Genomic DNA, 72,089 nt, shown 5'->3' on the forward strand with positions numbered 1-72,089 from the left:
AATGTTCATGTTTAATTATTGTACTAAAATCCTCCGTTTTTAGTTTGTCGTAAAAACATGATTGAACTAAAAGGCGCTCTAAGCACAGGCTTTTGTGACAATGCGCCCTTAGCCAAGGTCTCTTCACCACCCCCCTGGTGGGGACTAACCCAAAGAGAAGGCAAAACCTGAGCAACTTCATGCAAATTGGTTTTGTGAATCTGCAGCTTTAAAAAGACAACCAACAGCGCAGACCAGAAGCCTGAGTAAAAAGGAGAGTTTGCTGTCCGTTTGGTCATTGAAAACATTCTGCTCTTTAACTCTCTACAGTTTTGTTTGTTCGCACTGAGGGGAGCAGAATTGAGAAAAGAAGCAGTGGCAAGTCCAATCTTCTCTCATTATCATCAGCAGCCTGGAAGGATGGAGACTTACACAGAATTCCCCTACTTTACTAAGGATTCTTGGGGCAGCATCTTTGACCCCACTGAAATCTAGAGAGGGTATTTTCCCCCAAATAAGACATGTATATATACAGACAGCTGGTCCTCCTCCGAACTCCATCAAAGATGGACCCCCCTCACTTAGTGGAGAGAGGTCCCAAAGAGAGAAGAATCAAGGAGCTCAGACCAGAACCGCTAGTTCATGAAATGGGTTGTCTTTTGCCTCTGGAATAAAATAAGTAATTCCATGGATCCATGACATGCAGAGTCTGCATCTGATGAGTTTTCAAGTAGTTGTCCTTTCAGTCGTAGTTCTGGAGGGCGCAGCTCAGCTCCAGGTCCAGATGCCGCTGCTAGTTACATGGGGCACAGCCCACCATCCCTTGTGGGAGTTGAACCAGCAACCTTGTGGTTGAGAGCCTGCGCTCCAACCGACTGAGCCATCCGGGAGCTCAGCAGCAGCTCAGCTCAAGGTGCCGTGTTCAATCTTAGTTGCAGGGAGTGGAGCCCACCATCCCTTGTGGGACTCAAGGATTTGAACTGGCAACCTTGTGGTTGAGAACCCACTGGCCTATGAGGGGTTCGAACCAGCCACCTTCGGAGTTAGGAGCATGGAGCTCTAACTGCCTGAGCCACCGGGCCGTCCCTGCATCTGATGATTTTGGAAGGAAGGAATCTTATGAGAAAAACCTTTTAGTCCTTTATCTAGCCAGGGTTCAAGTAGTGCCTACAGCATGCTCAGCCTTGGGACCCGTTCCTATGAAAATAATCAAATGCTTAGTTTTGTTTAGCAGAAATATTGAAGAAGAATTTCTTAGAGGAAAGTTTTTAGTGCTAATGATGGCTTACACACCTCCAGGAGCACCCACAAGAGAGCAGACAGCAAGTCCTTTTGCAAGTCCTGATGGTCGCCGCCAGCAGAAATGAGTTAGGAAATATGATGGAGGAAAGAAGTCAGTGAATGAGAAAGCAGCACAGCAGTGATAAACCTTGAGTCAGGGAAAGTGAAAAGATACGAGGTATGACAATTAAGTTCATGAACTTGTTGCAATGATGTTGCTAACCTTTTGTGATATCAGAGGGATTATTCATTATGAATTTGTACCAACTGGACAAACAGTGAACCACGTATACTATTTGGAAGTGCTGAAAAGGCTGTGTGAAAAAGTTAGACAATATGAACTTTTCACCAACAATTCATGGCTCTTGCATCACGACAATGCACCAGCTCATACGTCACTGTCTGTGAGGGAGTTTTTAGCCAGTAAACAAATAACTGTATTGGAACACCCTCCCTACTCACCTGACCTGGCCCCCAATGACTTCTTTCTTTACCAGAAGATAAAGGAAATATTGAAAGGAAGACATTTTGATGACATTCAGGACATCAAGAGTAATACAACGACAGCTCTAACGACCCTTTCAGAAAAAAGAGTTCCAAAATTGCTTTGAAGGGTGGACTAGGCGCTGGTGTTGGTGCATAACTTCCCAAGGGGAGTATTCCGAAGGAGACCACAGTGACATTCAGCAATGAGGTATGTAGCACTTTTTCTAGGATGAGTTCATGAACTTGATTGTATGAACTTCGTATATACAGATGGTGCCCCCAAAATGTACACACTGTTTAAGAAAGGAAAAAACTGTGTTAATTGAAATACTCAATATATACTGATAATAAAAGATGACTACAAGTCACGTTTGACTTCTGCAATGACAAGAGGTGCTCAAAGTGGTTACCATCAGTGTCCAGACACTTCTGATTACAGCGAACTACTGCTTGAGCATAGATAACATCTCTTAAAATGTGTATACATTTTTTTGGCCCACCCCAGAAATATACCCGGGGGACCAAAAAAATGACTTGTATTCATCTTTTGTTATTAGTATATATTGAGTATTACAATTAACATAGATTTTTCCTTTCTTAAAATGTATATACATTTTTTTGACATAAAATGTATTGACATTTTTTTATACATATCCTCTGTATATGGTGGCTGCCCGCAGTATGGAACATTTGGAGGGAATAAGGTTGAAAGAAGTTTTCTGAGAGGCTTAATCCATGGTACACTGGAAAGACCCTTGGTGGGGTGAAGTGGGGGGGCTCATTTGAAAAACAACAACAAGCCTGTAGCAAAGTTGTTCATTATTCTTTGGGTTTATATTCTTGAATTCCATTCCATGCAGAGAGTGAAACTGAGGAGCTCTGGCAATTTACATCAATTTACAAACAATGGCCTCTGAGGATTCTTTCAAATCTAATATCAAAAATTGTATGCAAGCAGATAAAGGGAAGAATGGAGACCTTTACCTGAATATTTAAAGCCCTTAAATTCTGCTCTGAAAAGAGGTGGGTACATTGAACAGTCTGGATTAGACCAGTAGCCCATTTCTACACCGTGATTTCATCAGTCTCCCATCTCACTGTTTACTACTTTCATAAATAGATATCACTTTTTTCTCTCTCTTTCCTGTGGCTTGGCTGAGAGTAGGAGATGATGGAAGTTTGTGAATTGAGCCTTTAAGGCTTTCAATTCCTCTTAGAAAACCTAGATTTCTTCCCTCAGAATTTCTTCCTCCGCCCCAATGTCTACTGATGCTCAGTAGGCACCATGGCTTGTCTCCCCACTCCCCTCCCTATTTGTCTCAAGCATTATTATTATTATTGTTAGTGTTATTTTTTTTTTTTTCAAATCACTTTTTAGACTGTTAAACATGCAGGAGAGAGACAAATCTTACCATGTTTTATATTTTGGGCTCTTATCCCATGGCTTAGAGATAAGTTCATACCCCTTACTGCAATTAATTGTTGAGTCATTTATTCCTCTCACCCCTCCTTCCCAAACTTCATAATATTCATATTGCAAAGGAGCTTCCATAGAACTGGAGCACACCTGGATGATTTTACAAATCTTCCCAGTCATGTTTTCCCAGCATTTACTAAAATGAAATGTGAGAAATGCTGGAAATATTTAAAGCCATAGAGCATTTAAGACCTTCTACAATCTGGTCCCAATATACCCTTTTAGTCTTATTTCCCCTACTACTCATTCACTTTGTAAATATCTATTAAGAAATTCTAAGTGCCAGGCATTGAGTCACATGTTAAGGTTACAGTGGAACAAGAACAACTAAACCACTGCTTTCATGAAGCTACAGTCTAGTAAGAGAAATAAACATTAAACATTAAATACATAAATAATTGCAGTTGTGAAAAGTGTTACAAGAACCGTGACATAATAAAAACTACAGAGGGTGCCAAAAAAAGTATACACATTTTAAGAAAGGAAAAAACTGTATTAAATTGTAATAATATATACTGATAACAAAAGATGAATACAAGTCACGTTGGACTTCTGCAATTATAAGAGGTGCTCAAATTTGTTACCATAAGCATAACTTTAATACAGTTTTTTCCTTTCTTAAAATGTGTATACCCTTTTTTGGCATCCTTTGTATATGGTCCTTGTCCCAGTTCCCTGAACAGTTTCAAAAATCTTTGGTATTTCCTTTAACACTTCCAACATTTCCCAAAACACTTCAGTGACAGGAGTGTTTTTGTTATGCTAATGAGGTGATTCATGGTGAGTCCCTAGACAGTGTTAAGATGGGGGCGGTCACCAGAAACACCAACCAGCTGATTAGAGGATTGGGAGTTCAGCTGCTCAACCTCAAGGAAAGGAGGAGCTTTGGAAATTGAATTCAATTGGCTGGCCAATCTTTTAATCAACCATGCCTAAGTAATGAAGCCCCAGTAAAAACTCTGGACACTGAGACGACAGGCTCAGTGGAGCTTCCTGGTGGGCGAGCGCATTGACACGTGCTGGGTGGAGGGGGTGCTGGTGACACCCCCAGGTCCCATAAGGAGAGGGCATGGAAGCTCTGAGTCTCCCTGCTCCACTTGTCCTTGCCCTGTGCCTCTCTTCCTTTGACAGGTCCTGATTTGTACCCTTTATAATAAAATTGTAATCGTAAGTATAGCACTTTTCTGAGTTCTGTGTGTCACTCTAGGAAATTATCAAACTTCAAGGGAGGTGGTGAGAACTCCTGAATTTGTAGCTAAGTCACAACACAAGTGTGGATTGTCCTGGGGACCCCCAAGGTGCAGCTGCCTTGTAAAGTAAGACTGTGCCCTTTAATTTGTGGGATATGACACCAACTCCAGGTAGCTAGTGCCTTGCAGGACAGCCAGTTGGTGTCAGAGAATTAGCCTCAGAACAAGAGGCTAAGGCTGATGGGAGGGTTAGGAAAGGCTTGAGATGTGGCATTTTAACTGAGACCCATGGATGAGGGAGAGAGCTCAGGGAATCCTACTTCTTCAGTGTTCATTCATGCAGGTCTTATTGCTGGGATTCCTCTTCCCTTCAGTCTATGTGACTCCTACTCATCTCTCTAGACCCAGCTCAGGCTCACCTTCCATATACTTTTCCTGGCTCACCTTGACCCCATAAGTTCCCACACTCACACCAGCTATCACAGCCCTCCTTGTTTGCTTTGCCCATTTGGTACCCATGAGTTATTCCTTTGTTGATGTGTCTGTTTTGTTCAAAGGGTAAACAACTTAGATTCAAAGGCCATGCCTTCCACACAGTAATAATGGTAATAGTTAGTCATATACATAGCTAAGATATGTTGAGTACATAATTTGTATCAGGCCCTATTCTAAACCCTCTCCATAGAGTGCCCTATTTAATCCACACAATACATTTTTATGAGATAGACATTATTATTCCCATGTCAGATGTAAGGAAACTGAGGCTGGGAAAGGCTAAATAAGGTGACCAGGTTTTCACAGCTAATGGGAAGAGAGCTGAGCTACTAGGGCCAATTCATGTTTCTAAGAGATAAGAGGAATCTGTAGTTATAAACAGAGTTATTTTTCTCACCCTTGCAGCATCTTTCTTAATGATGAAGGCATTTCATGCATCAAGGCATCCAGGCAATTGATGACAATCTAAAACTTGTCTTTCCACTGGTCCCGTAGCAGAGGTAACAGAAGAAGAAGCTGCTAAAGGTCAGCCATTCTTCTCAAGTGGTGAAGCCACCTGTGACAACACCAGAACCCTCTGGACCCTTGTGTAGGTATCAGTTAGTATGTACTGTGTCCAGGGTTAGGGTGGGGAACCCACATGGGGCTGCTAAAGTATTCCTCCATTCAGCACTCTTCATTCAACAGATCTGCAGTAAGGGCCTTCTGTGTACTAGAGGTGGAAAAACATACAGGCTGAACAAAACACAGCCTGGCCCTTACAAAGCTAACAACCCAGTGGGACAGCATGACAAGTGAATATGAAATCACAAATGCAGTAACAATTGCTTTAAGATGGTAATTATGGGGTGCTAATGCCGGAGCCCCTTAGCCCATACAGTGCCTTTGTGTGAATTAGGAAAAACTTCTCTGAGTGGGCCCAGGGCTTGACAGACAGGATTTGTGAAGTGGAGAGGCACCTTACCTTTGGGAGGTAACTGCACCTACCCCTCCAGCCACCAGGCCACAGAGTGCCGGGCTGACTTTCAGCTCCACCCAGGCCCTCGGCTGCTGCCTAGGAGCAGAGCACTGGTTCTGCAGCAGCCTGGAGGCACCCACAGCCCAGACTAGCCGAAGGGAGGCCTAGAGGGCATGACAGAGTGAGGGGGCTGGGAGAAGGGCCCTGGAATCAGAGCTAGAATTGGGCTCACGTCCTGCTATTTGTGTGAGCAAATAGCAAGCAAATTCACTACTGAGCACATTTTTTTCATCTAAAAATGAAAAAGAAAAAAAAATCATGATGACGATATTGCCCCCTATTAGCATTATTTTGAGGATTACTCTGGCATAAGACACACATAATAAACCTTAGTTCTCATTGTTTTTAATCAGCTGAGACTTGGAGGATTGATGACACCTGAAGAATACCCAGGAAAAGAATGGGGCAACAGTGAAAAGGGTTTCTACGGAACAAAGCCAGATCCTCCCCATGCCCATGTGTCAGCTGGGAGCAGTCCCTGCCCATGGCTTGCTGACACTTCTGGGAGCCGTCTTCCTCGCCTGGACATGACACTCTTCCAGGAAGGGACGGAGCCCTAGTGCCTGCCATCCTGTCTTCCAGAGACTGCAGGAAATTCCTCCCACCCCCAACATGAGATGGTCAGTGAATTCTAAGGTCAGCCATACCTTCAGATTGAACTCAGCTGAGGTCAAGTGCATGGAGAAGACACAATGGCAGGAGCCAAGTAGCAGCTGGGAGAGAGCTCGCTCCCCACACCGTTCCTCCTGGCTGTGGTCAGTCGAACTCCCTCCAGGTGCCAGGGCATTCTTCTGAATTAAAAAAACAAAACAAAACAGAGAGAGAGACTCCAATAGTATATCTGCTGTGTGTGTGTGTGTGTATGTGTGTGTGTGTGTCTGTGTGTGTGTGTCAGTGTGTTTAAAGAACAAGCGTCTCAGAAGTGAGCTAGGAGTCACTTATTTAGACACATTCTTGTACAGCTGGACCTGAAATAGTGCACTAGTAACCGGAGTCTTTGGTGTGTTGGGATGACTTGTGACCGCTGAGCAGGCCTTGTAGCCCAAGCCCAAGGATTGATTAACCTCTAAGATGAGGGACTTCCTGCCCCTTGCAATTTCTTCTTTCACCATACTGCTGTGGGAACAGAATCATAAACAACTTTTCCTTAATAACTTCTCTATACTGCCTGAGGGGATAAAGGCCTAGCCTCTCAGATCAATAGAAAATGAGTTTGGAAGTATTTAAGGAAACTTGGGTTAAAAACTCAATTTTATTCACATACAATAATGCATGTTCCCAGCTAAGAAAAATCTGCTCTTTCCCAGTGTGGGGATAAAGCCCCAGAGAGCAGTTTCCAGTCTCTCAGCCTCAAGTGGAAAGGTGCTGGCTTAGGTAGTAGATGGCTGTCAGCTGTGGCTAGTTGGCCATCAGCTGTAGCCAGTTAGCCAATTGGCTACTGACATAACTGCTGCGGCTGCGCTGGGGAGGGGAAGTCGGGTGGTTGGCAGAAAAGCGGACAGCAGGTCGCACGTCATGTGACTCCAGCCTCCAGTGAGAGTATAGTGGTATGCCTTCCCCACCTATGGCTCCGTGGGTGTTCCTTTTTGGCCAGCCACATCCTGCGTTCTTATGTGGGAGCGGGACAGGAGACCCCGCAGGCCGCCCCACACGACACCCAGCTTACAAGACCACTTTGGGTCTTGGAACCCCATTCCCCCCTGCAGTACTGTGACCTACTACTGCTGTGATTTCAGGTAGCATTGTAAATGTTTTCCCATTATGAAATACAGTGAGCCCACCTGTTTGCTGGAAGTAAACATACATGGTCTGTATGACAAACATGCTGCTTAACTTAAAACACCTGAAATCTGATGACTCTTTCCTCAGCTTTGTAAATTTATTCTATACCAGGCCCTGTGCTAAATGATGGGGCACAACAATGAGCCAAATAGATGCAGTGCCCACATCATGACATTTGTGTCTAATAGGGAGCAGACAAGTATTGACAAGGGGCAAAAAAATATGAGGTGTTATCACAAAATATGATGAATGTTTACATTTTAAAAAATGTATTACAGTAAAAGACACATTACCATTAATCCCCTCAAAATTCTTCCCTTTGCTTTGAACACGTTTATCCCATTGTTCTTGCCACTTTCAGAAGCACTTCTGGAAGTCCTCTTTCATGAGTGTCTTTACTTCATCCTCCATCATGACAATGCATCACACATCGCTTCTGATATGGCAATTTCTGTCAAATAAAAACATTACAGTGTGTCCTCATACACCTTATTCACCGGATCTGGCACCATGCGACTTCTGGCTCTTCCCCAAATTCAGAATGACCATGAAAGGAAAACGTTTTGTATCGGTTCAAGACATTGAGGCAGCTGTGACAGCACAACTAAAGACACTCAGGAAAGAGGACTTCCAGGACTGCGTCAGAAAGTGGCAAGAACGATGGGATAAGTGTGTTTGAAGTGAGGGGGAGTATTTTGAGGGGAATTAATGGCAATGTGTCTTTTACTGTAATAATTTTTTTAATTTAAACTTTCACTGTATCTTTTGATTACACTTTGTACATGCAGAATTTCAAATTGTCATAAATGCTGTGAAGGGAAAAGAATAATGCACTTTGAGACAGCTAAATGGGAACCTATTTGAGATGGAGTTGACCTGAAGATGTGAAGAATGAGAGAGTCAGGTTGGCCAGAGAATGGTGGGGGTACATTTCAGGTCAAGGGAATTTTGCATACCAAGTCCCGGAGGTGGGACAAGGTTTGACCTTTTTGAGGAACTGAGAAAAGGTGAGAGTAGCTAGAGAAAGAGGGTAGGAAAGTGTTGGAGAAGCTGCCAGCAACCAGGTGGTACTGGGCCAGGCTGGCCAGGGCGAGGAGTTTGGATTTCACTTCAGGAACAAGGGGAAGAGATCAGGATTTTAAGCAGGAGACCAACTTAATTTTACTCTTTTTTAAAAAGATAACTCTAGCTATTGTCTGGAGAATTGCTTAGAGAGGGGAAAAAGGAGAAAGAATGCTGTACTTGTCCAGAAAAGAGATGGTGGTACCTGGGACTGGCAGGTGGCAGTGGGGATGTAGAGAAGTGGTGTCACGCGGTGTCATGCAGGGTCTCAGCTCCCGCTCTCCACATAAGAACGTAGAACATGTTGAGGCCAGAAAGGAACACCCACGGAACCATAGGTAGGGGAGTCATACCACTATTGTCTCGCTGGCGGCTGGGTTGGAGATACAGGAAACAGAAGCCACACGATCCGCAACCTGCCGTCCGCTTCTCTGCCAACCAACCAATCCCACTTGCTAACTGCAATCTGCGCTTGCTAGGTCAGCCACCACCTTCTTGCTAGCCCCCATTTGCTGCTAGTATAGCCACGGCAGTTATATGAGTGGTCAATGTCTCACTGGCTACAGCTGACAGCCAACTAGCCACAGCTGATGGCCATGCAATCACAGTTGATGGCCATTTACTACCGAGTGAGTACCTTTCACGTGTGGGTGAGAGCCTGGAAACTGCACTCCTGGCTGCGTCCCCACAAGTGTATAGATGTGAGATATAATTTGCAAGTAGAATCTACAGGATTCCATGATATTATGAATGTGGGGGAGGGAGATGAGGAGGAGTGTCAAGAATGGTTCCTTCTATGCTGTAGCAAATGGCACTATTTCATCTTTTCTTGTGGCAGAATAGTATTCCAATGTGTATATATACCACAATTTTTAATCCAATCATCTATCGAAGCACACTTTGGTTGTTTCCCTGTCTTGGTCACCATAAATAAAGTTGCAATGAACATTGGAGCACATACATCTTTACAGATAAATGTTTTCAGATTTTTTTGTGTAGATACCCAGGAGAGCGATTGCTGGGTCATATGGTAATTCTATTCGTAATTTTTTGAGGAACCTCCACACTGCCTTCCATAGCAGCTGCACCAGTCTGCATTCCCAGCAACAGTGTATGAGGGTTCCTTTTTCTCCACAGCCTCTCCAACACTTGTTACTATTTGTCTTGTTGATGATAGCCATTCTGACTGGGATGAGGTGATATCTCATTGTGGTTTTTATTTGCATTTCTCTGATGATTAGTGTTGAGCATTTTTTTTTCATTTGTCTATTAGCCATTTGTGTGTCCTCTTTGGAGAAATGTCTATTCAGGTCCTATGCCCATTTTTTAATTGCGACAACATGGATGGATCTTGAGATTATAATGCTAAGCGAAATAAGTCAGACAGAAAAAGTAGAGAACCATATGATTTCACTGATATGTGGTATATAAACATGAAAACAACAAAAGAACAAGAGAAATAAATGAAAAAACAAAACTCATAGACACAGACAATAGTTTAGTGGTTATCGGGGGTAAGGGGGGAGGGAGGTGGTAGATGATGGTAAGGGGGATCAAATATATGGTGATGGAAAGAGAACTGACTCTGGGTGGTGAACACACAATGTGATATATAGATGATGTATTATAGAATTGTGCATCTTAACTCTATGTAACTTTGCTAATAATTGTCACCCCAATAAACTTTAATTAAAAAAAAATGGTTCCTAATTCTGGATGGAGCAAATGGGTAGATGAAGGTGCCATTTACGAGATGGAGGTCACTGGGCAGAAGTAGGTTTGGAGAAAGAAAGAAAGAGATAAGCTGTTTTGGACATGTTAAGCCAGAGGAGGATGTAAAATCAAGGGAGGATTTTTTTTTTTTTTTGTAAACACTATGCCATATTTGCATCCAATAGATAAAGACGTTGAAAAGGATGAAAAAGGAAACAGCAAAGGGAATGAAATGCTTGAGAAATTGAGAAAGGATGGGATCAGGAGCTCCATGTAGAGGGATCGCAGCTGAGAAAGCCTAGCCCACAAAAAACGGAGGAGAAGACAAGGGTAGATGCAAATAGGTCTGTGCATTTGGTAGCAGGAGCTCCCTTCTGATGACTTGTGTTTCTTCAATAAAGTGTGAAGCAAGGTCATTAGCTGGGAATGAGTGTGGAGAGGTGAAAGTTTGGAAGAAGGTAAGAAATAATCATTTTGGAGAGTGGAAAAGGCAACTTACTGGGAAAAAAATGTAGGATTGTAAGCAGTTCTGAATATTCATTTGTGAAAACAATTATGAATTTATTGTGACACCAGTCTGCTCTGTTTCCTCCAGAAACATTCAACTGAAATAAGAGGACTAAATGAGTTAATTCATTTATAACTCTGTCTGGCTCATAGCAAGCGCTCAATGCGTATTAGCTGTTGCTATTATCATAAAGGCAGCAGCATCAGCAGTAGCAGGAATTGTAGTACTTCAGTCGTGCATTAGTTCAGGCAGATGGAGAAGGGAAAGCAGATAATTGCGTACCTGAGCTTGTGTGAAGAAGAGAGAGGAGAAAGGGAGTTTGAGAATGTTTTCAAGAAAGCAATAATAATTGTGGGGACAAAGCCCCCAAAAAACAGTTTCCAGGCTCTCGGCCTCACATAGAAAGGTGCTGGCTCGGGTAGTAAATGGCCATCAACTGTGATCAGATGGCCAGCAGCTGCGGCTAGTTGGCCGTCAGCTGTAACCTGTAGGCCATTGGCCACTAATATAACGGTTGTGGCTACACTAGCAGAAAGAATGGGGGCTAGCAAGAAGATGGTGGCTGGCAAGCGTGGACTGCTGTTAGGCAGATTATGTAGATCCTGCTTCCTGTGTCTCCAGCCCAGCTGCCAGCGAGAATATATTGGTTTGATTCCCCTATCTATGGCTTCGTGGGTGTTCCTGTTTGGCCTCACCATGTCCTGCGTTCTTATGTGGGGAGTGGGAGCTGAGACCCTGCCTGACACCCTGCACGACATAATGATGGACCATAGAAAGAACTTGAATAAGAGAGTTGATAGATTGGAAAAACTTTGTAAGTCCAAAAATTTTGCAAATAGAAAACTCATCTCAAAATTAATATGCAATTTTAAGGGACCCTGCGTAGCAGACAATCTTGAAGAAGAAGAATAAAGTTGGAGGTTTCATGCTTTCTGATTTCCAAACTTGCAAAGCTACAATATTAATGGAATAGAGAAATATAACCTCGCATATATGGTCAAATGATTTTTGGTGAGCATGCTAAGACCATTCGGTGGGGAAAGGACAGTTTTTTTCAGCAAATGGTGCATGGAAAATTGGATGTTCACGTACAAAAGAATGAAATTGAGCCCATACCTTACATGTACAAAAATCAGCTCAAAATGGATCAATGATCTAAACTGTAAAACTTTCAAAAGAAAACATAATGGAAAACCTTCATGACATTAGATTTGGCAATGATTTCTTGGACATGACACCAAAAACACAGGAAACTAAAATAAATAGATACCTTGGACTTGGTCAAAATTAAAAATTTTGTACATCGAAGGACACAACAGAGTGAAAACGCAACCCACAGAATGACAGAATGGGAGAAAATTCTTGCAAATCATATATCTGATAAGAAATTAGCATATATATACATATATATATATACATATATATAAATGTATATATATTAAACCAACAACAATGAACAACCCAATCAACGGGCAAAGGGCTCTTTACCACATCCACTGTGAGAATGAAGACCATTCTCAGCATTCAGACTTTTGACATTCCAGAAAACGTGGACACTCTGAAGGGACCACAGTTATTGTGAAAGGCCCTGCGGAATGACTGCAATCACATCGGTGTAGAGCCCAGTCCCCTTGGGAAGAAAAAGAAGAGGCTCCAGGCTGACAAATGGTGGCGAAGTAGAAAGGAACTGGCCACTGTTCACACTGTCTGTAGTCACGTACAGAACATGATCAAGGGGGTTACCCTGGGCTTCTGTTACAAGATGAGGTCTGTGGGTGCTCACTTCCCCATCAACGAGGTTATTCAGGAGAATGGCTCTCTTGTTGAAATTCGAAATTTCTTGGGTGAAAAATACATCCACAGGGTTCAGATTAGGTTAGGTATTGCTTGTTCAGTATCCCAAGCCCAGAAAGATGGTTAATTCTTGAAGGAAATCATATTGAATTTGTATCAAATTCAGCTGCTTTGATTCAATAAGCTACAACAGTTAAAAACAAGGCTATCAGAAAATTTGGGGATGGTAGCTATGTTTCTGAAAAAGGAACAGTTCAGCAGGTTGATGAATAAAATCTAAGTTGTCCAACTACAACAACAGCAAGATGTCAGATGATTCCTCAGACTTATTTGTGATATTTTAAAGATGCAATAGAATTCATGTATTGATTTGGGGGAGGATTGGGCAAAGGATTTGAATAGGCATTTCTCCAAAGAAGATATACAGTCAGTAAGCACATGAAAAGATGCTCAACATCATTAGGCATTAGGGAAATGCAAATCAAAACCATAGTGAGAAACCACTTACAACCCGTTAGGGTACTATTATAAATAAATAAATAAATAAATAAGAAGGAAAATAACAAGTGTTTGTGAGGATGTGGAGACATTGGAAATTAGAAGCTTTGCATTTTTGATGGGAATGTAAAATGGTGCAGCAGCTGTGGAAAACATTTTGGTAGTTCCTCAAAACGTTTAACATAGAATGACTATATGATTTAGCAGTTCTTCTCCCAAGTACATACACAAAAGAATTGAAAGCAAGATACTTGTACACACATGTTCATAGCAACATTATTCACAATAGCCAAAAGGTGGAAAAAACTCAAGTGTCTATCAAATAATGAATGGATAAACAAAACGTTTATGCATACAATGGAATACTATTCACCCTTAAAAAGGAAAGAAATTGTGACACATGCTACAACATAGATGAATCTTTCTTTTTAATTTTTAAAAAAATTTCAATTACAGTTGACATTCATTATAGTATTAGTTTCAGGTGTATAGCATACTGTTGGTTAGATGTTTATGTAACTTACAGAGTGACCCTCCAATAAAGTCTTGCACCCACCTAACACCATGTATAGTTATTACAATATGGTTGCCTATGTTCCCTAAGCTGTACTCTATATCTCAGTAACTATATTGTAACTACCAATTTGTATTTCTAAGTCCCTTCACCTTTTCCACCCAGCCCCTAACCCCCCCTCCCACCTGGCAACCATCAGTTTGTTCTCTGCATCTATGAGTTTGCTTCTGTCTTGTTTGTTCATTTATTTTGGTTTTTAGATTCCACATATAAGTGAAATCATATGGTATTTATATTACTCTGTCCGATATATTTCACTTAGCACAATACCCTTTAGGTCCATCCATGTTGTCACAAATGGTAAGACTTCATTCTTTTCATGGCGGAGTAATATTCCATTATATATATGTACCACTTCTTTAACCAGTTGTCTTTTGATTAGGGTATTTAATCCATTTTTATTTAAAGTAATTATTGATAGATTTGTATTATTGCCATTTTATTAATTGTTCTCTGATTGCTTTGTAGTTCTCTGTTCCTTTCTTATTATCTTGCTCTCTTCTCTTGTATGTTGTTGACTCTCTGTAGTGTTCTCTTTGGATTCCTTTTTATTTATTTTTTGTGTATCTCTTGTGTACTTTAGATTTGTGGTTACCATGTGCTTCATGTATACCACGCTATGTTTACAACAGTCTATTTTAAGTTTGTGGTCATTTAAGTTTGAACATATTCTATAATCCCTACCAATTTTACTCATCTCCTCCACATTTGTTTTTGTCGTTATTTTTTCGTGTGTGTGTGTGTGTGTGTGTCTGTGTGTATCCTTTAATTTATTGTTTTAATTACACATGATCATCCTACTCTTGCCTTTTAACCTTTGTACTAGTTTTACTAGTGTTAGTTGCCTACTGCTTTTATTATGTATTTGCCTTTGTCAGTGAAAATATTTTTGTGTGTGATATTTTCTTGTCATATTATTATTTTTCTTTTTCTTAAACATTTCTTGTAATATTAGTTTGGTGGTGAGGAACTCATTCAGTTTTTTCTTACCTGGGAAGCTCTTTATCTCTCCTTTGATTCTAAATGATAGCCTTGCTGGGTTGAGTAATTTTGGTTCTAGGTCCTTAATTTTCATCACTTTGAATATTTTGTGCCAATCTCTTCTGGCCTGCAAACTTTCTGTTGAGAAATCAGCTGATAGTCTTATTGGAGTTCCCTTATAGCTAACTAACTGCTTGTTTCTGATGCTTTTAAGATTCTCTCTTTGTCTCTAACCTTTGGAGTTTTAATCCTGATGTGTCTTGGTGTGGGCTTGTTTGGGTTCATCTTGATTGGGACTCTCGGCACTTCCTGGACTTTTATGTCTGTTTCCTCTGCCAGGTTAGGGAAATTTTCAGTCATTATTTCTTCAAATCAATATTCAATCCTGTCATGCAGGGAGTCATGCGGGGTCTCAGCTCCTGCTCCCCACATAAGAACGCAGGACATGGTGAGGCCAAACAGGAACACCCACGGAGCCATAGGTAGGGGAGTCATACCACGATAGTCTCTCTGGCAGCTGGGTTGGAGACACAGGAAGCAGGAGCACACGATCCGCAACCTGCCATCCACTTGTCTCTGCCAACCTACCTCACTTGCTAGCTGCAATCCGCCTCTCTGCAATCTGCAATCCACACTCCGCCACACCACGCCACGCCACGCCAGGACGCCACACCTCCACGCCACACCTTGCTGGCTCAGCCACGGCAGTTATATCAGTGGCTAATGGCTAACCAGTAACAGCAGATGGCCAACTAGTCACAGCCGACGGCCATCTACTACCTGAACCAGCACCTTTCTATGTGAGGCTGAGAGCCTGGAAACTGCTTTCTGGGGCTCTGTCCCCACAAATCCCTTGTGCTTTTTCTTCTTCTGGCAGCTCTATGATGTGAATGTTATTATGCTTGATGTTTTCCCAGCAGTCCCTTAGACTATCTTCATTTTTGAATTTTTTTTTTCTTTTTGTTGTTCTGATTGTTTTCCACTATCTCATCTTTTAATCACTGATTCAGTCTTCTGCTTCATCTAATATGCTATTGATTCTATCTAATGTATTTTTTTAATTTCAGTCATTGCATTCTTCATTTCTGACTGGTTCTTTTTTATGTTTTCTGTCTCTATTTTTATGCTGCTTATCTCTGTTGAAGTTCTTACTGAGATCATCTGGTCTTCACTAAGTCCATTGGACATTCTTATAACACTGGCTTTGAACTCTGCATCTAGTAGATTGCTTGCCTCCATTTTGTTTAGTTCATTTTCTGGAGTTTCTTCCTGTTCTTTCACTTTGAACATGTTTCTTTGTCTCCTCATTTTGGCTGCCTCACTGTGTTTGTTTCTATGTATTAGGTAGATCTGCTCTGTCTCCCGGTGTGGGGACAGAACCAGGAGTGCAGTTTCCAGGCTCTTGGCCTCACGTGGAAAGGTGCTGGCTCAGGTAGTAAATGGCCATCAACTGTGATTGCATGGCCATCAGCTGTGGCTAGTTGGTCGTCAGCTGTAACCAGTGAGCCATTGGCCACTAATATAACTGCCATGGCTACGCTAGCAGCAAATGGGGGCTAGCAAGAAGATGGTGGCTGAGCCTGCAAGCAGCACAGTGAGGGTTGCAAACAGTGTGGCTCCTGCTTCCTGTGTCTCCAACCCAGCCGCCAGCAAGAGTATAGTGGTATGACTCCCCTACCTATGGCTCCATGGGTGTTCCTTTTTGGCCTCACCATGGCCTGCATTCTTATGTGGGGAGTGGGACTAGAGACCCCAGAAGAGACCCCGCCTGCCACCCTGCATGAAACCCAGACTTGGCACAGTGGTCTTATGTAGTAGGTGTCCTGGGGGGCCCAGTGGCACAGTCTCCCTTTTCATCTGAATTGGGTGCTCCAAGGGTGTCCCTTGTGCCCTCTTTGATTGCTGCTGGCACTTCAGTGGATAGGATTAACCCTCAGGCTGACTGGCTGTGAGGACTGGCTGTGACTTCAACAGACAAACCGCCTTGTGTGGGCTGATTCCAGAGAGCATGTTTCACTTCAGTGGGTCTCAGGTGCCTGCCAAGTCTGTGACACTTGAGGTATGTCATTTGTGGAGGTAGTTGAGTGGTGTTATGGTGTGGTCTGAAGCCAGCCGCCAGGTAGGTTCATTCTGGGGCCTTTTGAGAGGGTCTCCAGTGTAGGCCAAAGTCAGCCACTGCCTGTGTCTGTTCTGGGACCACTGTTAAGAGCTCCAAAGTGATCTGCAGCCGCTAGCTGTCTGTGCTGTACTTGAAGGCACCTGAGAGTAGTTACGTTGTGCTGGCTACTACTAGTGCTGAGCTGGGGGCCACTTAGCAAAAGGTACAAAGCACATTGAGGCCAGCCACTACTTGTTTTGGGTTTGTGGACCTTTGAGAGATTTTAGGAAAGTCTGCAGCACAGAACCAGCTGGCTCCTTGCATGGGTTAGACTCTGAGAGAGGTTCCGGCTGGTTGTCTGAGTTGGGTGGGGAGGAGTCTCAGAGAATCACCAGGGTAGGATGAGAGTGGTGTTAGCCAGGTTAATGAAGACTCAGACTTGGTGCCCACTGTGCCTTCAGGCTGAGTGAGGCAAAGGCTCAAAAAGGAATAATGGCACCCTCAGGCACCAGAGAGAGCTGCCTCTCCAGCCCTAACCCTGCAGCCAGACAATTCAATTTCTCCCCATATGTCCCTGGTGCTTTCTGAGCTGCTATCTCTTTGTTGGAGCTCAGAGCAAGAGAGTCCATCAGCAAGGAAGACGGCCCTGTAAGAGGAATGCCTGGGACTCCAGCAGCCCTCTTTCTCACCTGGACTGAGTCCCTGCTGATTTTCACAGCTAACTATAGTGGGGATTTCTCTTCCTGACACTGGTACACCGAGCTGGAGAGCCTGTTGTGGGGCTGGGACCCTTTGCTCCTCAGGGGAGACCTCTGCAGCTGAGATATCCCTCCCAATTCTTAACTGCCCCACGTGAGTGTGGTACCAGCCCATTTCGTGTCTCTGCCCTTTCTACCAGTCTCCACATAGCTTTTTATATCCTTAGTTATAAGAGTTCTGTTTGGTTAGTCTTCAGGTGGTTCTCAAGGTTGGTTTTTCTATCATTTAATTGTAATTTTGAGGTAGTTGTGAGAGGAGTGAGCACAGAGATTTCCTACTCCTCCATTTTGACTAGCAGTCAACATAAATGAACCTTGAGTACATTATCCTAAGTGAAATAAACCAGTCACAAAAGGACAAACACTGTATGATTCCACTTATATGGGGTTCCTAGAATAATTAAGCACATAGCGATAGAGTACAATGGTGGTTATCGAGGGCTGGGGGAGGAGGAATGAGGATTCAGTGTTCAATGGGTAGAGTTTCAGCCTGGCAAGATGAAAGAGTTCTGGAGAAGAATATGGTGAGGATTGCACAATAAAGTGAATATACTTAATGGCACTGAACTGCACACACACACACACACACACACACACAATGGTTAAAATGGTAAACTTCATGTTGTGTATATTTTACCACAATATTTATTTATTTATTTACAGTTAGATCAATAAGCAAATAACCTAACAAAAACAGGAGGTTGCAGCCAGAGGGTGATGTCTTTGGTTTTATTATTTGGAGCTGGTACAATTTCAGATAGTTAGAGTCTACAGTGTGGCCATGGGAGTGGGTGGTGAAGGGGAGCAGAATAAAATGTCATTGGAGGGAAAGAGATCAAGGAGCTAGGTCTACACTGTTAATTAACATCCCTGTGACTGAAGGGAGTAGAGCAATGGCCCTGCAGGACAGAGATGAGCATGAGTTAGAACAGTGCCAGACTTGTTTGCAAAAGGAGAGAGCTTATGGTCTGCCACAGGTAATGTGCAAACCTTGGAGTATATGGCCTGTAGAAAAACAAGCAGCCTCCACTGAAAGGGGTGTAAGAAAAGCAGGGTCGTGGAGCAGGGCCAGAGCTTTGTTAAGGTGAGGGTGAAGTTGGACAGGAGACTGGCACAGGGGCCTGGGCAGGCTGCTCCAGCCATCCTGTTGGGATATCTCAGAAAAATCCCACCCACCTTGTCAGCAGAAGGGTTCAACATTTGTCTTGGGATTGAGCTCCCTTTCCTAGATTCTGTCAGTTTTCAATTTCACACATTCCATGCTGGGACAAGAATTTGTGCCAAAGATCTGTTTCATGACTATTAAATGAACACATTTCACAACAAACAATGAATAATGCAAACACATAAGAAATATTGGCAAAGCTACTACCAATTTGAGATCAAATATAATCTGGCCTCAGGAGCCAAGGCTTGGGTACAAGGATGAACCACACTTCTCCCTACCCCGAAAGTGCTGGCAAAGTCACTCCTCACATCAGCAGTGATGTGTCCTAACATCAGTGTAAATCATCACTAAACGAGCCCCTCTGCCCATCAAGGAGACAGCAAGGCCTTGTCTCTCCTGCCAAACGCTGTTCACACAACCTCTTGTTTACTGGTAAACCCACACTGCACACCAATTCATCGTCTTGAATAATTGATCCAGCACATATGAATAATTAAGCCTCAGTTGAGACCTATCGCTGAGAAATGGTACAGTCATTTGGCTTTTTCATGCAGTGTGACAGAAGAACCAAGAACTCTTTGACAAAGCTACTGTGACAAAATAGGAACTGTTCATCCAGGTAGCCAAGCCAGTCCCACAGGGAACCAGATGAGGCGACAAACACCTGCTACCTACCTGTTAGCTAAATTACACATTTTCACTCCCTTATTGTTTTATTGTTTTCCTTGAGCAGATAAGCTGGACATAGAGAAAGCAAGATTTACATTTCCTCATTCTTTTTTCTTATTTTCTTTCTGGTTAGTAAGAGGAGAAATTCTTTTTGGTGAGGGACAAGTACAAACCACCCCCACCCTGCTGGGACTACTGAATATCAAGTTGAGCCAGATTCCCAGAGAAAAATAAATATTCCCTGGGGGCACTGGGGGTGTTTGGAGAAAAGGTATTAACCTGTTCAGGCCGCAGTGACATGCTCTTTCCACACATCCTTGTAGGCACCTTGCATGTACAAGACATCTTTCTGGGGCTGGAATGATGGTGGTGAGCAGGACACACTAGGCCTCTGATCTCATTTAATTAGGTCCAACGGGCCTGGAAGGAGTTCTTGGGACTTTGAGACTGCTCAATTCTTGTCTGTATACCAATCACATACCAGTGGAGTCTATATCTAAAAGAAGCTCCTGGGCTATGGAACTCTAATCTGGCCGTGAGCTCAGACAGCCTGAAGGATAAAGGGTAAAGACCACACGGACTTGTGTATCCTGCCCTACGATCAGGAGTGGATTTAAAGTTCAAACTGTTCCATGAGTTGACAGCTATCTTGAAGCTACCCAGAGACTGAAATAATCAGGAGCTCTTTCTACCTCCAAAAGCCCTTCCAGGTAGTCGGTCCTTACCAACGCTTCTCTATCCTTACTTTACTGTACTTACTTTTCTTTCTTCTCCTGCTTTGCCTTCTTACCTATCTCCGTCTCCTTCTCACTTTACTCTTTCACGTTCTGTTTTTTCACATAGTAGCTGATGCCTACTCAGGACTGAGACGACATCTTATACGTCTCTGCACACTCAGTGCCTTGCACAGTACCTGGGCATAGTAGATGCTCAATTCTCTTTCTCCTCTTCTTCCTGCTCCCTGTCAAGGGCCTTCCATGGTTTCTGAGGCCTGGATGTGGGGGACAACACTCATATCATAACAACACTCATGCCTCAGGGGCTCAGAAGTCACCGTCAGCTATCTGCCTAAACTCTCAGAGGATGAATTGCAAGATTTTTACTGTGGGTTTCTCTCCACAAAATAGTAAGCTCCAGGGCTGATTCAATCAAGTCAACTCCACTCATGAAATGAAAAAAATTACTTGGGTGGGGGATAAAATTCAAGAAGACTTTTTTTTTTTTTTTTTTTAAGGAGGCTGCAGCTCACAGTGGCCCATGCAGGGATCGAACTGGCAACCTTCAATCCAGCACCACCCTTTAACCAACTGAGCCAACCGGCCACCCAGGAAGATTATTTTCAATGAGTCTAACAGCATCTACCCCCATCCTCTTTCTTTCACAGACCATTTCTCACTGGGGAACTTTTTAATCCAATCAGCCAACTGTTTGCAGTGCTTTTCTGAAAGTCCTAGTTTTGATGCTGTCTGTTTCCATTTAAACACATTAGCAGCGAAAATCAGCAAAAATTAAACTCTTCCTGCTGGGTCCTATGGAATGCCAGAGGAATACCTAGTAACTCAAACTCCCTTTGCGTGAAAGAAAGCAAATTGTTCACAAAATAAAAACGTATTTTTAAAACCACAAAAAAGAAGTGCATTCCACTTTTGGAGGCAGCCCCTCCCCTGGGTCTCACAGGCTCTGTCACTCTCACGAGATCTATCTCTGTCCAGAAGAAATGAGATTCAGTCGAAAGACACTCATAGTCTAGACCTGAAACTGTGTGACCAGCTACTTCAAACCCAATCCAGGGCCTGGAGACCATAACTTATTTACCTCCCTTCCTAGCATACTACTTTGCTTTATCAATAAAAGGGACTAGCGTGATAACCTAAATACTTGAAACAGAACATTAAGATTAGGAGATATGGTGAATTGGTTCTAATAATGGCCCCAACTTGTTCATACCTCCCTGTACCCACGTCCTGGGTAGTGTCTTCCCACACTGACTGAAGCCATTGGCTTAAGCCAATGGGACAGTAACAGATGTGATGGAAACAAACTCGGAAAGCACTTGCACATTGGGCCTTGTCATCTTTCTGTCCTTAGAACCGTAAGCTGTAGTGTAAAGAAGCCCAGACTAGCCAGCTAGAGCAGGAGACAGCCTATGGAACAGAGATGAGCCATCGGCTGAGCTCTCCTATATACCAGCTCTCCCCCAGTGAGCCCAGTTAAGATCAGCCAAGCCCGGTCCCAACTAACCAGCAGAGCAACCCAGTTAAGCCCAACCCACATTGCTGACTCACAGAACTAGAAGCTAAATAAATAGCTGTTCAGTCTCTAAGTTTGGAGCTTGTGTTATGCAGTTAAAGCTCAGTGATACAAAGGCTAATTAATAGAAAGAACTCCTTTCACATATTAAAAACAAACAAACAAAACTCCTACAAATCAATAAGGGCCTGATTCTATAAATATAAGCTTACTCATGAGAAATTTTGTATGTTCAGGTATATCCTTTGCTTATTGTACAATGTCAAAATATTTGAAACAATCTTCTTTCCTACCAAGAGAGGCCTCGCTACATTCCCATGCATTGTTGGTGGGTCTACAAACTGGTATGAGTCCTCTGGAAAACAGTTTGGCAATATCTACCAAATCACAAATTAACTTACCCTTCAATCCAGCAACCCCACTTTAGGGGAATTGTCCTACAGATATATTACATGGGTATTGTGAAAAGGTTATTCACTGCAAAATTGTTCATAATAAGAAAAGATTAGAAACAACTCACATGTGTATCAACAGAGGACTGGTCAGAGAATATCCACAATGAAATGTATAGATGCCAACCAAGAATAAGGACGTTTCCTCAGAACAGAAATCAGAGGTGTCTGGACACTGATGGTCACCACTCTGAGCACCTCTTGTCATTGCAGAAGTCAAGCGTGACTTGTATTCATCTTTTGTTATCGGTATATATTGAGTATTAAACTTTAATACATTTTTTTCCTTTCTTAAAATGTGTATACATGGTTTTTGGCTCTCTCCGTCTCTCTCTCTCTCTCTTCTCTCACACAATTAAGTTGGTGAACTCATCCAAGAAAAAGTACTACATAACTAATTGCTGAATATTACTACAGTCACCTTCGAAGTACTCCCTTTGGGAAGCTATGCACCAATGTCCCCTTGGGAAGCTATGCACATTCAAAGCCATTTTGGAGCTCTTTTACTGGAATGGCCATCAGAGCTGTCATTGTATTACCCTTGATGTCCTGAAGGTCATCAAAATGTCTTCCTTTCAATATTTCCTTTATCTTCAGGTAAAGAAAGAAGTCATTGGGGGCCAGGTCAGGTGAGTAGGGAGGATGTTCCAATACAGTTATTTGTTTACTGGCTAAAAACTCCCTCACAGACAGTGCTGTGTGAGCTGGTGCATTGTCATGATGCAAGAGCCATGAATTGTTGGCGAAAATTCAGGCTGTTTTCGTCTAACTTTTTCACGCAGCCTTTTCAGCACTTCCACATAGTAAACTTGGTTAACTGTTTGTGCAATTGGTACAAATTCATAATGAATAATCCCTCTGATATCAAAAAAAAGTTGGCGACATCGTTGCAACCAGTTTGCAAACTTAATTGTCAGACCTCGTATATTTACATGTGTACTTCTACGTGCACAAAAACTCTTGACCTATAGAAAAAAAGTAAAAGTGGTTATTTGGGTGGCGATAGGGGCTCAGGGAAATGGCATATAGTTGACAGGAGGAGGAAGGAAAACTTTTACTCTATACCTTTTATTCCAATCAAATTCAAGTCTTTGTCCAGGTCATTCCACCATAACTGCCCTTGACAAGGTCAACAATGACTTTTGCCATGCTAAAATGTAATGTTCCTTTCTCTACCTTCATCATACTTAATTATCAGGAGTATTGGACATGCTTGATCCCTTTCTGTTCCTTGAAACCCTTTCTATTATATGAAACTCTTTCTATTACATGAAACCCTTTCATATATGTTTCTGAAGTGTATCCAAGAAACTGGTTATAATGATTGTCCTTAGGTCAAGGAACTGAGTAACTGGAGGAAAAGGGTGGGCAGGAACTTGCTTTTCAAAGAGCATCTCTTTGTCTTTTTAAAATTTTTGTGTCATCTGCAAAGAATACCTGTCAAAAAATAAAACAATAATAATAAAAGATTGTCATTGTGACATTGTAACTTACACTTAATTGATTAGAGCTGAGACATGCAAATTCTCCTTGAATAGGTAGAATGGATCCCAAGACTTGATTGTAAGACTTGTCTGAATGTATTAAAGTGTCTGAAGAAAGAATGTGTCTGGGGAAAGGGCAGTCAGCCACAGTAACATTGCAAACTTGTTCAGTGCCAGTTGAGGACCACCCAGTGGAGAATTTTACTGACCCAACAAACTTGGAGCGCTGGGTCCAGTGGTAAGCCATAACTGTTTCATCCAAAAGGAAATGGAGGATGGAAACATAGTGCTCCACGCCCTTGCCAAAACAATATTCTTAAAGAAGTATTTCCCTGCTGAGCAAGGATGCTGCCTCCTTCTCACAACCCTGGCTTCAGACATGTTACTGCTTGGATTTCCATTGGTGAAGTCAACCCTATTGTGTCTTCATTTCCAATTAACTCATTACCTGTAATGACAAATTTTCACCTGTCCATGGGGAAATGAGAATTAAAACAAAAAAACACAGAATAGTCACTTTTTTCCCCATACATGTGGATATATATTTTTTGAAGTAATCATTTTTTTACACTGTTAATTTGTTGACTTTTTGTGGTGTCAAAAATGACTTTCATAAAACTCTAAAGTCTTGGTATTGATGGTATTTCCAGATATTTAACCTAATTTCCTCTTTTCCAGTTTTCATATTCATGGAGCCAAGTCTAGATCATCATTCGAATTTTCCCATTTGCCATTCTCCCTGGGGAGTGAATACACTCGTTAGCCACAACTTCTAAGCATTCTGATTTCTGGATCAGTAGTTTCTATTATAAATAAATAAATGGCCAGTCATTATGGTGTTTAGATATCCGCCTCAAGGTTGTTTAATCTGAATATGCTCACAGGAGAAAGACTTGCTCTCAGAATTTCCTAACTGGTAGACCAAGACCATCCCCTAGCTTGTGGCAAATTCACAAGCCTCTGCCAGCTCCTGCTACCCCTATCCTCATCCCAACCCCCAAGACAGACAGGAGCAAATAATAGAAATTGTAACACTTTGCCCAGAAACCTAATAAAATCAAACATATTTAAGATTTGATGTGCTGCACGTCAGCCACCCCCCTTTAGGCATGCATACCTTTTGATTAGAAGCAAAACTTACCAAGTTTGAGTAGATCACTGTGGGGACAAAACCCCAAAAAACAGTTTCCAGGCTCTCGGCCTCACATAGAAAGGTGCTGGCTCGGGTAGTAAATGGCCATCAACTGTGATCAGATGCCAGCAGCTGTGGCTAGTTGGCCGTCAGCTGTAACCCGTAAGCCATTGGCCACTAATATAACGGCTGTGGCTATGCTAGCAGGGAAAGGAATGGGGGCTAGCAAGAAGATGGTGGCTGGCAAGCGCGGACTGCTGTTAGGCAGATTATGTAGATCCTGCTTCCTGTGTCTCCAGCCCAGCCGCCAGCGAGAATATATTGGTTTTACTCCCCTACTTATGGCTCCGTGGGTGTTCCTTTTTGGCCTTACTGTGTCCTGCGTTCTTGGGCGGGGAGCGGGAGCAGAGACCCCACCGGCCATCCCGCACGACAAATGGCGCAGCGAGCAGGGTCCCCTGCGTGACACTTGGCGTAGTCGGCAGGATACAGTGCCGGCCAAAGCTTTCCGAAGGGCAGTGGAGCAGTTTGTGCGTATGAAAGCTCAGTCTCAGGAAGACCAGGAGGAGCAGCTGCAGGAGAGCTCGATCCCCGTGGAGGGGTGGAAAGATGTGGATGGTTCCCCAACCAGCAGAGGCCGGAGAAAGCGGAGAAAGCGATGGTTGTTGCCGCCCTGTGGGCTTGGAACTGCTTGCTGAGGCAGCCCGGATGCAGGACTTTTAGTCCCAGGAGGAAACGCTTGCTGAGTCCTCCTTGGGAGATGAGGGTGAGGTCAAGGTCATCCCTCACCCCCAGGACAGCCCTGGCGAATAACTATGGACTATGGGGAATTGCCTTCTATGCCTGATTTAATGGACGCTTGACTGTTTGGGAACATACCACCATGTAGTGGGACTGGCGAGAATATATTGGTTTGCTTTTGTGTCTTGACTGGCCGCCATTGATAATATGTAAGCACCTTGATGTGAGCCGCTGTTGTTCCAGCACAGTACCCCGAGAGGCCCAGAGAGAGAGTGGCCGTGCCCTGAGAGCCCTGGCTGTGCCCAGGAAGTCTGGCTGTGTCCAGAGAGAGTGGCAGTGCCCTGAGGCCCTGGCTGTGTCCAGGAAGTCTGGCTGTGTCCAGAGAGAGTGGCAGTGCCCTGAGGCCCTGGCTGTGTCCAGGAAGTCTGGCTGTGTCCAGAGAGAGTGGCAGTGCCCTGAGAGCCCTGGCTGTGTCCAGGAAGTCTGGCTGTGTCCAGAGAGAGTGGCAGTGCCCTGAGAAACTCTGGCTGTGCCCGGGGAGACAGGTGGTACCCTAAGAAGCCCAGGAAGTCTGGCTGTGACCAGAAGTACTGTGGTGGTCCCCTGAGAAAACCTGGCTGTGCCCGGGGAGACAGGTGGTACCCTAAGAAGCCCAGGATGTCTGGCTGTGCCCAGAAGTACTGTGGTGGTGCCCTGAGAAACCCTGGCTGTGCCCAGAGAGCCTGGCTGTGTTCAGGATAGTGCATTCACCTCTAGGCTCCTTGCACAGGGCCCCTCGCAGAAGACGCTTGTCGCGTAGATTGTGAGGCGAGACCCTGTAGGGGTGGAGTGTGGGGACAAAACCCCAAAAAACAGTTTCCAGGCTCTCGGCCTCACATAGAAAGGTGCTGGCTCGGGTAGTAAATGGCCATCAACTGTGATCAGATGCCAGCAGCTGTGGCTAGTTGGCCGTCAGCTGTAACCCGTAAGCCATTGGCCACTAATATAACGGCTGTGGCTACGCTAGCAGGGAAAGGAATGGGGGCTAGCAAGAAGATGGTGGCTGGCAAGCGCGGACTGCTGTTAGGCAGATTATGTAGATCCTGCTTCCTGTGTCTCCAGCCCAGCCGCCAGCGAGAATATATTGTTTTTACTCCCCTACTTATGGCTCCGTGGGTGTTCCTTTTTGGCCTTACCGTGTCCTGCGTTCTTGGGCCGGGAGTGGGAGCAGAGACCCTGCACGACAATCACCTATTTCTGAAATGCTTCAAGTCACATTATTACTGACCAAGAATGTTAAATTATACAGAGGAATTCTTTTAGTTATTGTTTTAAAAGTGCATGCTCATATTTGTTCGGTATTTGCATGAAGAAATATTAGGAGGATACACTGGAAACTAATCAGTGCTGGGAGGGACAGGAGAGAGACGTAAATAGGAATGATACTTTCTGCAGAAAACCTTGCAAATCATTTTGATTTTGGACCACAGAAATATATTACACATTCAAATTAAGAAAAAGTAGCATCTGTATCTTTGTGGAGCCTTGTTCTTGTTGGAAGGAGGCATAAAGACTTTTTGCATGAGGTGTAAAGACATGCCATACTTCTGGTGTTTCCTGTGCCCTCAGCAGGGGATAAAATCAGATCCCTTCACAGAACAAGGATTCCTAGGGATAGCATGTCTCATAATTCCATCTTCTAGTTTCTGTATTTGATGCTGAGACATCTTTGGACCTTGCTGACCTTGGAGGGACTGCCTCTCCAAGAATTAGCCATTTCCTAGAAATAGTAAACAACTTGCCTTTGAGCATGGTTTTCCTATGCAAATCGACCAATTCAGAACCCACAGACCCTCAGCCTCCCTATGCTGCTCTCACACACTGGATCACTGTCTGCCTGCCCAAATCACCCCCCAGGGCCAGGTAACAGACAACAAGGGACAGCCTCTGTGCCCCAGAGCCCACCGAAATTATTTAAGTGGCCAATTCTAAACCTGCTTACTCTGCCTTGCTGGCTCCTCCTTGTAGAAATCCCCATGAAGGCTCTTGCCCACAGCTCCCTCGTCCTCCTTTGCCTTCTGACCAGCCCTGATGCACGGTGTGCTGTGCCCCCCTCTTTGGGGGATCTGTGAGTCACAAACTGTCTTTTCAATGGCAATCTTTCTGATCTGTTGGCCTTGCCTTACCCATACAATTGTAAAATCTACATTTTAAAACAGCATGAACCTAGAGGAGAATACTGGTCTGCAGGAAGTACATTAGCAAAGCTGACATGGGACAAAAATTTCACTTGCAATAAAAATGCTTGTAGTTTGAGAGAATGCCTACTTAAATGAAGACCAGAAATGCATTCTGGGGGTGGGAGTGGGAAGGGTGGAATGGGAAAGTAGCCAAGGTTAGGACACATCATTCAGGGCAGTTTGGTTGCCAACATTTCTGCATATATTTCTATTAATGAATGTTATATCCACGAGAACTGTGTTTTTTATTAATGAGTGCCCAATCTGCTCAATTACAAGGTAACTTGTGCTTGTCTGCTGGCCCACAACAAGGACAAGGACCACATAGTGTGTCAATTCTGCAGGTATCATCAGAGGGCAGACCTAGGTCACGTCCACCTTGTGCATCTTTCATGTCAAGCAAGGCTCATCCATGAAATCCAGCCTCTATTTACAAAGCAGACAAAGAGGCCATGATTCCTCTGCCTATAATTAGAATTTGCTGAAGGATCGTTTTCAAATGGTAAACTTAAGCAACTTACATGATTTGATTTGCCAAAAAAAATTTGTTTTAGTTGCACACCACTTTGCAGTCACCTATCTAATGCAGTAAGTAAGTTTGACCACAGTCGTCTTTACAATTGTCAGTCATAGTGGGGAGTGTCCCGGCCACCACTGCCAAGGGTCTCCTGGTCACCAGGATTGCGTGAGAGTTGTGTCACAGAGCAAATAAAAAGAGAAGCAGGTTGTTCTAAAGCAGTCTCTGGAGAAATGTGTGGGCATGAGTGCACTTCACACATGAACCTGAACTCCTCTGGTATTGATTCTCAGAAGTGACAGTTTAAAGGCTGAAAATTCCTGATTTTTTTACTTGGTTAAGTTTCTTGTTACTGTTGTTTTTGCAACACTACAAACTTGGGATATTTCACATAAAAATTCAGATTTCCAGCTTCTATTGAAAAACTGGGAGAAATGGCCACACTGGACCCACACTACCAGTCTAGTAGTAATGGCTCCCTTTACATGGTGAGTGAGCTTTCTGTTTGCCACGGTCCCCACCACTCCATATTGCCTGCCCATAGGAGGCTGAGTGCTGGTAACCGTTTATCACTGCACTTGCAGAAATATTTATCTGTACTTCTGGGACTTTCAAATGTGGGAATGTGCTGAATGGGCCTGAAAGATCATGTTTTTCCAAAAAAAAATGGAAGCCAGATAATGCACTGATGTTTTATAAGAAAACAAATATCCAAACATCTGAACCCTACTTTAAAGATCCCATTGTGCACTAATTGGAAATAGTGAAGCTTCTGGAGCAAAAGCTGAGAGAGGCCTTGGGAAGCCAAAGCTGAGCCCTGATGGGGAAATACCGTCCAAGTAAGCAGATGAGTTCAGGAAGCTGCCTCCACACAGGCCAGACAGCTGGGTAGAAGCTCCTCTGTGGAACATGGGTAATGAGGAAATTCCGTGAATCAATCATTGAAACTTGGATGGTCATTAACTGAACATGGTGATTGATCTAACCTTAACTGCTAAGAAAGCAGCCCTATCCTTGTGCAGAACTGAATTTTACCCCTCGAGAGAAGAAAGGCAAGTGGTCAACACATCAGCCACCTAATAGCCTATTTGAAAGCAGGATGCAGGGAGCTCGAAGGCAGGAGGGAAATCCAAAATCCACGGAAATCCCATATGCTGTGCAGCTGGGTCACAGAAGAGGTTTCCTGTGACTGCCAAAGAGGAACATGGAGAAGGGGAAAACCCTTAAAAATTAAAAAAAAAAGGAAGAAAAAAAAGCTGTTTGTCCACTTTTCTTTTGGACAGATTATTTCCTGTTTCTTTTGGACACATGCCTAAATAACAATGAGAGGAGAGTGCTCATGGCCAGAGCTAAGCGGCAGTGTTTGGTTTCCAACCCCTCCCTGGCAGGGAATATAAAAAGCCACACCTGAAATCCATAAAAGTAGAGTAATATATTTTATTTAATTAAAATAGATTAAAAAACAGACTGTGTAAAAGAATTAGGATTCTCAATAATTTACTATTATTTACATTAACAAATGTTGGTCGTTAGTAGACACTGTGAGGAGATAAGTGCGCAGAACCCAGCCCCTCCCCAAGGGCAAGGGGAGATGGGGAGATTCAGTGCTTTCCTCTCATTCCCGTCCTTTCAGGTCAATAATGGCAATTACAGACTGAGCGCTGGGTAAATAGCAGAAAAGGTGAACCTCCACGCCCAGGGTGGGTATAGCACTATTACCCTGAAGAGATGCTGGCAGGCCAGGCAGGAAACCTTTCTTCTGGAGGAGAATCATTAACTCAGTCCCAGTCAACAGGCACCTGATCGTCAATGGTTTCCCCTGTCTCTGTTCCTATTCACAATTAACCTTCTGTAAACACCCCTTGGGCTGACACAAAGCCCACAGTTTCCGGATAGAAGATGAAAAACAGAAATGAAAGCCACACATCCTGGTTCCCAAGGAAATCCTGATTATTTAACATACCCTGCCTCTGTCGTCCAGAACTTGGCAACTCAACAAAATGTCACAGGGTTTTGTGCGCTTGTCATGTGAGGGATGATGGGGAGTGAAGGGGCTGGGCAGCCCTGGGCCACTGGCCCAAGAGGAAGTCTCCTCTCCAGAAAGCAGTAACAGGAGAGGAGGAACCAGTAAGGCCCTGGGCATCCTGCCCTTGCATTGTTAGTCCTGCAGGCACTTGTGGCTTCTCCACACATCAGAGTGGTGTGGAGCGCGTCCCAGGAATGCAGCAGCGGGCTGACATATCGAGCGGAGAGAGAAGATCCTTCGGCAGCAGCAGCAGGCTGCACAGGACTCTGGAACCTGACCCTGCTTGTTGGAGACCTTGGCGGTCCTCACAGGTTCGTGTTGCTGCATGAGGCCTGGCAGCAGAGCCATCCCTGGTCACCACAGGCCCCATCTAACCTGGGCATGGAGCTTGTGCAGTGGACAGCAGCAGATCCAGCAGTCAAGGGCTGGGGGAGGATAGGGCCCAATGGAGACTCAGTCCAAAATGTCCGTCTCGAAGGGGACCAGGTGGTAATAGGACAGGTTGGTGACATAAGCTTCCGGGTCATCGCCACCCTCCAGCTCTGAGGTAAACTCACCGCCATTCTCAAACCTAAAAGAAAAAGCACAGAGCTGAGGGCTGAGGCTGGCTCACTGCCCCCACCCCTGATAAAATGGAGAAGGGGCAGAAGGTCATTGGTAGGAGGGCACTTAGGGATCAACATCAAACAGTACGGAGGGCTTTCCATGATGCTCTTCCCAGGTGTGGACCATCGCACCAGTGGACATGGCCTTTTCAATGCACGCTGATAAAGTGTGGAAAGAACCATGGTTACAAATTAGGTGAAATGGACCCTACTCTAAAGACTGTTTCAGCTCGGTTTTTACTGCCTTCGACACTGCTATCTATTATATTCATTAACTAGTAGTTATCGAGGCATTCATCCATTCATTCACTCACAGAGGGATGATTTTTTCGTATCTAGGGACTATTCTGTGTCAAGCTCTGGGGACACAACAGTGAAGAGGGTGGGTAAGGCCTGTCTTTGGGAACAGAAGCCCACCGTGTGCCGGGCCACACAAACTACAGCAAAGAGGAGTGAGAAAAGCCACTGTGGTCACAGGCTGACATCCTCATTGTATCCTTGGGCCACACGCACAGGTGAGGAAGGACACTGCAGGAGCCCAGAGAGGCGCTGAGTGAGGTCAGTGAGGTCAGCAGAGGAAAGGCTCACTCCAGCGAGAAGCCTTCACTGGGTGCTGAGTCAACATGAGAGTTTACCTGGGGGGAGGGAGAGAGGAAGAGCTCACGGAAGAACATGGGCCCCGAATGTGAGGTGACACAAATACCTTCCTCATACGGATTCCCCCATGAACTGAAACCATTTTAGCTCCTTTCTAACTCAGGTGTGGCCTAAGGTGGGGAGAACAAAAAAGACTCCAAACTTTAAAGAATGTGTAACAGAGGAAGAAGTGCATGAAGCACATTCTTGCTAGGAAGGGAGACTGAGACGCTGCTTGTGCTTTTTCCATTTTCCTCAACTAAGAATCAGCCCAGGCACAGCAGGGCTTGGCAGAGGTGGGCGGGGCAGCTCCTTCCAGAAGGCTGTCCCAGGGAAGTGGGAGGGAGCCTTCAGGCCATAGCGCTTACCAGCTTACCATGTCCCTGCTTGCTTCCTAGCGGTTCCCAGCGCTTGGAGGTATCACTAAGTAGGTGCTTGTGGAAGCTCACTACACCTGGAAAGCTTTCGGAAAGACTGGGAAGGCCACGAACTGACCAAACTATGCAGTAATGAGTGTCTGACTTGGCTATTTTATACTGGCTGAGGAGGTGAATGAGGGTTGCAGAGATGTGGTCTCCACACCACATCTTGTGGTCTCAAGAGCATATGGTGCAGTCAAGCCACTGCTGCTGTCACAGAACAAAATAGAGCACACAGTACAGAACCCCGCTAAGTTCAAACCCGGGTCTCAGAGGGAGGCATGCCTCCTCCAGGTCTAAGCTGACAGCTAAGAGTAGAGGAGGTGATTATAGCTTCAAAATGAGACAGAAGAGGCAGCAAAGCTGGGTTTTCCTTTAACTCCACAGTGAGGGCGTGTGCAGATGCAGGGATAGGACTCAGGGCCCAGCTCCTCCTCCTCCTGTGCTCTGCCTTGGGAGCACAGGCTGCAGACAAAGAGATGGAGCTGTGACAGAAGTGTTTGCAGCCTGCTAGGCAGTGTGTCTCACGGAGACAAGGCCACCTCTCCAGCTTCGTTACAAGATGGAGCATCTCTTCCCTCAAACCAGCATTGGAATGAAACCAAACGGAGACTTGGGTACAGGGACAGGTGAAGGACAGGGCCACAGTGACAGCTAAGACGCAGCCCTGCCCAGACAGCTTCCTATCCCCTGGCTACAACTCCTTCCCTCAGGTCAGATGACCCTGAGGACTCAGGAGGGAAGGGGACCGACCCTGGGATGCTCAGGGAAATGAGTCACCTGGGCCCTCGGCAGGCCCGGCAAACTCCTCTGCTCCTAACCTATGAGAACAGAATGAGGGTTGCCAGTCTGGGAGTGAATTTCCCAAGAGCCTGGAGACCCCTCCAGCCAACCAGGCAGAGGCCCAGCTGTCCCACGAACTCATGTCTCCATCAGGCACACACTGACCCCATTCCCTAAGTGCAGTGGGGTCTGTGGCCCTGGGTACTGGTACCTGCCCTCCCCCAGGGGACAGTGGGGGCTGCCTGCTTGGCTCCATGGCACAAGTCCTAATAAGCAGGCCGGAGGATGTTGAATTCACAGACTCGGGGCCAAATGGTCCCTGGCAAGTACCACTGAAGACAGCTGCGGCCAGGAGGTAAAAACTCCTCCTACTCAAATGCCATCTCTTTGTGACCTCCCATTCTCGGAGTCACCCCACAGCACCCGCCTGACAGCCCTGTGGAGTGCTCCCAAGAGACAGACAGCAGCAGACCATCAGTGCAGCCACGCTGCCCTAGATTTGGTACCTGGCAAGTCCCAGGCAGGAATTCCCTCTAACTGCTCCCTTGAGCTGCTTGGTGGCGGACATTTCTTTGTTAAGCTTTCCTAGGAGGTTTTCCCTTGCTCTTTCTCTCTGTGCCAGCCAGGTGTCCTGGAACAGGTAGCCGCATACTGAGGCTGTGTCACCACCATCCATGCAAAGCTCCAGGTTAGCTGGGAAAATCATGTTGCCACCCTTGCTTTCTCAGCAAAACTCTTCACAGTTGAACTTACTTCTGAAATCTAGCTTTATGCCAGGGTGCAGAAGACCGCCTGAGGCCTGTCGCGGTGGAAAGGGTTCCCCCAGGAATATTAGGATCCTGCAGCAACTAAGATAAGGGAGGGTGTTCACCAACACAAGCCCTAGCCAGATTCTTCTCCCATGAAACTGAAGGACCTCTCCGTCCCACCACCCATTTTGTACACATCAACCTTGTACCCCGTGGTACCAGGCCTGCATTAACACGGAGAACCCACAGGTCATGAACTAATGCACTATCTATATACACATACAGTGGGTACAATGCTGCCTTGTGTCACGGCAAGGCATGCAAAGGGACAACGGCATTTCAGAGAAAGACCACCCCCTCGGCCTTGCCAGCACATCCTTTTATACCAACATTTCATGGCATCTCCACTGTGAAGGATTCTTGTGCTAGACACTCAAGAGACATCTGAGGTACTAAAAACGTGGGAGCTGCGGGCCAGAGCCTGTTCTATGGGACTGACAGGGTTCCCACCGTGCTCTGTCACAGAGCAGAAGCCAGCAGAAGTGGCTCGGGCTGCCTGCCAAAGCGCAGGCAGATCCTGGGGTCATGCTTTGTCCTATAGTCGACTAGCGCAGATGTGTGTCTCGGCATGTGAGTCTGTCCTGGTCCATTTTCAGTTTTGGCTGAGTGGATGGACCGAGACCTGGGATGCCGAGAGGCCCCTCTCGCCGTGTGCTGTGCTGCTCATGTGCCCACAGGGACTCAGCATTCAGAGCCACCTCAGGCGGCTCCTGCCCAGCATTTCACACTCATTACCTGAGGTCTTCACAACCACTGGTCCTGTGAGAACCTGTCACAACCACTGGTCCTTTGACAATTAAGAGAAGCCAAGAGAGGTTAAATAACTCCCAGACACACAATCAGGAAGAACCCTGGGCTTGGCCTTGACAATTAAGAGAAGCCACCTCAAGCTGCACCCCATAATTCCCAAGGAGATGGCTGGAAGCTCACAAAGGATAAAGGCGGCTGTGCCTCTGGGGCCTCCAGGTGACGGGCTTTCCTAGAGCACTTATCACGGTCAAAGTTCTGTTATTAGAGGAAGGAAGAAGGGAGAAGTTCTGTCTTTGGCTATCCCACCTTCACTAATCAGATACATCCTCTCTTCCTACAGAGCAGGCCCGCTGGGCCAGGTTGCAGCCACCTGGGAGTGTGGGGAACCTTCAGCTCTGTGATGTGAGACCAACATGCAGGTGACACTTCTCCCCATCCCAGGAGACTAGGCCCTAAGAGAGAGGAGGCTTGTGGCCCCTGTACCCCTTAGGGCTCAGCACGGACCAGACCCAGAAGCCTGGCAACTTCTCCTCTGTGGCCCCTCACAGCCAGCTACTCAGGCAAAGGAACTCTGTTCCCATAAGGTTTATGAAACAAGGTCTCACTGTCCTCTAGAAAAAGGAAATTCTTTCAGTAAGTGTCCAAATACAGGCAGATGTCTCGGCGTTTCTGGGCACATCTACTTCCTGCCTATAGAGTTCCGTAAGGCAGTGCACCCCAACCCCTGGCACTGGCTGACAGCTCGGGGATCCCGTCTGTAAACCTATATTCAAATCAGTGTACTTACAAATGCTCTGTCGGATCCACACCCAGGTGTTGCTCTTTTCCGTTTGGTATACTGTGGTCAATGACAATAGTTTCTGTGTTTGCTAAACAAAATCCATTGGACCTCATGATTTCTGAAAATGAAAGCAATAAGGTAAACATTCAGAAGGGGTCAGGTTTTGAAGTTTTGAAGTTTGGGGATTATACCAATCTCCATACTTCCCCCTCCACCTACTGCCCCCAGTCTCCCCCACATTTTAAGAGAACACTCTGCACCCCAGAGGCCCATTCTGGAACTCTGCCACACAGATTCAGGAGCTGATGCTAGCCTCCACAGGAACACCTGCTGACCCCGGGCAAGCTGAGAGGCATCTCTCTCCCCCAGAAAGAGGCTCTGGTTGTTCAAGCGCCCTCCCTCTACACCCTGCCTTGTGGGGGGAAAGCTGGGGCCGAAAGGGCACTGAGCTTGCGTCTGAGCTTACTCCCATCCATCACAGCATCCCCACAGCAGCCCAATGCTGGGGACTTTGGGCAGGTCTCTCGATCTCTCTAAGCTCTCACCTGTGTCTGAGACGGGCTGCTGTGAAGATCCAATGAAATCAGTGTACGTTTTAAACCAAATGGGCAACTTCACTGTTTTACTTTATATAATTCTGTATATAAATTGATTGTTTTTTTACCAACAAGCACAAAGTTTGCTAATTTAAAAAGGCCAACAAAGACATCGCCTACCTATGTCTATGTTGGCTGCATGGTGTTAGCTTTACCAGGATGCAGGTCTGATTCTGGACCAGAGCTGGAAGAGGTGGGGATGGGGGTGCCTGAGGGTGTGGCAGCTAAAATAGTGCCGGCTGGAAGCTTGGACACTGCAGCTCAGCCCAACAATGAGTTCCATGACCTTGGGACTAAGTACCCTCAACTGGAACATTTCTGGTGCATTCTCAAATCCAAAGGATTATCATCTTCCCACTCAGGGCCTAACACATGGATATCCGCAGCTCAAAATAGTCCTTCCTCTTTTCTGGCATTGCAGGGGCAACAAGAGCACAGTTACTGTCCAGTCTCTTCGGGCATCTCATGCTACTGTTGTTTGGGACATTACTTTATTTTTTTCTTATATCTGACCATTATTTAGATTATTTTAGTCCCTTGTGTGATTTGCTGTTTTATGAGTGAAATTTTTTATCTTTCTAGGTATTAGGTTCTCAGTTCTTTGAATTTCATATGAAGAGAATTAGGGAAACTACACAAAAATGAAGAAAGCACAACAGAAGAGTTCTTCCTCACCCTCACAGGATTCAAATGACTATTCATCAATTAGATTTGCCAAGTAACTGCTAATATTTCCACTTGACTTTCTGGAGAAGTGATAGCTCATGTTTCATGGGTTTTCTGCAACACCAGCTCAGTTAGTCACACTCCAAGTGACATCAGCACGGTGTTCTTTCCAGCCCTGCCCTGCCCTCCCCACCGGAGCCCACCCAGAACCCACAGCCTTCCCTGCTTGAGAACCAGGAGGGACAGCCTTCAAGTCATGCGAAGGAGCACTGAAAACCAACAAAAAGCCTCTGCTTGGAACCTCCAGGGTCAACTACATTTCTAGGTGCAAGAAGAGCAAAAAGAAGATGTTTACCAAAGTCTGAGTGACTCTGAAGATGACTAAATCTTAACAAGAAAGATTAAGATTCCCTCACCTTTCAATTTTAAACATATGGCAGCACTAATAAAAGCAATTTTAAAAAAAAGAACCACTTTCTTTATTGCTTTCAGTAACTCTCACTCAAATCTGTCTGTCTCAGCAAGCACATAAAACCTCGGAGTGACCTCAGTACAGGCAGCAGACAGCCCCAGCCCCCTTCTCCCACCCCTTTGCCAAGAGAATTTTTGTAGGGAAATCCTATACGTGGAAAAAAAATGTCAGTGCCTCAAAACATTTCTGAACTGGTTATGAGAAATACCATGTACAGGAACTTCCTACTCTCTTAAGTGTGAAATTTGGAGCTCTAGAAAATGGAATCTTTCCAGCCCTGGAAAACAGATCTGTAACAAATCATTCCTTAGGTGCCTATGTAAGCATTTGTGCACAGGAACGTGCTTTAATTGTTTTCAAGGACATCTGGACCCCTGAGTTCTGCTACTTAAGTCTGGGGAGGTTACTTCTTGCACAATTTCTTCATGGGTAGAATGGGGACAGTATCCATCCCAACAGGCACAGGTGCAAATTAATCAGATGGTATTTGTAAAGAGTCTAACAAGTGCCTGGAACTCAATTATTTGTAGTTATTATTATCATTGTTGCTAATGTCTTTATATCTGTTGTGTCATGCAAATAAAAAGGAAATGTTATGATTACAGACAAATTATAACTTCTGAAATCTATCTTCAAACATACTTAGAATGTGAATTTCTTAGATGTCAGCTTACTACCTACAGCAAAAATCATTGGCCCGTTTAATGACTTTAACCACATACATAATTGATTCCATGAAATAGTTCATTTGCAAGCTACTTTTTTGCATTCACAATTTTTTCACATAAAGTAGAGTCCTGCTTTGGCATTTCTTCTTTTTTTAAATGTTTTATTTTGAGCTAGCTTTAGAATTACAGAAAAGTTGTATAAACAGTAGAGTTCTCACATACCCCTCGCCAGCTTGTAATGTTAACATTTTTAGGTAACTACCATGTTTCCATGAAAATAAGACCTAACCGGAAAATAAGCCCTAATGCGTCTTTTGGAGCAAAAATTAATATAAGACCAGTCTTATTTTCAGGGAAACAGTATGCTACAATGATAAAATCCAGGAAATTAACTAAACATCCCCCTCACCTGAGTTTCACCAGCTTTGCCACTAATGTCCTTTTTTTCTGGTCCAGACCCAGTCCCAGACCCCTTGTACCATTAAGTTGTGTGACTTAGTCTCCCACTTCTGACAGTTCCTCAGTCTATTCTCACCTCTCATGACCATGAGACTTGAAGAGGACCAGTGAGTTATTTTACTAACTATCCCTCAATTTGTCTGATGTTTTCATGAGCTTCGACGGAGGTGGTGCATTCTGGGCAGGAATTCTGCAGAGTGACACCACATTCTCCTCGATGCATCGTATCAGGGGTGTGTGATGTCAACAGTCATACTCCTGGGATGTCGCACTGGATCACTGGGTAAGGGGGTTTCTGCCAGTTTCTCCAAAGTCAGGTTACTCTCTTGATAGTTAAGAAATATTTTTGGGGAGATGCATTGAGACTATGCAAATTATATTTCTCCTCAAACTTTCACCCACTAATTTTAACATTTACCAATGGATCTTTCCAGCAACTTTTACTTCTGTGGTATTTGCCTAGTGGTGATTTTTCTTTTCTTTTTAATTGCAGCCACGTTTTCATATGCCTCATATGTCATCAGTCCTTCAACTCATTAATGCACATATTCCTTTTCTTTTTTTTTTTAGCACTTAGTCTCAGCCCTGAAAGCATTCATAGCATAGCTTTCCTCCCTTTTGAATTCTCTGCCATTATATTTTCAATGCACTCCAGCAATGGAACAAAACCTAAGGCAATGCCTTTTTATTAACTCGCTAATTGGACTATCTCTTACAGTGAAAATTAAGATTGAGATTGTACAGATGGCTGGTTAATGAAAATTGAAATTATAATTCCTTTCCAGGCCCCCCAAACCTGAAGAATCAGATTTCTGTGGCTGATATTTGATTAGTCCAAGTTCCCAGATCAAGGATGAGGTTTACACTTCCTTTAAGGCTGCACAGACACAGCCGCAGCGTAAAAAAGGAAATCTAAGTTTTCTTATATTTGATAAGCATTTAAATTAGCATAGGCTGAATCATGTTTAAGGTTGTATTGACCCACAGCATCACCTGAGAGGCCACAGTATTTCCTGCCTGTCCTTGCCGTGGCCCCAATCCTGGAGTGGTGCTCACACCACTAGCGCCTGGCGCCCTCTAGTGGAGCCCCTGACCACGACACAGTCTCAGCCTTTGAGGGAAGCGGCTACGCGAGCATTCAGAGGCCGGGTGCGCCTAAATCCTGAGTGTAACGAGAAGTCTCTGAGGGCGAGGGAGGCCGGTGCCGGTCCCCCACCGCACCGCCCCTGGTGATGCTACGTCAGCGGCATGAGAAGGCGTTAAGAAACCTGTGGGTAAGGAGGGGCCTGGGGTTGGGTGAGTAGCCACAGGCCAGGGCGCTTCACCAATGAATGGAATTTAGCAGGGTGGTGGGAGTGGACTCGCAGGCTTTGTGTGAGCAGAGAGAAGAGCAGCGGCCACAGCACACGCAAAGCCCAGCCAGGCGGAGGCTGAGGGCCTGCAGTGGAGGGTCCTGTGGTGACAAAATAAAAAAGCGAGTGAGCCAGACTCTGACATGCCTAGAATGACGAGGGGACTTGGGCTTCAGTGTGAGCATAAGGTTTTGAGAAAATTAACAAACCCAGGCAGTGAGAGTTCTGGATGACATCAGCATACAGGGTACATCCTGGGGAAAGGGTGAGGCTGACATGCGGGCCTTCTCACGGGGTGCTCTCCAGGTCCTGAGGCTCACAGCCTGGGGATTCTGGAATCCAGCAGCACCCTCAATGTGGGACCCAGACTGAGTGACGTGGCTTGCCCGTGCGTGAACTCGTTTTTCAAAGGGATGTTGGTGTACTGCAAATGACAGTTTCATTAAAAAGCATCTTTGAATTTACCACAGTTTGTTGTCTTCAGATATTTATTTCCTCACTCAGTGAATAATGAGGGTGCATCTTACATCCCGTGGGAAACCCCCCCCACGCTTGTTCACTTACACACTAATTTATGTTGGGAAGCATTCGCTTAGACAGAGTGAGAACTGGCTAGTCCAGGAACAACAAAGGGACGGCTGGGAAGCTTCACAGGGAGAATTCCCAGACTTGGTGCCCAATCGATTAGGGCAGAGAAAGAGGAGGAAACCTGCCAGAGTCAGAGAATCTTAGCTCTGGAAGGGTGCCAGAGGCACTCCCCAGCCTACCACCTCATGCGGGGACACCTCACACAGGACCCTGGCGTGAGGCTTTGGGAGACATACTTACACCAGATTGATGCTTACAAACTCCAATGTTAGGCAGCCCCATTTATGACCAAGTGTTCTGTGCTGAGCCAAAACTGGCAGCAGTTACTTCCATCCCCAGCAATGTCCCAGATGACCTGGGCACCCGGCTGGCACAAGAAGGTCAGCAGTCCTGCCTTCCTAAAGCTGGATGCTGCGGCCCTAGCAAGGCCTCACCGAGGCGCGTCTGCAGTGCAAGCTAAAACCTCTGTCTTCGGTCCTTGCAAAAACACTGAGAACATATTTAAAATCTCAGCATGGGCGTCTCCAGTTATCCCTGTTAAACTTCATTGCAGTACCCTCAGCCCTTCATGATAAACATGGCCATGCATTTATCCAAGTCACCGATAAAACAGGACACTAAGACAGAAGGCTGGAAATGTTCTGGGTCGTGGCACTCTAGGAGTTACTCAATCATAGAGAGGCAACTCCATGCAGCTGGAGTCTGTCCTTCTCACACTCTGGGGGCCACCCAAAGCCAACAGTCCAGCCCCTGACACCAGCACAGGCCCGGAAAAGATTGTGCTGTTCTTTGCTCTACCATTTGCTCAAAACAAAATGAAATAGAGCAAACTACAGACACTAGTGCTGGGACTCCTCCACTGTGTACTAAATGACAGAAGCTTGAGCCCGCTCCAGGTGACAGCATGTGAAACCTAACACGATGGACACTTAGGGTCCCAGAGCCCTCTCTGAGCCTCCAAGACTAGAGTCCACAGACATCCACCAGGATAAATGACTGCCATTTTTATTTCCTATAAAGAAGTTTACAGATATTAGGTCCCAGCTAATCATGGCTCCTGAACTCCTCTGCTCATCCTTCTAAGAATACAGAGGAAGCTACCATGAGTAGGTATGAAAAGTAGCAGACAAACAAACCCAGGTTTAACATCCATCCTGCTCACACACAGTCATATCTAGAAGCACATTTTCCATTCTAGGTTCCCAGAACTTGGCCACTCTATCCACCTCACCCAACGTAAATTAAGACTCTCACCCCCACTATAGCACAGAACTCAATAAGGACACTTTTATACCAATGACATCATCCCAACCTGTCCTCCTGTCTCCGTCACCATGACCACCAACTTCTCCTCAGGAACTGCTTCTGGGCTCATCTTCCCTCTCATCTACTGACTCTCCATCAGCTTCCTTCTGAGTTTTGCTCCTTCATTCCTCTTCTTTCCTTCCTCCTCCATTCACAAATGTAGTGCTGGACACAGAATCCCACCTTCTCTCCTTCCTAAGACCAAGATGCTCTGTAGGCTCTCACCTGCAGCCGGGCTGCATTGCATCTTACAACTGCCTTCCCTCCCTTCCACTCAGCAGTCTCCTACGAGACCTCACTCGAATGCTATGTCTTAGAAAAACAAGTTGACTGCCCACTGCCTAAGGAAGCTCAGTACCTGAGATAGTCCCCAGCCTCCACCCTCCCAGGCCAGAGCTCTTTTCTCTACAGAATGCTCTTCAGCAGACTGTACTGCAAAAAAATAGTGTCCTAACAACATGTGCAACCCAGATCTTAGAGAGCTGCCCAAAAGGGTCAAGTCCAGGCTTCCCCTTCCTTTCAACCTGACACATGGATGAGCTGGCCAGACACTCTGCTCAGTTGATGATTTGCTCTTAATGCTGCTGACTTTGCCTCTGTAATTTTTTAGTTTAATTTATCAATGCTAACGATACCTAAATTGTGTGTTTCCCTTTCTATCCTGGCTGCCCTAAAACCAAGAATCTAATTCAATGCCACGTTATATGAACTATCTTATTTTAGCAGGCTAGACTATTTTGCTTCAAAATGCATCATTAATGTTTTCATCATTTTACTATTTCTTAAGTAAGTTCCAATTTATACGCCAAATAACTCCCTGTGGAAGTAGGAAGAGTGTAAACCTACTATCTCAGCATTCTGTTGGATTGTCTTTCTGGATCCCAAGGGTGGAAGGTGTGTCCAACTACACAGACAACACACTGAAAAGGTTTCTAGAAAACCACAGCTTTCCACACCAGCACTTTGTCCCAGCCTTCCCTGGAGCTCTTACCTGATATTTTCACCGGACTTTGAAAGCTGGGTTGAATTTTGTGTACATTGTCATTTTTTAACACTTGATCTAGAGGAGATCTTTCAAAGAAGGTGAGCACAACTTCTGACCTAGAATACTGGGGAGAAATACATTAATTACTAAAAATTAATGCTCTGCAAGATGGCCCCATTGAAGCCAACGCCGCTGAGTTGTCCAGATAGCCTGTGGGACGAAGCACAAGAGCAGGCTACAATCACGGAACTTTTCGTCATTTGTCGCCCCACCTGGCTAACATGCAATGCCCCCAGAATAGGAAGGATGGGGCGAATGGAAACAATGGCTAGTTTTTCTGAGTGCTTGGTATGTGCCAGCTCTCATACACTGCTCCCTTCACTTTACAATAAACTGTGAGCATGTCGATCCTTCCCATTCACAGAGGAGGAAATGAAGCTTACAGGAGTTAGGTGGTCTGCCTGACTCAAGAGCAGGTTCTTCATCACTACTGCACACAAAACTTGCAAACTGCATTTAAAGGCCACCCACAGATGTTTACGCTAACACTCCCTTTGGCTCCCACACGCCCTCTTCCCAAACCCTCAGCAAGACCAGTGAGTTTCTGCACGGAGGCAAGAAAGCAAAGCACACCACAGTGGAGGGACCATGTCTCTTCCTACTCAACACCTCCTTGGCCCCTCACTTCCACTTCTTCCCTAGGGAGAAAGAGAAAAAAAAAAAAAAAAACGGAGTCCCTGGAGCCCACAGGAGTCTTTCCTTCCCCTGGTTATAGCAACCCACCTCCCTGCGGCCTGATACCTCCAGGGAGAGGCAAACAGCAAAAGGGGCAAGCAGGTCAGTGATTTGGAAGCGGGCAGGGTGTACCGACGTCCCGCGCAGCCCTGACCTGACGCACTTACTTTACACGGCATGCTGATGATGGTCTTAAGCAGCTTCTCCACCTCATTCAGCCTGGTCTCTATATCGTGGGCATCCTTTATGGCAATCAGTCCTAGGATTGAAACAGTAATGCTTCACGTCAGAAAAACACACCAGGAAATGTGCTTCTATGTTAAATACAGGCGATGGGCATCCCATGATGAAGGATGAGGATGCCATCCCCATGTCATCACGCATCATGAAAGGAGTCTGGGGAGCTATGTACTCAGCCACATTCAGGTATGCATAGCACTACCCTGGGAGCTCTGCTCTAAACCTCATGCTAAGTTTCGAAGACCCAATGATTTGCTTGTGTGCTGGAGTGGACACTGGCCATCCAAGGAGAAGTCTGGCAGGCTGGGGACAGTGAATGAGTGGGGCAGACAGGCGTAAGCCAGATAGACAATCCAAGACCCGTCTGAGAGCGACAGTCTGGGCCAGCTCCATAAACACCATGGACTCAGGCAGAACTCAGCTGGGGTCCACTCAGCACCCCCGCCAGCTGAGTGGCCCAGGCCCCACCCACTCCCAAGAACACAGTGGAAGGACTTGCGCGTTGCTGGCCATGGCAGACCTGACCACAGGACCCATGTAAATGGAGCCCATATTTAGACAAGTCATTTAAATGCTGGGTTTGGAAGGCAAATAATCAGATCTCTACCCAGAGAAAACCCCAGTGGCCATGACTCACAGCTCTTTTCAGGAATCTCAGCATCTGTCCTTGTTACAGTTACCGGAAGCCAGGACTGGCTGCTCGCTACAAAGTACAGTATTTTGTTTTTAAAAAACACCCTAGTTTGCAGCATGGAGATTTGGGGTGTATTTCTGCCTCCCCATGAGCAGTGCAGGACACAAATCTTCCCATTACAGTTTCTACACATGAGCTTCTTAGGGATGGAGGAAAGCGTTATTCATTTTTGAGGCAATATATTGACTGAGTCTGCAAAAGTAGTAAAATTAACTTCCTAAACTACATGATTGAAATTAGAGGCCCAGAACATATAGTCCCTGGAAACCAGGAGCACCCCCAGACATAGGGTGAGGGCATCTCAGAAAGCCTGGGGAATTCTCCACAATGTCAGGTGGAGTGAAGGCCAGGAATCCTTCTCTCGACTTCCTATCGCACAGGCCACTGTGGGTGTGGGCATCCCGGCTTGTCCCTGCCCACTGTCCTCAGCATACAGGCCCAGGCGGCGAGCTGGCAGCTGTCCAGGGAGCAGGAGCCCCAGAGGCTGCAGGGTGGGCCATGGCTTGCCCACTGGGAAACCCTGGGCCTCTGTCCACACAGCTTCCGAACACACCCCAGCACAAGGCCCTAGCTGTTATCAGGGAAATGGATGGGGCCACCTCTCCCTCTCTTCCCCATGTTGCCTGGCCCCACCACACCACCCTGCATGTTAGGGGAAGCAGGGAAGAGAAGGAAGAAAATATCAGAGAGCCAGATTCTCAGGATGCCCCTTCTCCAGGCCCTGAATTCCTCACATAGACTTTCAGACACACACACACACACACACACACACACACACACACACACACACACACACGCTTTCCACAAAAATGCTTTGATCTGCTTGCTACAGGGAAGTCTACAGAGGAAAAGAGGACCAACGCAAAATCCTCGGAAGAGTTGTTTTCAAAGGACAGTTATGTAAATTGTCCCCAGAAAGTGCTCCACTATTCTAAGATGAGCAAAACTGTAATTATATTTTAACTTTTATTACAGATAAAATACAAGTTTTAAATCAATCAAGTTTATGACACAGTAGTATTTTATGTTCTGTAGGTACATTTGTAGAAAGATTAGCCTCTTATCTAGTGAGCACACAGCATATTTACACCCATTTTATAGGTGATAAAGCATAATTTAACAATCTTAAATCAGGATAGACATTTATAGTTCTTGTATTTTTGCTTTAACAACATATTTTTGGTCACATCTTTGATTTAATTAATGTTTAACCCATGATTTAGTTAATAACCTCCAAGGGTAAGATTTAGTCAGATAAACACATTCTGCTCTATATTGATTTTTTAAGGTGGCCAGATTTGTCAAGTAAAATACAGGACACCTGGTTAAGTTTGAATTGCAGATAAACAGTGAATAATGCAATAATATAGATAGACTTCTACTAAAAAATTATTTGTCGTTTATCTGAAATTTAACCTTAACTTGGTGTCCTGTATTTTATCTGACAACCCTTTCTTCTGGGTGACCCATTTTCCAGAATGAACTAGAGAAAGACAAGAAGTATGCATCAGGCCTCTGGAAACAGTATCAGGGTTTTAAGTCAAGTGCACGGAGTCTCCCCGATCTGACCCCTTCCCACTTTACTGGCCCTGTGCCCTCTGACTGGCCCTGTGACTCTCCCACACCCTCACACCAACCCCTGAGGAGCAGGTTCATGCTGCCAAACATAACCCTCGACTCTCATGCTGCACTGCTGCTGGGAAATCCTGTCCTTCTGACCTCCCTCCACGTCCGGGCTCATGAATGAGAACAGCCCACCCACCCCTTGAGAGGTGGGCACCTGCCCTCTGTTTCTGTGAAGCCATCAGAGGATGGAACTTGGTCTGCTTCTGGGCTCCCAGAGATCTCTCCTGATCTCTGCAGCATTCACCACTCTACACCAATGGGTCTCCCCAAGTCTACTGTCTAAACCTGAGGGGAGGAGGCACCTTTGGTTCATCTCACTTTTATCAGCATCAGCACAGGGCCTGACACGTGCAGGGGATTTAATGTGCTGGCTGTTTGTTGACCGAATCAAGTTGCCTAAGAAAGCACAGAAGTTAAGTATTAGCTATTTCCTGTGTGTGTGCTCCATCTTGCTCATGGGTAGTAACCTAGTTCACACTTCACATCACACTGAGCCAAACCCAGCCAGAGCTCACAGGCCAGCAGCTCAAGGTCAGGAGAGCTGCCGGAGGACGGTAAAGTGGCACTCAGTGTATTGAGTCACAGGCCACCCAGGTTTGATGTTATCTGTGGAAGCATACAGAACCATATTGCTTCCTTTCTCCCGTCTTTCTGCTTCTGAATGAAAGCTAAATGGTACTTGGGAATGGAAACATGCTTCAAAACAAAAGGAGGCTGAGGAAACTTCAATGGGGAAAGGGAGGTGCAGGAATCCCTCCCTGTAAGAACAGAGGTGACAGATGATAAGTTTTTAAGCTCTGGGCTTTTAGTTGGGAACACTTTTTTATTTTTCATTTTGTATCATTTATTGCCCCCTCATGGCTCCCTGGGCGACAGTCAAGCTGGCGATCGGGATCAGCTTTCTTAAGGTGCTGCCCTCCTTTCTCCGAGGAAACTCATCCACATGAATAACAACGAGCACTGGCCTGTCCCCCAGGAGGGGCCTCAGCTGATTAAAGGCAGATTCATGAAATGATGGATTCAGTTAAATTGACTGAAACCCACCTAACAGCAGCAGACCGGGGCTGCCTGACACTGCAGCACCCCTGCTAGAGCGAGGAGCACAGAGGTGAGGGGCACAGGCCCGCAGCTGCCTTGTCCAGCAGAGCCCCCCAGATGAGGGCATGAAGGAGTCACAACTGTCCAAGGGGCTATCGACAGCCTGGCCCTTTTAATACTCCAACGCTCACATCTCCCTCCTCTCCTGGGCCCTGGAAATAATCCTACTTCCATTGTTTGAAGTGTTTTTTCCCATTAAATAATGGGTAATTAAAAGTGTTAGGAAAACATTTTAAAAAGACAAAGAAATCCAAAACAGCTCTCTGGGGTCACAGTTGGGAAATAAAATAAATTTTCGTTTTTAAATTTCTAATTGTTTTGTGCTCACTGGAGTTCCTTCCTTCAGGTTTCTCAATTTCACAACTGGTGGAAACTTCAAATGCCTGCTGGCGACACCCAAAATTATTATACATTCTAAAATGATACAAGGCTGAAAGGTGGAGTCATGGGCAGAACACACATTTGGGACATTGTATTATTTCTCTGAGACCGATGACAACTATGAGTCCATGAAGTACTGTTACCCCAAACTAATTATAGGCATTCAGGTTGCTTTCTAGTCTATCTGTTGTATTTTTTTATCCTATCTATTGTATTTTTCCTTTGTGACCCAAGAACTTTGGCTTTTAATGGCTGGTACAGTTTTCGCAAATATCAATTGTTTACAGCAAGTAGTTTTAAACTTTATTTTTAAAAATGTACTTAAATACAATAATTTGGAATTATATAAAATTTTGGGTTTATATTATTGATGGGAGGAGAATTTTATGGGGATCTTTTTTGATTCAGTTTTACTACCTGAGACCGTAACAATAAATACTGTAGGAGGGAAATGGTTGAGAATGTGCGCAGTTAATGAGAAAAAAACAAAACACCTCTTGGTTATGAGACTGTCATGCCAGGACTGGCCAGCAGAGGGTGATAGCATTCCGTGGAAGCCCCGAGATTTAGCACAGGGACAACACAGGAAGTGAAATCCTTTCACAGCCACGTTTAGATTCCTCTATCGGGAAGTTGACTCAGAAGACTTCACAGCCCCGGGAAATTTTTCTAATTTCTGATAAAAGCATAATCACTAATTTAACCTCAATTTTTAAGATTTCACTCTACACAATTTGTGATGTGAAAATTTTATCCAGATTTAGCCACAAACAGTTCAAAATTTGAAACCAAAAGCTTGATAACACAATTATATATAAATTTCAGTGTGCCAATGTTATATACATTTGAGGGCTAAAATCAGCCTAGAGCAGCCAGGGTGCCCTCTCCTTCAAAACTAGTTTAGCCTTGAAAATTGAGAACACATATGTGTTTCTGTCAGTTTCGGGACCAGTTTATTTTACGCAAACACAGACACCTGATTTATTCTTGGAACCCAACTGAACATGCTGGTATCAGCACAAAGATCCATCAGTGAGAGCAAATATAAACAAACCTGTTTCCCAATCTCAAAAAACTGGGTCCAAGGTCCCCTTTTTTTTCAGGAAGTGAAAACTTTGAGCTGAACACCTTACCTCTGGCAACTGTCCCAGACTTCCTCTAAGGACAGACCCTGGAGATATGAACCTGACCTGAGTGCCTTCTGCCACTCGCTATAATTCTGGAAATAAAGATAAGAAGTTTCTTGGGTCCACTGGAAAGGAAAACAGTCCTTTCCAAAGCACACAAAGGAGTGTCCATTACCCAAAGAACACACGTCTCTTAAGAGGAGACTCCACAACAGAGTCCTAGGGAAATTTTCTGTAAATGAACTTTCAAATCAAGTCAAACAATAAATTGCATTTACAGGTTTCCTTTTTTCCATTTCACAAACATGTCCATCAACACTGTACAGGGAAGATCGTGTGGATGAGGTGAGGAATGCAGGGTCATCTTGCATGCGTAAGAGACACATATTCTTTAAAGGTCAAGCACAATGCAAATCTTAAGACACAAAATATTTTAAATTTTCCAGGAAAACCTTCTAGGCTTACTTCCTAAGTACCTGTTTTCTAAATAGGTAGTCAAAATTCAGGAAATGGAGAGTAAGCAGCGATGAGCTTGAGAACGTGACTGAGTTGGTTATTCTCTGCATACCTCGACATCCCAGTGGAAGTCCCAACGTCCTGGAAATCCAAGGCCCCTCTATTCGATCCCCTGTGCTGCCATCTGCAGGTGTGGCACAGCGTTTATGAAAGGACAGAAGACCTTTCTGCCCCTTGCTCCCACCTGCTACACCAAGGTGGTGCCCGGCTGGCTCACCCTCCCCTCGGTTGGCTGCCCTGCCTCAGTAGTGCTCCCACCCGACTATAAGAGTTTGGAATGCTGAGTGTCATTTAGTTCTCCTTGCATCTTTTCAAGAATGAAAAGCATGGCAGAGACAGTAGCAGGAGGAGACAGAAGAGGTAGAGACAAAACAACACTTTCTGAAGACCAAAAAGGGGCTGAGAGGACACGTTCTTGCTTCCTCTGCCTCTTCCTACACCTGTGAGATGCTCCCTTGAGAGGATGTTATTTCATCACTTGAGGAAATAAGTTTGACTTAAAACTACTGATCTTTACTGTGTCCTTCCCTTAATCCCTCCTTCTGTAAGCCTCTTCATTATTCTCCCACTAAAAGTGAGATTCCCTCACTAAGCTTCACACTTAACATGTTTAGGAAGCCAATCACTTAGCCAGTCTGTGTTAGAACATCCAAGTATTTAAGGACTACCACCCCATTCTAGGCTCTCAAAACAGGAAGCACTTATCATGCACTCACTTCCAAGTATGGCCTATGCTCCTGCTCCATGCTAGGCCCCCCACCAGGCGTGGGACGCACCTCGGCCAACAAACCAGGCAGCACCCCACCTCCCAGTGCTTTCATGCCAGCTAGGAGGATGGATGTGATCAACACTGGCCATAGTGAGTGGCGTGTCACCTGGGACGACAGGACGATTCACAGCAGAGACCCATCCTCTCAGGGTAGAAATCCTGAAGGGTGAGCAGTTACAAGGGGGCATGGGATCAGGAAGAGCGGAGGCCCTCAGGAGGCCCAGATGGCGAGGGTGGGGTAGGGAGGGCTGAGACAAGCAGAACTTACAGACCACATGAAGGGGTTTCCCCATGGGAGGCAAAGGGCAGCCAAGACCTCCCATGCAGGCTCTGGCCCCAAGAACTCTGCCCACCTGGCAATTCTGTTTCTTAGGGTAATACGCTCACCAGCCCCAGGTATTCCACATTGACCTGTCCCTTGTGAAACTGCCCCCTGGAGCATATTCCCCGGCCTGACCCCCGTCAAGCACCAAAGTCTAGTCTCTGGCACAGCAAAGCCACAGGCCTGGTCCGCATGGATCCCACTGAGATGACGCAGGGGACCCCTTTATGGGATCTCTCTTTAACCCGGGCAGGGGCTATCGCCATCCCTGCCTCCACAGGATGAGAGGATGGAGGGCCACACCTGGAGAGATTGCTTTTGGTGAGGGAATGCTGTCACAGCGTGCTGAGTCCAAAGCCAACTGTTCTCATGTGTCCAGCATGGGGCTGGGTACTCTGAGGAAGCCACTGCTTCTGTGCACATAACCTGGCCATGCAGATATCATTATTGACAGTTTATCAGTCAGGCGCCCAGAGATAATGAAATAAGCAACTTGCCTGAAGTCACTGGGCAAGTGGCAGGTGACAGAGTCAGAATCTGAATCTTCACCCGTCTGGTTCCAAAGCCAGTGCTTTTGGCCGCTTCGCCTGAACTCCTCCCACCTGACCTGTATCCTCAGGTAGGTCACCAATCGCGCAAGGGCCTCGATTTTCTGACTGGGGAAACAGGGCAGATTTCTAGTGGGATTAAAGATACTGTGTGTAAAAGATTTAATTACATGTCCATTCCTTCCCTCCTCCCTGTCAAACTGATACTCAGTGTGTTCTTTCTACTGATTCTGTTACATATCAGCAAAGCATGATTGTTTTGTTCTTAAAACAAATACGAAGTAAAATGTGCTGGCGTAAGTTAGCAAATGAGCTGCATGGTTGTGTCCATCATTGTGACTCAGTTTACGGGGTGAGGTAAGGAGGATGGACTGGAGGTGTCTGTTTGGAGAGTAACGTCCCAGCATGTGCATGTGTACTGTCACGTGATACCCTGCACTGCCATCATTTCAGAGGCCACAGCTGGACCAGAAAAGTACAGAGAACAGACCCTTTGCCTCTGCTTCCTCCCTGCACCTGCTTTCAAAGAGAAGATTCAGATCAGGAGCTCTGAGGGGACTTCTCAGGCTTGTTCCAGGACAAGGGGACCACCTTTTTAATGCTGATGACCGAAAGTGGCCAGTGGACATCTACCATCACCCAAGAAAAAGTGAACAAAACAAACATACCAATAAAATATGGCTTTCAGTGGGACAGAAATGCCAACCGCTGCTAAAAGGATGTACTGTCCTATTTACTGTCTCCGCTGCCCAGAACCTGGCACTCCCGAAGGATGCCTCACCCAAAGGAGGCAGTGGCCTGGGCCATCTGTTACTGGGGCCACATGGGTAAGATGCATGTTGGGTTCATAGGACATTATCAGCCTCTCCTCAGTCTCCCAAATCCCACGGGCATTATGAAACTCTAAGCCGTGTTTGCACTCAGAAATGGCAAACTGACCAAATGCCTATTATTTTATTAGCTCTGCATAGTATGGTCACTCTGAATCTTCCCTTATCGTAAATGGTCACAATGCAGAAACATCTTTCAGCTTTTGGAAAAGTGTTTATAAAAACAGACAGCAGAGTGACATAAGGCCTAGACTTGTCTTAAAGAGGGATGGGAACCTGTGTCCCTGGGGGCAGCCTGAGGGCGACCAGGGTGCTAGCAGTGGGTGTGTGGCACTGATCCAGAGCAGAACCAAGTTTCTCCTTTGAAACTGATGGAAAGTACCATGGCCTAGACGCCGGCTACTGCACCACCTGTGTATGTACAGTTCTGGCCAGCGCCTTCTCCAGCTGAGAGGTTAGAATAGGTCACCAGGGCCCACTGCAAAGTCTGAGATCTGATGGGATGAGATCACAGGACCACAAACCAAACTCAGCCGAGTGCTCACTCATGGGAAAAGGAAAGGACACAAGGAGCCCTGGGATGAGGAAACCACAATGAAGTCTGGGAAGAAACAGGGTGTGGATTTGGGAAAGATAAAACAGGAGGAGAGAGAAAGAGCAGGCTACACGGAGATGATGATCCTGGAACCAGACTGGGGCAGCAGAGCATGCTGTGCACGCTGTCCCGGGGGCTTGGGAAAAGCAGTCAGCCCAGAAGCTCTGCATGTGGAAGAGATTCATACTAGTTCTGTGAGCCAGAAAGGGTACCCGAAATCTCCCTGAGAAGTGAAAACTGCCAGCTAGAAGAGGCAGGTACCCTAAGGTGAACTATGCACGGGGGTGGGGCTGGGTCAGAGGCGAGGGGCAGGCCCAGCTGCTCACCCACCAGGCTGGCAGAGATGGCCTAGGTGCCCCTGATCTGCTGCCCAGGACCCACGTGGCCTATGCTCTTCCTTCAGCAACTTTCCCTGAGAAAGTCCACTTGGGGACTGCGCTGTGCCCCTGCATCAGGTGGTGTTCTCGCTGCTGGTTTGGGGGTGGCACAGAGCTTCTCCCGTCTGCCCACATGAGAACAAGTGGCCAGGCTCAGAGCCTGGGAGCAGAGCACAGGTCTTCCTTCAGCTGTCAGGGCTGTGGGCAGTCTGGTGGGCATGTGTGTGCCCACGCCTTCCTGGTAACACCGTGGAGGCCTTAACTCCAGCTCCTCGGATCTCACACCTAAACATAGTCTACAAGTGCGCAGGTAGATGAATGTCCTCGGTGATAAAGGTGAGCACACGTCTGCACTAGCACCACACAGGCTCTCAAAGGTGAGCCTTATTTGGAGAAAATGCTAAAATAACTACATTCAAAGCTGGACCCCTTCACCAGCTCCTCCTGCAGGCTTCACATCTCAGTGAATGGCAATTCCACTTCACAAGCTGGCGGCCCCGACACCCCTTTACGCCCCACGTATCGTCTCAGTGCATGCTGTGCCTCTCCCTTCCAGACATATCAGTGCTTGGCCACTTCTCACACCTGCTCTGCGATACCTGGCACAACGTCCCAGCAGCTCTCCCAGCCCCCCCGCCTTCCCCAGTCTTTCTCAACATAGAGCTGAGAGTGCATGTCAGATCAAGTCACTCCACTGCTCAAAGCTCTCCATCTCTGAATAAGAGGCCAAATCTGAGAGTGACCTGCCCAGCCTTACCTTCCTGGTCTCCTCCTACTGACACAAGGCCCACTGACACTCCATCTCCTTCTTTCCACTCTACTCACATGGCCGCCTTACTATTCAAAGCCACCAGGCACATGCCTGTCTCAGGGCCTTTGCACTTGCTCTTGCCACAGCCTGGAATGTTCTTTCTTTCCCAGGTCTCATGCACTTTGGTTCTCTCCCTTCCCTCCTTTTGGTCTCTCCACTCAGAGGTCACTTCCTTTGAGACCTTCTGGACCACCCTACCTGAAAGTTAACCCCTTCTTTGCACCCACAAGGCATAGCCCCTTTCCTTGCTTACTTTTTGTTCCTTCTGAACATTTATCACTATCTAATATATGTTTTACTTATCTTGTTTATTACTTGGTTTCTCCCTACCAGAATATAAGAATTATGAGGGCTCATCAGGGCAGGGATATTTGTTTATTTATTTATTTTTAAGAAGGGTTCAGATCACAGTAGCACATGAGGGGATCGAACTGGCTACCTTAGTGTTATCAGCACCACACTCTAACCAACTGGGCTAACCAGGCACCATATATATACATATATATATATATATATATATATATATATATATATATATATACACACACACACACACACACACATATATGTATATATATGTATATATATACATATATATGTATATGTGTGTGTGTATATATATATATATATATATATATGTTTATTTGTTTTTTGTATATTTTGTTCACTACTGTGTCCTCAACACCTAGAAAGAACCCTGGCACGTGGTAAGCATTCAGCAGAAAGTTGCTGAATGAATGCAAAAGTGAAATGGTGATTTTCCAGTAATCAAGAATCAAAGATCACTGCCTACTTTGGAAATGGAGTCTTGCTACAGTGGTGACAAGGTCTGAAATAGGTGCTTTAGAAAAGAATCAAAATAGTCCAAGAGCCCTAAACAGTCAATGAGGAAGTTCTGCATGTTTATGTTCTAAAGTGTAAACCTTCCCAAACCTGAGAGATGTGATAGGCAGGAGACCTTGGCCATGGTCTGGTCAGGAAAACCTGAACCACATTAAGGATTGCACAGAGGGGATTTCAGTTACAGACTCGGCATCACTGGTGTTAGAGCATTAAAAAAGTGAAAATGGACACTTTGGTCACCCGGAGCTAATATCCAGCAGGAAGCATCCATCTCTGTCCCCTCGAAAGGAAGAGGTGGGTACATCAGACCCAGATGAAGAAAAGGGTAAGCTGAGAGGCCAAGATTCCAAGGAGAAGGATGGAGGACAGAATCAGAATAAGTCCTGAAGTCAGCCTCGCCCAAACAGAAGGCCAGGAAGGAAAGCTAGTGAGCACTGTGCCTCTATGCAGCTGTTCAAGTACCTCTGGACAGGTGTCACCATGCAACATACAAGGCCCACTGACGGTCTACAAGCCCAACATTACAGTCTGTGTGCAGAAGGGAGAAAAATCACATTCTCCCCCCATTGCAGTATAAACGTCTCCCCCACTGCAATACTTCAGGGACTAAGAGAAAGGGCTCTGCCTCCCTTCAATTGCAAGCAGATTCAAAGCAAGCAGGGGCCAAGGTTTCACACCCTCTGAGGGTATTCAGTGGTACATTTACAAGAGCTACCAGTATGCTGCCAGCGTCAGCTCTGAAACCCAGATTTCCTCACAAAGCTTTTTAATAAAACTAGAGAGCACAAATCTAACCCAGCCCAGAAAAATTTCAATAAATTTAAACCAAGGAAATCTGATCGGGAATTATACTGAGAAAACCTGGCATTTCCAATACAACACACATATATCTTGTTGCCTTTTGTATTTAGTTTGTATATCCAGACAATGGTTTTAGGCAAATAATCAATCTGCAAGAAAATAAGGTAGACTGTTCTTTTACATGACTGTGATGTATTTTACCTAGCAAATGATTTCCCTTGACTTAAATGGAACCGAGAAAGGAAAAGGACTTCCCCTGGCATTGTACAACAAAACTCAGGTGGTGCTGGGGAAGGGACCAGCTTGCCTCCATGCAGAGAATCAAGAACTAGATGGAGAAGTAAGGTCCCAGAAGTCAGGTCCCATCTATCTCCTCCCCTCAGGGGGTGCTGAGCCTGCTCTTGCAGGAGTTCAGCCAAGGCTTATAAAGTCCTTCACCCAGCTACTGGTCCCCATCCTCACCACGCCTGCCGCTGCCTCCACCAACTGCCACGTCTAATACCTAGTTCCAATTTCCCCCCTCCTTTAGATAAAATGAAAGCAACTATCATATACCTTCCGAATCTTCTTTTCTCCCCAGTAATCACCTTGTTCCTAAACATTTCTTCACTTGCAGGTGGTCCACTCTTCAGTGGCACTCTCTCTGTCTACACCTCAGGTACCCAGAACTGACCCAGCACAAATGAACACAGAACCGACAGAGTCAGGGGCATGTGCATGGCAGGTCAAGGGCCTCACACCCACCTCCCTTCTGTTCCACGTAAGACTTTCACTACCATGTCCCAGGGAGGTGAAGGCCACACCCTCCTCCCCACCAACTGTCTACAAGTCCCCAGAAGCAGCTGACACTGAGGGGAACAATAACAACTATCATCAATGGAGGGCTTACTAGACACTCTACTCTGCATTTTAATACTCACAAAAAAGTAGCCAATAGGTACTATGTTACAGGGCAGGAGCGCTTGGGGTGACAAGTGTGCTGGGCCACCTGAGCAGTGAGACCTGGAGGGCAGAGTGGAAGGCAGGCACTCTGGCAGCTCTCAGGGATTCCAATTTGTTTATGGCCCGCCTTGTTCCAGAAAGGACGTAAGTCATTGAATAAACTGCTGTTCCTCCATCTAAGCTTTCCTGACTTGGGCATTCATTTGTTAAATTTAAAAATATAAGAACACACAATGGGATTTATAGACGATGTAATACAGAATTGTACACCTGAAATCTATGTTATTTCACTAAGAATTGTCACCCCAATAAAATTAATTAAAAATATATATATATAATAACATGCACACCCAAATAGCAAATCCAAGGAAAACTGCTGCCATGCTTAAAATAATACTAAACTATCTCCAGACCGGCTATAAATGGGAGAATCTAAGGAGCAAAGAGAAGCCTGAAAGGCAGGCCATCTCACTCAGGGCCTTCAAACTTGCTGGCTTTGGGAGCCTAGCCAAATGGGGTGTTTGCCAGAGGATGTGTCATGGGAACTGACCTAATGATCCATATAATTCACACTCTGGGGTGGGGGGCTATCAGCAGGGGGAAGTAGAGGTTATCTTAAGACCTCAGGTAAACCAGCAGCTAAGGAGACTTTGTCCTGGCCACAGCCTCATCTTCAGTAAACGGCCCCACAGGTGCCGCTAGGCCACTGCGTAGAGGAGTGCAGAAAGGAAGACTTCAGGGTGAAGTGTCACCACGCTGCAGGTGACCACACAGTGGGGGTAAGGGAAGGGGAGTTGCTCAGAAGCTCTACGGTCTTCCCTGGCCCTTTCTCCGGCTCCGTAATCCTTCCCATCTCAACTTTAACCTCTCTGGCACTTGCTCCCCTCTTCCAACCTCCTCTCTGCCTGGCCTCCAAAGGGCAGTCCGAGGGATGGGCGTCAGCCAGGCAATAGGAAATGGGAAACCATAGCAGTTCTCTGAAAACTCGAGTCCCCAAGAGGCAGGACGAGTCACAAGGCCAGGGAGGAGACTGCTGCAGTTAATCAAACCCGAATGTGGACCCACCCCTGGGGGTGGGGACCCCAGCTTACCCCTGCAGCTGCCAATGGGGCTGCCCCTCCCAAGGAGTGACAGAAAGCTGCGTGGCACTGCGCACTCAGGCTCTTCTGTCACCGGAGCAAACAAGAGGCGCGGTCCCTCCCAGGGGAGGACTCTGAGGGACGGCTCCCAAAACTGACGCGACCCCCAACTGGACACTGTTGTTAACTCCTCCCAAACGTTTCCCCCGGCCCCTACCGCCGCTGTCTGGGCGGGCCGGCGGTGGCAAGCGGCCCTCCGGAGGGTGGCAGGGAGACTGCTGCCACTCCAGAGCAGGGGCTGAGGCGGAACGGCAGGGGCCCAACTGACACTGGCCGCCACACTGGTAGTGCTCAGTGACTCGTCCTCGGCGACGATCAGGGCACTTGGCCTGCGGATCTCGGCCGGGAAGGCCTCAAGTCTCCAAGGGCCGACTCCCGTCTTGTTTGTTACCAGTGGCGTCCTGGGCGCCTTTCATCTGGGGAGGAGGGTAGAAGTGTCCCCCGTCCGTCCCGGAGCCGGAGGGAAAGGCTCAATGTCGCCCTAAGTAACTTCCCCTTTCCTTTTACTGCACTTGGAAACGGCCTCGCAACCTCGTCTCCCGTGAGACCCCGCCCGGGTGCCCGCGGCCCCCGCACCTTGGCGCAGCGGCGCGCGCGCCAGCTCGGGCCGGTCCTCCGGGAAGGCGTCGCGGAGGCGCTGCCACAGGCGGCCCAGGTCGGCGAAGCTGCGGTGCAGGTAGAGCACGCTGCGGTCCGACCACTCCGTGCGGATCTCGAAAAACTCCTCCTCGTCGCCGCGCCGGCTGACGATGAGCCTGCGGATGCCGTTCACCCAGCAGCCGCGCACGAACATGTTCACGAGCGAGGTGCCCTCAAACACCGCCGAGGCCATGCCGCGGGCCGCGCATGCCCCCGCCGCCGGGCCGCCCTGGGCCCCCGCCGCCCGGCCCGGCCGGGATCTGCGTGCGGTCGGGTTCCGTCCACCGTCTGCCCGGAGCCGGAGTCAGTGCGGGGCTGCCCGGGATCGGGGCCCGTCGGAGCCGTGTGGAGGGCCCGCACCCCGCCTCCGCGCGCTCGGGACGGCGCCGCTGGGGTCGGGCGGGCGGCACAGCGCGGCTTTATAAGGCACTTCCCGCCGCGGGCGGCGCGGCAGCCGACGTCGGGGCCGCTCGGGTCCGCCCTCCTCCGCCTACGGGCGAGGACGAGCCGCGGCGAGCGCGCGGAGGGGGTGGCCAGACCCGCCGCCCCCGCCCGGCGCCGCCTGCCCGGCCCCCGCGCTGCTGCGGCCGCGGGGACCCCGGCCGCCCCGAGCAGGCCAGAAACCCGAGCGCTCGGCCCCGCCCCCGCCCCCCGCCCGACCCGGACCGCCCCCGTCGCTTCCTGCCCCCGCGGCCCCTCGGCCGCCGGCGGGTGACTGGGAGGAAAACTGGAAAAGGAGGGCGTGGCGGACCACGCTCAGGGGCTCCCCGGGGAGACGTTTCTCTCGTTCCGTTTCTCGATCCTCGGGCACTCTCCGGGTCCGGGGGCCCCGCGCCCCACCCGGCCTGCGACGGGGATGGGACTGCACGGGGTCGGGGCAGGGGGCCAGGGCGGGGCGGACGACGGATGGGGGACTTCGGGGCACTCTCCGCGCCCTGGACCCGACGCGCGGGCGGTTGGGACTGTCTGCCTGGTCCTCTCCTCCGCGCCGCCGCGCACCCACCCGGGGAGCCCGCGCCCCGCGCCCGGCGCCCTCTCCCTGCTCCGCGTACCCCCGCGCATTCCAGGCGTGCCACAGCTGGGCCAAGGCCGGGACGCCGGCTGCACACAGACAGGGACGCGACGGAAAGGCAGGGGGCAGGGCGCAGCCAGGGAAGGGGCGTCCCGTAGGTCTTCGGCCAGCAGCCACTGTGTCGCCCTCCAAAAGAGGAGGGGTCCCTTGTTAAGATGTGCAACAAACCGGTGGTGGGGAAAGGCGCCTCCGAGTGAGCCGGTGGTCTTTTGTGAGATGGAGGAGTTTCGGAAGTCGAACTGGGAAACGGACCACATCGAAAGAAAACTGGGATTCACAGCAGGCGGAATTCACAGCTTCCGGTTCCTAGGCTTTTAACTGGAAGATAATTTCAAGCGATAGTTTAAGAATTTTACGTTGGTTCCAAAAGTAGACATAGCCCTAGGCAGGGGTGGGCGAGCCAGGGTGAGGCCCTGTAGCTTTTTGCAGTGTTCTACGAAGTCTTAAAAGCCCAACTAGGGCTAAGCAAGCGCGTTGCCTGTCACTTGACTGAATCTAGACCGAGATGCTCCCCACCCCCACGCCCACCCCTCTCACCCCCGTACACATCACCACCATCAGGTTTTATTCAGACTTGCGGATATCATATTTTCAAAACTCATCATCTAGGTCCAGCTTTACCTCCCCATTTGATCATGCTTCCTGTTTGCCCTATTGAAAAATCTGCCAATCTCCCGCCCCTGGCTGGCGATCTGTAAGTGCTGAGTGATTGATCGACTGACCAGGGGAATCGGACCTGTGCGGGAGGGGACCTGAGGGCGGAGACTGAGGATGCTGAGCAGAACTGAGTTCCACCTTCCACAGCAAAGCCCCGCTGAGCCACCCCTACTCATCATCGCCGGACATACCCCCTTTTCTTTCACTGCTGTTGGGCCTGGGCAGTATTTCTAGGACTTTAAAGACCAAAATTATAGTGCTTTATGCATCCAGTTTTTTAGGCACCCTTTGCTGTATAAAATCTTTCCTAGGAAAAATCAGGTGTTCATTTCCCTGTTTCCTAGGACGCCTATCGTTGTGAAGCTGCCCTTCAGTTTGTGCCAGGTATTCCTGTTCAGTACAGAGAAGAAAGTATTTTCATATCACTGATGTTTGTCTGGAACTAGAGAAAGCTAGGTGGGCAAGTAAAAATAATGAATGCCCCAAAGTCACTAATAATTACAGAAATTCAAAGTAAAACACAATGAACTGCCATTTTAAAATTCATTGCATTGATACAGATTTTTTAAATTTGTTAAGAAAAATTATCCAAAACCTGGCTATCAGGCCAAGATGATAGTCACCCCTTCAATGTATGTCCTTTTAATGTCATATTGAAGCCTTGTGTAAAGGCCCAAGGATTACTTAATTTTCTAGGGGTCTCTACCATTGTTTGACATTGCTATTTACTATTAATGAAAGGCTAAGACTCTGTAAGGTTATATATTAACTTGTAAATTTGTGCCTGGTAGAGATACAAATAAAATAATTTTTGTCCCAAACAAAAGATAACCGGAAAGGTTATGATTTGTTGCCTTGTCAGACATTAACCACTTTTATATCTAGCCTAGAAATCTTTTTTTCATATTTTGTTAAGGACTATATTAACCCATTTTCCGAAATGGCCTTTGAAATAGCTTTTTCATCTTATAAATTTTCTCATTACTTAATGAGCTGAATAAATTTTTGACACATGCATTTCATATTTGTAGAAACATATTTGAGAGTCATATTTGACTTTTGAAAAGTATACGTGGGCAGTCTGAGAAGAACATGATTTTTTGCAAAGTTCTGGAGAGACACATACTCTCATACACAATTTGGATGGAACAATTGGGAAGGCTCTTTGGAAGCAGTTTAGCAGTAGTTGTTAAAACTGACAATGTGTGTAACTTGTGACACAACTATTCCTCTTCTAGGATTCAGTGTTAGGAAACATTTCCACATAGGCACTAAGAGAGAGGTACAAAGATATTCATTGTTTCAGTTTGCCAAAGTGAGAAGTTGGAAATGTCTTAACTGTTCATCAAAAGGTGAATGAATAAATTAGTGACGCATGAGTATACTGGAATGCCGTACAGCCACAAAAATGAACCTGTTATAAAAGTATGGATACATCTCAGAAACAAAATGCCAATGGAAAAACCGTCAGTGGAAATGACTGATGGATACAGCATGATATTGCAGATACCTGTGACAAAACAATACTAAATTTGGAAAGGTATCTGCCAAACCCATAAAGGTGCCTTTGGGGTGGTGAGCAAGTCAATATGTGGAGGTGTCAAGAGGGATTTTTGCTTTATCTATAATGTTCTTACATACATTTCAGAATTAAATGAATGCACATATCACTTGTGCAATTTTTAAAATATTTTCTGATGGCGATGATGAAAGAATCTTAAAATAAGTTCTAGAACTTCTGACTCCTGGTCCTGCCTAACCCCAGTTCTGTAATCTCAAACTGCACACCTGAACTTCCTTTGTCAAGATCTGCCTTTCCATGAATTAGGCATTTCAAACAAAAATTTTAAAAACCCATACTGTTGGGAGGACAAATAAACTGGTGGATGGCAGAAAGTGTGCTGTAAACACCTTTGAGGACCTGTGTTATGTAAATGTTAGGAACAGATACAGAGGAACTAGAGTGGTTTCAGGTTGTAAATCAAGCTGATTAGCTAGTTCGGTGCCTCAGGCTACATAATACAACGTGAAAACGGAGAACAAAGAGGAGCTCTGTGGGTCACTGTCCATCTTCCAAGTCTGGTGTAGAATTACACAGGTGTATCAGAGGAGGAGCCCTGGTTGTAGGTAAGAACTTTGGAAACCAGATACTTCAATCCGATTAATAAGAGTAAATAGTGGGAATAAAAGACTTCATTAGATTCAAGGCCTTAACTTTCAAGGAGATGTTTATTTTTTCTGTTTATTTTTCTTCTGTGGTTGTTTTGTTTTGGCTTCATTTTTTTTTAAGTTCTACCTTTTCTACTTATCCCTTAAAGTTAAGAGAAAGACTGTGCAAAGGATGGTAGTCAGTCCTGCAGGTCACCCTCTGTGTCCCATTCACTCGACCTGACAACACAGTAGGAAGCTGGGGGCTGCAAGAGTAAAACTGAATACTCAGCCTTAAACTGGAAGTGAGATGGGTGAGGGAGGTGATCCTGGTCCCAGGGTGATTTGAACCCCAGAGATACCACAATTTTTAACTACCCCTTCCATCTCTACCTCCCCCAACATGCAAAGTTAGAGCCAAAGGGTCTTTTTTCATCACTACCTGTGCTTGGAATGAGTTTCATAAACTACTCATATGAGCACCATCATTGACTTTTGTTCTGCTCACCAGTTGTTCTAGACACAGTGAGATAATCAGTGAACATCTGCATACCACAGCGCTTCTCTATTGCTCTTCAAAAGAGTAGCAGTGATGGGGTCTCCCAGCTGTGAATATTTTCAGACAGATTATTTGATCTGATCTTCACAACAGCCCTCAGGATGGTGAGGTGAAGGATAATTGCCCCTTGGCAAGTGAGGAAACTGAGGGCTCCAAGAGGGTTTGAAGTCATCCTAAACCCATGGCTACCCCCAAAATGAGGGCCTCTCTGCTGATCCCACCAGCTTTGTTTGGAAGCTGGCCTAGGTCCGAGCCATACTGGCCTTCTTTCACCATCTTAAAGTGCCAGTGCCTTCCCACCAAGAGCCTGCTCCCAGGCCTGCCAGCTTTTCCCCTACTCCACCACATGCTCCCACTCCTGAGTCCCACTCATCCTTCAGGCCAGTGCTTGTCAAACCCTGATGTGCCCATGAATCCCCTGGGAGCTTGTTAAAAAGTAGATCCTGATTTGGTAGATCTGGGTGGGGCCTGAGAGTCTGCTTTTCTAACAAGTCTCCGAACTTCATTGTCTGCAAGCTGCTCTGAGTAGCAAGGCTGATTCCAGCATAAACCGGACAAAGTGAGTCTGGAGAGTCTCAAGAGACAGTGTTGTATAATTTCATAGTGCCTACACTGGTTCATAATTGTAACTAAGTATTAATTATGTTTTCCTGGCTGGAATGTAATCTCTACGAGGACAGGGACTATAAGGATCTCATGGTATTTGTATACCCGATGCCTGACACAGTGCCTGGTACATGGTAAATGCTCACTAAATATCTATTCAGTTAATAAATGAGTGAAGGAAATGAATGAATGAATGAGCTAGAGAGCCAACACTGTTCTTCCCACCAAAATGATGTCATCTCCCTCGATTTCCCACAATTGAACATTTGGGAAGGTTTCATAATCTATTGTCAACTGGCCAAAAGTAACTCTCCAGAAAATCCACCAAAAGAATGTTTTATTCAGGAAAAGAAAAAGAAATGAGGTCACTCAAGTAGTGTGCAAATGCACACTTCCAACCAGCGCTCCAACTGGCCACAGATATGCAAAAAGCCCCGATTCCAAGATGATTTCTCTATTTATTAGCATCCCTCCCCCCAGAAGTTACCACAAAGTTTAGGAGGAAGTCAGGACTAGAGAGTTAACAAGGGGCCCAGCTCCACCCACAGTCCTCCCAGATCTATGGTTAAGCATCTTAAGGTACCAGTTCACTTTTATCACTGTCATCAAGTCTAGATTTTCCTGGTAACCCAAGTCCCAGCCATTGAACCATTTTAAAAGGGGACAGACCAAAGTGTTCATGGTGACAATCTCTCAGGAATGGGATTCACACTTTTGTTTTCTTTTGTGCAGTTTTTGTGTTTTCCAATTGTAAAGCAATAAACGAGCATTGTTGCAGTAATTCGAAGATATTCGAATATTAAATTTGAATATTAATTAATTCGAATATTAAAAGTTTATCTAAGCAAATTCCTTATTGTACTATGCACAAGATCACTTTGTCACTGCAGACACTGAGCTGGCTGTGTAGTCAATCAGTGGTGCGCCTAGTGTCTCAGCTTCTTGACTACAGTGTAGGGCTGGGCTCCAGATGACCACGGCATTCGCTTGAGCATGAATCCTCTCCGAATCTGTCTTTTCACCCAAGTGTTCCTTCTCATCCTTGTTACTTTCAAGAAATCCGAACCTCATTCCTCTGGACCTCATCTCTGCATGTTCCTGCCAACCTGAACATTGTTTCACGCTGCCCCTTTTCTGAGGATGGAATTTTGTTACTTAAGGCCTATGTAACAGCCTTCACCCTTAGATGCAGCTGAGGCGTTTGCATACATTTAAGTCACTATTTTTGAACATGACACTGAAAACTCAATGAAAACCCAAAGCTGTTTAAGACTATCAGTATTAGTCACAGCACTAAATAAGCCCACTTAGAAGGGCTGCTGGAGTTTTATACTTTTCAGTTACTGGCTTTCAGTAAATATTCCTGAAATAAACATATAACCTGTATGAGGGTATTAAGTAAACAGCCTATGCACAGACAAAACATTTGTGCCTCTTCCCACACCTACTTCGTTTTTCCCAATGCTGTGGAATGCATGAATATATAAAATGATTTAACATGATTTTTTGGTTTGAAGCTAAACATTATTTCCACATTTATTAGCTCAATGCTGCTTTCAAGGCTGCCATGAGCAGCTTGTTTGTGGAAACTATATAGGAAAAATCAGGAGAGTTTAAAGATCAAAATTGAAATAGTGAGAGAGCAACACTGTAGCTTGAGACATAGAGCCTGCCCAAACTATTTATACAAGGACTACCACTTCTATTAAGAGAAACACCAGGCCTCTTTGCATGGTGAAATTAAATAAAGGATCATTGTTACTACTACGTAGAATTCTGCATTTCCTTACATTTTGAATAGAAATAAAATTTCCATGCCTGCACTTTGTTATTCCCTATTTTGAGCTAACATCGCTGCTCATATTAACCAGCAACGTTAGCCAGAACAAGTAACATAATTTAAAAAGTTTTACTGCATAGATACAGAGACATAAATATGTCTTGCTTGATTCCACAAAAGAACTAAGAAGACTTGTCAAAATATATATACAATAAAAATGCATAAATGAAAATCAAAAGCTTAGGGAAATACAGTGGAAGAGAAAAAGGAACAGAGGAAAAGTACCATACAGATAAGCAGGCCATGGAACCTTGTTCAGTTCTTAAGTGTGGGTTGCAGATGGCTTCCCATAACCAATTAAACTCCGAAACCTCAGCCTGGCCTCCAAAACTTCTATGTGACCTGCTGTGTCACCCTATTACCCACAGCCTTCCACCTTATCCTTTGCCACTCTCCCACTGCCTCAATCTACTCCTCTTAAGATATGCCAGGCAGGTCCCACCCCAGGGCTTTGCAGTTGCTGTCGCCTCAGCCTAACACCGCCCTGTGTCTTCCTGATCGCTCCCTCCCTCCCTGGTCTGCTCAATTCACCAACATATCAGAGAAGCCCTCCTTGACCGACCACCCTTCCTAAAAGAACATGCTCCTGCCCATCATTGTCTCCTTTCCGTGTTTTGTCTTCACAGCGCACAACATTACGTATACTCTTAAGTGATCTGTCCCCTCACGAGCATGTAAACCTGTGACAGCAGCAAATGGCTAAGGCTCTAGACTCTGGCCAGGGGCAGAATACAGGTATTTTTACGTGAAAGAACATTCATCCTACCATTTGAGTGCTCAGTTGTTGTTGTTGTTGTTGTTTTTAAAGCACAGGGATATGCGCTCAATCAACAAAATGGTGTTCTTTTCTGAATCTGATTAATTCTCACCACAGCCTTGTCCAAAGAACATCCAGTTCTACATGGTGATGTGGCAGGAGAATCTGCAACTAAAGTTCACCAGAGCCCAGGAGCTGCTCTACTGCCTGAACAAAAGAACAGTCAAAAGGTGGTCCATGGTGATTTGGGCCTGGGAAAATGTCCAAATAGCATTTGCTAATTGTCTGCCACATGTCTATACGTATAGACACATAACCAACAGAGATTCTTGGTGATCCCAGCAGGCCGAGTTTCTCAAATCAAACATGCCTTCAAGTAACTGAGTCTGGGCCTACATTTACCAAAAATGAGAATTTGGGCATTAGGACAATCTCTTAGGCTGTGCTTTCTGACAATAGAGTGACAGCAAGTTTTGATAAGGTCACCCTTAGAACATAGAAATAAAACCACATAATAAGCATAAAAGAGAATTCTTAGACCTTTGGGAAAATTACAAACAGGATAGTAAATGGTATTTCAGATATTTTCTTTATTTTATTTTCTTAAGTGCAATAATAGTATTTTATAATAAAAATGTCCTTGCTTTTAGGCTTTGCATACCAAAATCCTTAGTAATGAAGTGTCATAATGTTAAAAACGGTCTTTCAATTGGCTCCATAGTAAATAAACAAATAAATAGGATAAAGTGAATATAGCAAAATGCTAATATTTTATTTCTACTCCTTAAAACTCCTCTTCAAGGAATTTTATGTTTTCATATCTACTCCTGTATAGTATCCATATAATCCAAATGTGATTTCAAATCAATAAGCTATAAATTAACAAGAAGAGAGAGAAAAAGTATTGGTTTCTGCTCTACAAGATAGTCTCTCATTCTATATCAGCAACAGTGGCTAAGGACTTTTACACATTACACATTATACATTAAACACATTAAAATTTGTCCCAACTGGTTGCTATTCTTGCTATTCACTGAATTAAAGGTCAAGGGGAAAGCAAAATCAACCAGTAATGCATCTTATGGGTAATTCTTAGAGGTAAGCACGAGGTGATGAAAAATGTGGGGCAGCCACATTTAAAGGCTCTTTAGATGCCCCACTTGTTGCACACCACTGCTACCGTAGGACACGAGCCCCAACAAATTAAGTCCAAAATATTGCATTTTATACCCCACTTCCCCAAGTTAGATATTCAGTTAAGCTTTGATAGAATTAATTCACCTGCTAGCTAAAAATGACTTTAATGATCATTTAACTTGACTGAATGTTGGTTGTAAAATTATTGATGCTCCTGAGAGTAGAGATATTGCGCTGGGTGTATCTGCACCACATAACATAGAGAACATATTCTATGAGTGAATGAAAAGGAGATCGAGGTACTTCGGGCTCATTCAAGAAATTGTGCGGGGAGATTTGGGTTGATGTTTACTTCATTTGATATCTGCTTATGTCTATATACCCAACATCTTGTCCACTTAGTGCAATCTCAACCTAAGCACATCACTGGCCACTTAGCATACATAGTTGAGAAGACCAAAGCTGCATTCTATTGTCCTTCACTTTATGGAGTAGATACATTTCTGAAAAGATGTGGATTGACTACATTTTGGCAAACTTGATTAAAATGAGCAGAAATTTGAAGTAGGAGGTATATTTTGCCGCTCAACCTAACCCACATACAGGGGCTTAGATTTGTCCCCAATAGAATTGCTGAATAGCAAAGAGCTCTGGTTGGGAGGAATTATATAGTTTGGACCATTTAAGGGAGGAAATGTGACGCATTTCTGAGGCTCAGCAGGTGTTTGGAGAGGTGGGCATCATCTCTGTAGGTAGTGGGCAGGCAGGTGTCCATTGAGTGCTGGCCCCATGAGGCCAGGAAGAGGAACTCCTCACCCCATGCAATGCTGTGACCCACAGGCATGGCTAGGCTTCCAAGCAGCAGTGTGTGCTGGCTACCAGTTGGTCCTCTCCATTCCCAGTTTCCTCCCCACCCATCTCCACAAGCACCCCTGTCACCATGTTCCCTGCCATATACCCCAGGTGACTTAGGTTCTTTTTTTCCTCTTTCCAAGGCATAAACTCTTGTTTCCTGCACCCCTCCCCCGACCATGTGGCATTTTGGAATCTCAAGAATATCATTCTGGGGTGGAAAACCCATGGTTTGCCTTCTTGCCGCAAGAATTCTAGTTGTTTTTGAGGGAAGAAGGAAATGGGGAAAAATCACATTAAGATGATGTTTGAAGATATCTTACTACAAGTCAAGAGAACTTTAAAGCGTCCCAATTGACTCATTTCTAAAGCAAATAATTACATCCCAACTTCCTTTTTGACTTTTGTGTATATTTTCACCCCCAGATTTGTTCAAATCAGGTATGGCCATATTAATGAATAAAAGCATCTAATTTTACCCATCTCTCCTTCTCTCTAGTTGGTTTGAGTATTTATTTCCAAGTAGAAGCCCAAATTATTTAACTTATTGGTGTGCATATCCCACGTATTTCAGCTAATTGTTAAATTTTCTCTATACGTTGTCACATGACTGTGACTACCTCACCAATAGGGCTTAAATTCTGCCCAGACATAAAGGGTTCAGTGAACTGAAAAAAGCTCAAGGCAACAGCACAAATTCCAGTGTCTTTTTTCAAGCACTTGATGCTTATAGAAGTAAGTACGTTTGTATTACTTGTTATGATGAACTGTTCTGACAGGGAAATAAATGGAGTTTTTTTTCCCAAGGGCTCTTCAATTCAAACATTCAAAATGACCTGGCCTCAGTTAGCCCAGAGCAGAAGTCATAAGATTGAAAAAATAATCAAGTCATTTTCATGCCCTGATTTTATATACTTGAATCTATCAATAAATACTGTGATACTTGGGGGGTGGGGGGAGAAAAAGATTGAAAAAATAAGTAAACACATTTTTAAAGAGGTGGAGAAAGCACATTCAATTTGGGCCAAAGATTGAAGAGTTGCTAAGAATAACTGGAATGTTTGCTTCCTCCTTACTGAAACGTAAAAAAAAAAAGTTTCTAATGCTTATATTGAACCTCTGAGTGAGGAGAGTGTGCATGTATGGAAAGTTTATGTTTGAGGGACATTCTTTCCAACACCAATATTCTGAAATAAAGCTATATATATATATATATATATATATATATATGTAATATTTTAGAAAACCAATGCTAGTGCTAATGACCGATTTGGGGCTACAGCTATAGTTTAGAATCTGGGCAATTGCACACTACTCTGGAAAGTTTTGCATTTTGTTAACAACCTATTTTACAGTTTGATAGACTAGTAGCTCCTTTGATTCTGATTATACTCCTAAAACTGCACTCCAAGTTCCGTATCAGCAAATTCCAGTCTGACAGTAAGTAAGACTGTTTCCTTGGTTTGCTGGTGAACTGCATTTGAAAGACAGACTCCACACAAAAGTAGCTGCCATGACAGAGCCCACACAGCCCCTTCTCAGACCACATTGTAAGATGGTTTTATTTAAAAGCTGTCTCTCTCAGATAGCTGGTGTACCTGGCATGAATGTGTGGACATGCTTTGGGTAAACAGCCAAGGCTCCCATGATATCCACATATTTCACACCCATGACCACACCCTCCCACAGCTTAAACACTGTCTAGTCTTCAGGAGCCTTCACGTAATTTTATATTCAATGATAATAGCTCCTAGTGATTAATTTTGATGCTTTTAGTCATTTTCAGAGAAACAGGTTTTGACACACAGTTGGTATTTTTCAAATCGAGAGAAAATGGAGGAGGGTGTTTTCAAATTAATTCCCAAGGTTTTAAGTCCCATGTTAGAAGACATGTAATTCCTCCTAGAATGCAACTACACACACACTGCTTAATTAATTATAACTATTTCATTCCAAAAAGTGTTTGTATGGCTCCAAAACAATAAATAAAAAATGAAATTAATAGCTAAGGATATTAAGCAGAAACTGGGCATATCTGAATGATTCTATTTCCCTATTGCTCTGGCTGTTCATTTTACCTCATGAGCTGTAAGAAATGAGGAAGGGTAATTGACCAGGGGAAAATGACACTGAATTCTGGGAATACCCTGTTCAAGTCATGGGCTTCCAGGAAAACAAATAGGCCTGAGCGTATTGTTTAGTCATTTTCCACACTATTTAACTGTTACATAGACATACAGAATTAAAAGGCATTTTAATAAAGTGGGTAAAAATATTTACACTTACCTCAAATTACAGTAGTCCCCATTATCCAAGGCAGATACGACCAAGACCCCACTGGATACCTAAACTACAGATAGTAGCGAGCCCTATATATACAATAAGTTCTCACCTAACATTTTCCATAGGTTTTGGAAACTGCAACTTTAAGCGAAATAATGGATAATGGAACCAATCTTATCATAGGTTAATTGGTATAAATGAGAGTTAAATTGTTACAGCACATTTCTGGTCACAAAAATATCACCAAACTTCTAAACAAAGACCCAAATCACTTCTAACATGAAACATTGAAACAAATGTGAGCTATGCATACATTTAAGAAAGATTAATAACAATAAGTAAGATCGTTATTTTCCAACCTTCTTACTCCAGTTCAGGGTTGTGGGTGGCCAGAACCCATCCCAGCAGTTTAGGGTGCAAGGGGGGACCCACCCTGGACATGTCGCCATTCCATCACAGTTTCACTCACACATACCCTACAGAGGCTGGAAAATGTAGATATGGGCACAGCTTTGGAATATGAGAGGAAACTAGAGTCCCCTGCGAAAACTTACACAGACTTCAGGGAGGAGTGCACACTCCACACAGAAGCGACCCCAGCTAGAAGTGATTTTTTTTCCCTCTCATCAACATACTGAAACAACGTTGAGCAAAACAACATTATTCAAGGACCTGCTATACCATGTTTTTTCCTATATATTCATATCTATGACAAAGTTTAATCTATAAATTAGGCACAGTAAGAGAGTGACAATAATAATTAATAATAAAATAGAGCAATTATAACAATATAATAAAACTGTAATAAAAGTTATGTGAATGTGGGTCTGTCTCTCTTTCTCAAAATATTTTATTGTGTTGTACTCACTTTGTCACTTAAAGGAAGCACCTTACAGCTTCTTGTTGGCATATCCAAATTGCCAACATCATTACTTTTGCACTTTGGGGCCATTATGAGGTAAAATAAGAGTGACTTAAACACAAGTGCTGCTATACTGTGACAGTCCATCTGATAACCGAGAAGGCTACTAAATGTCTAACGGCCAGGGGTTGTATACAGCCATAGAGCTGCTGAACAAAGGGATGATTCATGTCCCAGGTAGGACAGAGCAGGACAATGCAAGATTTCATCACACGACTCAGTCTTGGGCAGGACAGAGCAAGACAATTCAAGATTTCATCTAGATACACAGAACGGTGTGCAATTTAAAACTTACGAATTGTTTATTTCTGGAATTTTCCATTTAATGTTTTTGGAATGAAAACACTCAGGTAACTGAAACTATAGAAAGAGAAACCATGGATAAGGGGCACTACTGTGTCTCAAATCAGATGCTCCATTGTACAGGAAGCTTGCACTGTCTTCTCGTTGCTTGCCCACCTTCTTCCTTCTGCAAGATTTATTCCTTAATAGCTGGACTTTCCCTCTGAATTAGCTCCCATGTTGGGGCAGTAGTCAGTGTCTTCAAACAAAAGGCACTTCCAGAAACTCTTATTTCAGAGAGAAACTAACGGGGTTCTTTTAATTGGAGAGAGTGGGCAGAAGGAACATAAAAGTGGTTGGAGACTTTCATATCTCCTCTTAATCCAATAGTTGGTGGTCTCCCAGGTTTTTCAGTGGAACAACAAAATGGCCGGAAAACACATTTTAAAAGTCTCTGTGACAGTGTGGTATGAATGAGCACACTTCCTAAGGAAATGAAACTCTTAAATGCTTCTGGAATTTTATTGGTGATATAGAGAGAAAATGTGTGTGTGTGTGTGTGTGTGTGTGTGTGTGTGTGTGTGTGTGTGTGTTTCCAGTTCATTGCTTATAAATCCAAGTACAAAACCTGTGACTATTTACCCAATTAACCAGTTATTTTTTTACATATGTAAAATTTTTTCACCTCTCCAATTTATTTTTTTTAAATATATTCATCCAATATTATTTTATCTCCCTGTAAAAGTCCCTCTTTGTCCACATTTCCACTCTTTCACCACTCATTCCTTCAACAGATTTTCATTGCTGGGTAGTAAATCAAATAAGAACATTACCAAGATGAGCAAAGAATTCTTCTGTACTTTTTGCTGCTTCTTTATAAAAGATAAAATCCCTCTGGGCCTTGAGAAGTAACCAGGTGGTCAGGATTGTCATTTATCTTTTTCAAATTTAGATTTGTTAGCCTAAGAGATCAGGGATTACTGGCTCATTGGGACTGTGATAAAGGGAAGATGATATTCTAGGAGCTGATCATCTGGTACCTCTGATGAAGCTCATACCATACGTCAATTTTTAATTCCACCAAGGTTCAATTTTCAAAGTAAAAGAAATTTGGAGCATACTGTAAGCAATAGCTGTCGTATTCCTGACTGCACTCAATGGGAGCTTTTTACAATGTTCTTTCACAGCTATGAGATGGCCGTGCTATCTATACCTTCCATAGAATCCTACCTGGAAAATAAGGTTTGGGTTTGTTTTTTGTTTTCTGACACATGCAGACATAAGACCATTTATTTCTGCACCAATTTTCTCACTTAGTTTAAAGGACACTTTCTCTATGGTAATGAACTCACTTACAGATTGAGTTTACATTTTGAGAGGCCCCTGTTCAGATCTTTCTAGTAAATTTAAAACAGCACATTAAATTTGTCACAGCAAATATCTCATGTTCTCTTTATAAAACTTACGTACACATTTCTTGTCTGGGTTTTAGTTAGCCTATGCACTAAGGGGGGAATATCATCAAGGACAGAAGCAATGGATATGTAACTTTATGAACAGGAATGTCTTAAAATTCCAATTTTATTCTTCTGATGAAAAGAATTATCACCATGTAGCATATTTCTGCTGTAGGATTTTTGGCTGAAATATTCTAACAATTTCCAGCACTTAGGAGCATTGTGTCTGAAAGGAAAATAGAGATATGAAAACACAGT

At 45.1% G+C, this 72,089-nt stretch overlaps 1 protein-coding gene and 1 pseudogene across 2 annotated transcripts; one reads left to right on the top strand and one right to left on the bottom strand.

Moving 5' to 3' along the window:
• Positions 1-12,495: 12,495 nt before the first annotated feature.
• On the top strand, positions 12,496-13,058 carry LOC308500639 (large ribosomal subunit protein uL6-like; annotated as a pseudogene). Its single transcript has one exon. The product of its transcript is annotated as a large ribosomal subunit protein uL6-like (transcript).
• Positions 13,059-29,747: 16,689 nt separating this feature from the next.
• PXDC1 (PX domain containing 1) lies at positions 29,748-57,656 on the bottom strand. Its single transcript, XM_081054909.1, has 5 exons — positions 57,197-57,656; positions 43,129-43,220; positions 42,233-42,350; positions 35,142-35,253; positions 29,748-30,923 (listed from the first exon to the last, which is right to left on the bottom strand). Exons 1-5 carry the CDS (start codon positions 57,450-57,452, stop codon positions 30,806-30,808), a joined length of 696 nt encoding a protein of 231 aa, XP_080911035.1. The 5' UTR covers positions 57,453-57,656; the 3' UTR covers positions 29,748-30,805.
• Positions 57,657-72,089: the final 14,433 nt, after the last annotated feature.

This window comes from Rhinolophus hipposideros (genome assembly GCF_964194185.1).
Source record: "Rhinolophus hipposideros genome assembly, chromosome: 8".
NCBI classification, from domain to species: Eukaryota; Metazoa; Chordata; class Mammalia; order Chiroptera; family Rhinolophidae; genus Rhinolophus; species Rhinolophus hipposideros.

Bases quoted from the DNA above. Each gene is read 5' to 3' on its own strand.
- PXDC1 (XM_081054909.1), bottom strand. From the start codon at position 57,452: ATGGCCTCGGCGGTGTTTGAGGGCACCTCGCTCGTGAACATGTTCGTG. The intron at 35,254-42,232 runs GTAAGAGCTCCA...TTTCATTTTCAG, and splicing joins AAGTCCGGTGAAAATATCAG to AAATCATGAGGTCCAATGGA. The intron at 30,924-35,141 runs GTAAGTACACTG...TTTTTCTTTTAG, and splicing joins GTGGATCCGACAGAGCATTT to GTTTGAGAATGGCGGTGAGT.